At 47.3% G+C, this 72,089-nt stretch overlaps 6 non-coding genes across 6 annotated transcripts; all 6 read right to left on the bottom strand.

The window, feature by feature from the left end:
- Positions 1–15,398: 15,398 nt before the first annotated feature.
- Trnak-cuu (transfer RNA lysine (anticodon CUU)) lies at positions 15,399–15,471 on the bottom strand. The gene has a single exon. It is a non-coding gene; the product is annotated as a tRNA-Lys (tRNA).
- A 12,553-nt stretch (positions 15,472–28,024) lies between these two features.
- Trnak-cuu (transfer RNA lysine (anticodon CUU)) lies at positions 28,025–28,097 on the bottom strand. The gene has a single exon. It is a non-coding gene; the product is annotated as a tRNA-Lys (tRNA).
- A 6,335-nt stretch (positions 28,098–34,432) lies between these two features.
- Positions 34,433–34,504, bottom strand: Trnat-agu (transfer RNA threonine (anticodon AGU)). Its single transcript has one exon. It is a non-coding gene; the product is annotated as a tRNA-Thr (tRNA).
- Positions 34,505–39,353: 4,849 nt separating this feature from the next.
- Positions 39,354–39,426, bottom strand: Trnak-cuu (transfer RNA lysine (anticodon CUU)). The gene has a single exon. It is a non-coding gene; the product is annotated as a tRNA-Lys (tRNA).
- A 28,804-nt stretch (positions 39,427–68,230) lies between these two features.
- Trnat-ggu (transfer RNA threonine (anticodon GGU)) lies at positions 68,231–68,302 on the bottom strand. Its single transcript has one exon. It is a non-coding gene; the product is annotated as a tRNA-Thr (tRNA).
- Positions 68,303–69,747: 1,445 nt separating this feature from the next.
- On the bottom strand, positions 69,748–69,819 carry Trnat-ggu (transfer RNA threonine (anticodon GGU)). Its single transcript has one exon. It is a non-coding gene; the product is annotated as a tRNA-Thr (tRNA).
- Positions 69,820–72,089: the final 2,270 nt, after the last annotated feature.

Genomic DNA, 72,089 nt, shown 5'->3' with positions numbered 1-72,089 from the left:
CCCGACCATATGTATATGAACATATCCCCAAACGAACATTTACTTTATACATATATCGAGCGGCCAGGCTGATTGCTTTAAGAAGTTCAGGGGTAGATTGTACTAGGCCTGGTCCTAGTGCCGCCGTCATAACCGTCAGCACTCACATTGATATAAAGAGACATTAAATTCTCTTTATTGATTTCCCAGACCATGTGTATATGGCATATCACCAAACCAACATTGTCTTTATACATATATCAAGCGGCCAGGCAGATGGCCTCAAGGAGTTCAGGAGCAGATAGTGCTAGGCCTTGTTCCAGTGCCGCCGTCATACCCGTCAGCACTCTCATTGATTGTAAAGGAACATTGAATATTCTTTATTGATTTCCAAGACCATGTGTATATGAACATATCAAAAAACAACACTGTCTTTATACATATATCGAACGGCCTGTCAGATGGCGTCAAGGAGTTCACTGGCAGATGGTGCTAGGCCATGTCCCAGTCCCGTCGTCATATCCGTCACCACTCACATTGATTGTAAAGGTACATTGAATTTTCTTTATTGATTTCCCAGACCATGTGTATATGAACATATCACCAAATCAACATTGGCTTTAAACATATAACGAGCTGCCAGACAGATGGCTTCAAGGAGTTCAGGGGGAGATAGTGCTAGGCCTGGTCCGAGTGTTGCCCTCATTACCATCACCACCCACATTGATTGTAAAGGAAAATTGAATTTTCTTTATTGATTTCTTAGACCATGTGTATATGAACATATCAACAAAACAACATTCTCTTTATACATATATCGAGCGGCCAGGCAAATGGCTTCAAGGAGTTCAGGGGCAGATAGTGCTAGGCCTTGTCCTAGTGCCACCGTCATACCCGTCAGCACTCACATTGATATAAAGAAACATTGAATTTTCTTTATTGATTTCCCAGACCATATGTATATGAACATATCACCCAACAAATTTTTTTTTTATAGATGTATCAGAGATGGAAGTCAGATAGCAGCAAAGCGTTTAGGGGTAGGTTGTTCTGAGTCTGGTCTTAGTGTCGCTCTCATTACCGTCACCACTCACATTGATTGTAAAGGAGCATTGAATTTTCTTGATGATTTCCCAGACCATATGTATATGAACATATCACCAAACCAACATTCCAGTTATACATATGTCGAGTGGACCAGGCAGATGGGAGCAAGGAGTTCAGGGGCAGATAGTGCCTAGCCAGGTCCGAGTGTCACCCTGATTACCGTCTACACTCACATTGACTGTAAATGAACACTGAATTTTTTTTATTGATTTTCCTGGGCATGTGTATACGTATATATCACCAAACCAACATTCTCTTCTTACATATATCGTGCGGGCCAGGGTGATGGCGGCAAGGAGTTCAGCTGCAGATAATTCTAGGCCTCGTCCGAGTCACGCCCTCATACCTGTCACCACTCATATTGATTGTAAAGAAACATTGAATTTTCGTTATTGATCTCATAGACCATATGTATATGAACATATCCCCAAACCAAAATATTTCTTATAAATATATCGAGCGTGCCAGGCAGATGGCAACACGGAGTTCACGGGCAGATAGTCCTGTTCCTAGTCCCAGTACCGGCCTCATACCTGTCACCACTCACATTAATTGTAAAGGAACATTGAATTGTCTTTATTGATTTCCGAGAACATATGTATATGAACAAGTCACCAAACCAAGATATTCTTTATACGTATATCTAGCATGGCAGGCAGATGACAAAAATGAGTTCAGGGGCAAATAGTTCTAGGCTTGGTCCGAGATCCTCCCTCATACCCCTCAAAACATACATCGACTGTAAAGGAACATTGAAATTTTTTATTGATTTCCCAGACCATATATCTATGAACATATCTCCAAACCAACATTTTCTTTATACATATATCGAGCGGGCCGGGCAGATGACGGCAAGGGGTTTAGGGGCAGATAGTTCTAGGCCTGGTCCCAGAGTTGCCCTCATACCAGTCACCACTCATTAATTGTGATTTAAAATTGAATTTTCTGTATTGATCTCCCAGACCATATGTATATGAACATATTACCAACCCAACATATTCTTTAAATTTATATCGAGCGGGCCAGCAAGATGGCAACAAGGAGTTCAGGGGCAGATAATTCTAGGCCTGGTCCGAGTGCCACCCTCATACCCGTCACCACTCACATTGATTGTAAAGGGACATTGAATTTTTGTTATTGATTTACCAGACCATAAGTAAATGGACATATCACCAAACCAACACATTCTTCATACATATAACGAACAGGCCAGGCAGATGGCGCCAAGGCGTTCAGGGGCAGACAGTTCTAGGCCTGGTCCGAGTGCCGCCCTCATACCCATCACCACTCACAATGATTGTAAAGGAACATTGAATTTTCTTTATTGATTTCCCAGACAATATGTATATGAACATATCACCAAACCAACATATTCTTTATACATATATCGAGTGGGCCAGGCATGTGGCAACAAGGAGTTCAGGGGCAGACAGCTCTATACCTTTTCCCAGCGCCGCCCTCATACCCGTCACCACTCACATTGATTGTAAACGAACATGGGATTTTTTTTATTGATTTCCCAGGCCATATGTATATGAACATATCACCAAACCAACATTCTCTTTATACATATGTCGAGTGGGCCAGGCAGATGGCGGCAAGGAGTTCAGGGGCAGATAGTTCTGGGCATGGTCCGAGTGTTGCCCACATTCCATCACCACTCACAATGATTGTAAAGGAACATTGAATTTTATTTATTGATTTCCCAGACCATATGTATATGAACATATCATCAAACCAACATATTCTTTAAACATATATCGAGCAGTATAGGCAGATAGCTGCAAGGAGTTAAGGGGCAGTTGGTTCTAGGCCTGGTCACAGGGCAAACCTCATACCCGTGTCCAATCACATTGATTGTAAAGGAATAATGAATTTTCCGTATTGATTTCCCAGACCATATGTATATGAACATATCACTAAATCAACATTTTCTTACTACATACATCGAGCGGGCCAGGCAAATGGCGGGAAGGTGTTCAAGGGCAAATAGTTCTGGGAATGGTCCGAATGTCGCCCTCATTACTGTCACCACTCACATGGATTGTAAAGGAACATTGAATTTTCTTTATTGATTTCCCAGACTATATGTATATTAACATATCACCAAACCAACATTTTCTTTATACTTATATCGGGTGGGCAAGGCTGATGGCGGCGAGGAGTTCAGGGGCAGATAGTGCTAGACCTGTTCGCTGTGCCACCATCATACATGACACCACGCACATTAATTGTAGAGGAACTTCGAATTTTCTTTATTGATCTCCCAGACCATATGTATATGAACATACCACCAAACCAACATATTCTTTAAACATATATCGAGCGGGCCAGATAGATGGCAGCAAGGAGTTCAGGATCAGATAGTTCTGGGCATGGGCCTTGTGCTGCCCTCATACCTGTCAACACCCACATTGATTGTAAAAGAACATTCAGTTCTCTTTATTGATTTCCCAGGCCATATGTACATGAACATATTACTAAACCAACATTTTCTTTATACATATATCGAGCAGGCCAGGCAGATGGCGGCAAGGGGCTCAGTGGAAGATAGAGCTTTGCCTGGTCCCAGTGCTGCCCTCATACCCATCACCACACACATTCATTCTAAAGGAACATTGAATTTTCTTTATTTACACACCTGGAAATTGAAATAAGAACACCGTGAATTCATTGTCCCAGGAAGGGGAAACTTTACTGACACATTCCTGGGGTCAGATACTACACATGATCACTCTGACAGAACCACAGGCACATAGACACAGGCAACAGAGCATGCACAATGTCGGCACTAGTACAGTGTATATCCATCTTTCGCAGCAATGCATGCTGATATTCTCCCATGGAGACGATTGTAGAGATGCTGGATGTAGTCCTTTGGAACGGCTTGCCATGCCATTTCCACCTGGCGCCTCAGTTGGATCAGCGTTCGTGCTGGACGTGCATTCCACGTGAGACGACGCTTCATCCAGTCCCAAACATGCTCAATGGGGGACAGATCCGGAGATCTTGCTGGCCAGGGTAGTTGACTTACACCTTCTAGAGCACCTTGGGTGGCACGGGATACATGCGGACGTGCATTGTCCTGTTGGAGCAGCAAGTTCTCTTGCCGGTCTAGGAATGGTAGAACAATGGGTTCGATGACGGTTTGGATGTACCATGCAGTATTCAGCGTCCCCTTGATGATCACCAGAGGTGTACGGCCAGTGTAGGAGATTGCTCCCCACACCATGATGCCGGGTGTTGGCACTGTGTGCCTCGGTCATATGCAGTCCTGATTGTGGCGCTCACCTGCATGGCGCCAAACACGCATACGACCATCATTGGCACCAAGGCAGAAGCGACTCTCATCACTGAAGACGACACGACTCCATTCGTCCCTCCATTCACACCTGTCACGACACCACTGGAGGCGGGCTGCACGACGTTGGGGCGTGAGCGGAAGATGGCCTAACGGTGTGCGGGACCGTAGCCCAGCTTCATGGAGACGGTTGCGAATGGTCCTCGCCGATACCCCGGAGCAACAATGTCCCTAATTTGCTGGGAAGTGGCGGTGCGGTCCCCTACGGCACTGCGTAGGATCCTACGGTCTTGGCGTGCATCTGTGCTTCGCTGTGGTCCGGTCCCAAGTCGACGGGCACGTGCACCTTCCACCGACCACTGGCGACAACATCGATGTACTGTGGAGACCTCACGCCCCACGTGTTGAGCAATTCGGTGGTACGTCCACCCAGCCTCCCGCATGCAAACTATATGCCCTCGCTCAAGGTCCGTCAACTGCACATACGGTTCACGTCCATGCTGTCACGGCATGCTACAAGTGTTAAAGACTGCGATGGATCTCCGTATGCCACTGCAAACTGGCTGACACAAACGGCAGCGGTGCACAATTGCTGCGCAGCTAGCGCCATTTGACGGCAAACACCGTGGTTCCTGGTGTGTCCGCTGTCCCGTGCGTGTGATCATTGCTTGTACAGCACTCTCGCAGTGTCCGGAGCAAGTATGGTGGGTCTGACACACCGGTGTCAATGTGTTCTTTTTTCTAATTCCGGGAGTGTATTTCCCACAACAGATGTATGTAAACATATCACCAAACCAACATTCTCTTTATACAAAGGTCGAGCGGGCCAAGCAGATTGTGGCAAGGAGTATAGTGGCAGATAGTTATGACCTGGTCCGAGTGCCCCCTCATACCCGTCACCACTCACATTGATTGTAAAGGAACATTGCATTTTCTTATTGATTTCCCACACCATATGTATATGAACATATCACCAAACCAACATTTTTTTTATACATATATTGAGCTGGCCAGGCAGATGGCGGCAAGGAAATCAGGTGCAGATAGTGCTAGACCCGGTCCCAGTGCCAATATCATACACGTCACCACTCACATTGAATGTAAACGAACATAGAATTTTCTATATTGATTTCCCAAACCCTATGTATATGAACATATCACCAAACGAACATTTTCTTTATACATATACCGGGCATGCCAGGCAGATGGTGGCAATGAGTTCAGGGGCAGATAGTGCTAGACCTAGTCCCAATGCCACCATCGTACACGTCACCACTCACATTGATTGTAAAGGAACATTGAATTTTCTTTATTGATTTCCCATAACATATGTATATGAACATATCACCAAACCAACATTTCTTTTATACATATATCAAGCGGGCCACGCTGATGGCGGCAAGGAGGTCAGGGGCAGATAGTTCTAGGCCTGGTCCCAGTGCCGCCCTCATACCCGTCACCACTCACATTGATAGTAAGTGAACATTGAATTTTCTTTATTGATTTCCCAGACCATACGCATATGAACATATAACCAAACCAACATTCTCTTTTTACATATATCGAGCGGCCCAGGCAGATGGCGTCAAATATTTCAGGGGCAGATAGTTCTAAACCTGGTTCCAGAGCTGCCCTCATACTGGTCACCACTCACATTAACTGTAAAGGAACATTTAATTTTCCTTATTGATTTCCCAGACCATATGTATATGAACATATCACCAAACCAACATTCTCGTTTTACATATATCGAGTGGGCCAGGCAGATGGCGGCAAGGATTTCAGGGGCAGATAGTTGTAGGCCTGGTTCCAGAGCTGCCCTAAAACCGGTCGTCACTCACATTGATTGTAAAGGAACTTTATACTTTCTTTATTGATTTCCCAGGTCATATGTATATGAACATATCACCAAACCAACATTCTCTTTCTACATATATCGAGCGGGCCAGGCAGATGGCGGCAAGGTGTTCAGGGGTAGATAGTTCTAGGCCTGGTTCGAGTGCCACCCTCATACCCATCACCACTCACATTGATTGTAAAGGAACGTTGAATTTTCTTTATTGATTTCCCAGACCATATGTATATGAACATATCACCAAACTAACACCTTCTTTCTACATATATTGAGCGGGCCAGGCAGGTGGCGGCAAGGATTTCTGGGGCAGATAGTTCTAGGCCTGGCTCCAGTGCTGCACTCATACCTGTCCACACTCATATTGATTGTAAGGAAACATTGAATTTTCTTTATTGATTTCACAGACCACATTTATATGAACATATCACCAACCGAACACTCTCTTTATACATATATCGAGCGAGCCATTCAGATGGCGGCAAGGATTTCAGGGGCAGATAGTTCTAGGCCTGATTCCAGTGCTGCCCTCATACGTGTCACCAATTACATTGATTGTAAAGGAACTTTGAATTTTCCTTATTGATATCCCAGACCATATGTATATGAACATATCACCAAACCAACATTCTCGTTTTACATATATCGAGCGGGCAAGGCAGATGGCGGCACGGAGTTAAGGGGCAGATAGTGCTAGGCCTGGATACAGTGCCGCCCTCATACCCATCACCACTCACAATGATTGAATTGGAACATTGAATTTTCTTTATTGATATCCCAGACCATATGTATATGAACATATCACCAAACCAACACTATCTTTTTACATATATCGAGCGGGACAGGCAGATGGCTTCACGGAGTTAAGGGGCAGATATTGCTAGGCCTATTTCCAGTGCCGACCTCATACCCATCACCACTCACAATGATTGAAATGGAACATTGAATTTTCTTTATTGATTTCTCAGACCATATGTATATGAACATATCACCAAACCAACACTCTCTTTTTACATATATCTAACGGTCCAGGCAGATGGCGGCAAGGATTTCAGGGGCAGGTATTTCTAGGTGTGGTTCCAGTGCTGCCCTCATACCCGTCACCACTCACATTGATTGTGAAGGAACACTTAAATTTTTTTATTGATTTCCTAGGCCATATGTATATGAATAAATCACCAAACCAATATTCTTTTCTTTTACATGTATCGAGCGGGCCAGGCAGACGGTGGCAAGGAGTTCAGGTGCAGATATTTCTTGTCCTAGACCAAGTGCCGCCCACATACCCATCACCACTCACACAGATTGTAAAGGATCATTGAATTTTCTTTATTGATTTCCCAGACCATATGTATATGAACATATCGACAAACCACCATTTTCTTTATACATATATAGAGCGGGGCAGGCAGATGGCGGCAAGGGGTTCAAGGACAGATAGTTCTAGGCCAGGTCTGAGTGCCGCCATCATGCATGTCACCACTCACATTGATTGTAAAGGAGCATTGAATTTTCTTTATTGATTTTCCAGGCCATATGTATATGAACATATCTCCAAACCAATATTCTCTTTTTACATATATCGAGCGGGCCAGGCAGATGGCCGCATGGAGTTCAGGGGCAGATAGTTCTAGGCCTGGTCCCAGTGCCGCCCTCATACCCGACACCACTGACATTGATTGTAAAGGATAATTGAATTTTCTTTATTCATTTCCCAGACCATATGTATATAAACAAATCACCATACCAACATTCTCTTTTTACATATATCGTGCGGGCCAGGCAGGTGGTGACAAGGAGTTCAGGGGCAGATAGTTCTAGGCCAGGACTGAATGGCGCCCTCATAACCGTCACCAGTCACATTGATTGTAACGGAACATTGAATTTTTTTATTGATTTCCCAGGCCATATGTATATGAATATATCACCAAACCCACATTCTTTCAGCCTCGGTGAGTACGTGCTGGGTATCACGTCACACAGTACTCGTTTGCATTGGGTGGTCCCATACAGAATCTCTCCATGCTGCCTAATGTTTTCCTAACGTCACACTCGTCACGTACTTCACTTTTATTTCATAATCATTTCTGAGAGGTAAAGGAATTGCATGAAAACCTGCAGAGCTGGTGGCGTCAAAATTAACACATATACTTGATGTGACTCCTAAGCTGAACGAGTTATTCTCCGACGTTGTCTTAGATGAGTAAGTGCCAGTCAAAACACGCGGCGACGGCACTCTGCCGACCATTTCGCTAGTTAACACCGGTCTTGTTGTGTGTGTTTCAATCTCAAGAGCATCTCCAAGCAGGAAATGGTCAACAGCAACATTCAGACGGTTTCGTACTACTCAATTGCTACACTAAAACGGTATGTTTCTTTTTCAGAACTGGAAAAACACGACCGTGACAGGATTCGAACCTTGAATCTTCGGATCAGAAGTCCGACGCCTTATCCATTTTATTTTTTTATTTATTTTTATTTTTATTTATATTTATTTATTTATTTATTTATTTTGATGGGGAAGGAATGGGCAGGCGGAGGCAAGGTGGGCAGGGGTCGCGACCCAAGGCCTGTCCACGATGTCTGCCCCGTCCCATCCTGGGGATGTGATGTGGTACAAAGGATACAGTTGGTGTATTATTGTGATTTTTTTTATTTATTCATTTATTAATTTTTAATTTTTTTTTTAACAGTGAGGAACAGAAAACTAGTAAGTGCACTCCTTGCGTCGAGTTGGGGACGCACGTAACTAAAACCATGCTAATAGTTGTAGAAAAAGGCATAAAGAAAGAGAGCAAAGTGCGGGGCTAAGGAAACCATTAACCAGTGCTACATCTTGTACCGAATGGGATAACTAAAACTGCGAAGACCTTTTCGCATCGGGGACAAAAAGAGGAAACGGGACAAATACTGCTACAGAGTGTGAGGGTTCACAACGAAACTCTCCATCTGCTGTATCATCCAGGTATGACTTCTCGTAATGATGAAAGTAGATCCCACGTTGTACCGTGTAGTGTTCTATTATCGTATTGTAATTTTAGCTTCTCTTACCCGTGACGTTCCAGCTACGTGGAGGGTCGTGGAACGCACTCCACAAAAAATTGGAAAAATATTGTAGCTACTTTGGGTTATGGAGGATCTTGCAATGTCGTTCCTGCAAATAGTTCCAAAAGTCTAAAGTGTCCTTAGTGCCGTCTTGAAACAAATAATGCACTGCATGTCCACGACGCCACGTCATTGCATTAGTTTTAGTACGTGGGTAATACGTTTCATCCGGGTATAAGATAGTGTTAGGGGCGATATGATTCGGCATTACCCGAAGGAAGTATGCTGACATTTGCCTCACTAAGTGCCACACTGCTGTAAACTCGCCACAGCTAAGACGATGTTCATCGTTGTCTTGAACGCCACAGCTCGTGCACGTGGGTGAGTCTACCATGTGGATCGCATGTAGCCTTGATCTGGTCACCTGCTTACCGTTGACAGTGATATACCACATCGCCATGACGTCAGTGTCTAGTGTTACGTGGTGAATTGTCCTCCACACTACTCTCCAGTTGACGTTCGGGTGCTTCCTCTCCACTACGTTGTCGGGTCGTCCACGTTGCAGGACCCTACAAACCGTCTTTGCCGACGCCAGTTGAGTCGCTCGTAAGGCAAGTCGAAGGTAACTGAGTTCGAGGTAAAAGACACCGATGTAGAAGAGCGAAGAGGGGACGTGGTGTATCGGCACAGGCGGCAACAGGGAGGGCGGTGCTAGTTCTTCTATTAACAAACTGGTCAGACTGTCCGGACGGCGGTGCCATAGTTTGACTAATGTGCTCACAAATAGGGCGACCGCTCTGTCATAAACGTGATAAAGGCCAAGCCCTCCCCGATCCGGGGGAAGGGTGAGAGCCTCACATTTGATCTTGAAAAGCATTCCAGAACTCACGAAGGACCCAAAAGCCGCAAGTATACGGCGAGCTAACATCATCGGTATAGGTAATATCTGGGCGTAGTGCGGAATGCGTGACGCTAAATGTGTGTTGACATACTGAGACCGATGGACGATATCCAGGGCTCGTAGGCGGTTGTTGGCAATTCCAGTCCGAACATTTCGTAAAAGCCGTCGAAAGTTGTGAGCAGCAGTCCATCGTATATCGTCTGTAAAATCAATGCCGAGATATTTCAAATTATCACTGAGCTGTAAGGTGGTGACACTGTTCTCAGACAATCCGACCCCGATGTTCATCGCCACCGATTTTGCGACGTTGATACGACTACCAGTGGCCATGCCATATTTCGCTATCCAAGTTAGTGCGCTAGCGGTGTCGTCACCGTTGCGGATGACAATCAGCAGGTCGTCAGCGTACGCTTTACATCGGAAAGCGTGGCCTCGTAACGTCATACCCGTTAGTCATTGGCGCAGGCCGCAGAGGAGAGGTTCCATGGCCACAGCGTAAAGTAAAGTGGACAGAGGGCAGCCTTGGCGTATCGATCGAGAAATTGTGAGGGGCTGCGAAGGTCGGCCGTTGACGATCACCTTGGACGTCGCGCCACAGAGTAGTCGCATGACGACAGTGACGAATGGCTGTGGGTACCGCATATGTTGGAGGACCGCTTCCAAATAGTTGTGGTCCACTCGGTCGAAAGCTTGACTAAAATCGATGGCCGCCAGTGCACCCTTCAGACGACATGCCCTCGCCAGTGAGATCAAGTCACGATATTCGCTGAGTGCCGTTTGAATATTATTGTCGCCTCCCAATGACGTCTGATCGGGTGAGATAACATTGCGTAGGGTCTGGCGTATCCGCGCCGCCAACAGTCGAGAAAAGATCTTAAAGTCGCAGTTCAATAGCGTCAACGGGCGGTAGTCCTGCAGTCGTGAGCCACCAGACGGTTTGTGAATAGGAATAATCATCCCTTCCACAAGGGCCGCAGGGAGCGGCACGTCCGGGGATAGTAGTTCGCGACAGATGTCCGTCCATCGGGAGGCTAATAAATATTGAAAAGTCCGGTAAAATTCCAAGGGGAGGCCATCAGGACCCGGAGACTTGTTGACAGCTCCTTTTCTAATGGCGTTGATCACTTCTTCTTCTGTAATTTCTTCCATCAAGGCCGCTTTTATTACCGGGGTGACAGTGCCGTAAATCGTCTGAGAGACGTCCTCCAGTGCTGTCGGATCACGGGTCTGAGCGGAATAGAGCTGGGCATAATGATTGTAGAACGCTGTGTTTATGTCTTGTTGCGTGGTGAGGCGATGACCGTCCTCCGTGTCGATGAAGCGTATCAGCGCTCGTTGGCGTCGTTTAAGTACACGAAGGACGTGGAACATTGACGGGCGTTCGCTAGGTATCCGATCCTGCGTCCTCGAGCGGATGACTACCTCCTCTAGGTGGCGTCGCATATGAGCGAGGATCTGAGCCTTGGCACGGTGGACCACCGTTTGTCGTTCCGGAGACGGCGCCATAGCATCGCAGGCGCGCAAGACCCGGAAGTAAAAGTCGAGTGTATGTCTTCGCCAAGTAGCATGGTCGCGACCGTAGGTTATCAACGTTCGCCTCAGTGCCGGTTTGGCGCAGTCCAACCACCAGCGGATCGTTGTGGGATACGCACGGAGGCGATTTTCACACGAATGCCACGTATCCTCAACGGCTTGGTGGCAATCCGGGTACGACAGGTGAGCGGTGTTTAATTTCCACGGGCTGCGGCTTCTCCACACTTCTTGCCGCCTCAGGGTGACGGCACAAATGTAAGCTGAGTGGTCCGAGAATGCTGCAGGCCACAGTTCCACATCCTGTGTTCCAGCGGCGAGAGAGCGTAAGACATAAATCCTGTCGATACGACTGGAAGAGTGACTCGTGAAAGTGCGTGAATCCCGGTCGGTGGCCGTGAAGATGTTCCCAAGTGTCCACCGTCTGCAGGTCTCGAATTAGCGTCTCGAGTTCCGGGCACGGATTATGACGTGGTAGTTGGTCTCTGGGCGCCAGTAAGCAATTGTAGTCACCTCCAAACAACAGACGGTCATGGGGGCCTTGGAAGAGCGGGGCGACGTCTTCCGCAAAGAATCGTGAACGTTCGCGACGTTTGTCCGTTCCGGAAGGTGCGTAGATATTCATAAGGCGGACACCCAGTACTGTAAGTGCCATTCCTCTTGCCCCAGGCAGAAACATCATATCGTCCGCCACTATCCCTTCCCGAAGAAGTACAGCGACACCGCTGCATGTTGGGGAAGCTGGAGAGACGCAAGCATCGTAACCGTACATGCCTGGGAAGTCGTTGACGTACACTTCCTGGAGGAGGGCTATGTCGATGGAAGCAGAGTTCAACATATCCTGAAGCAAGGATAACTTAGCGCGCGTCCGTATAGTGTTGATGTTTATAGTTGCAATGCGATAAGTTTGAGGTCTATCCACAGCATCCGTGTTGGCCATCAGTACCCCTGTAAGGCTGTCTCGTCACTCTAACTGATGGCGGGGAAGGGTCAGCACTGGTGGGATAAATTTCCCCCCGTGTCGTCCGACACGATGGGCAAGGAGTGTGCCTCACAGTCGTCTGCCCAGTCGCCATGAAATACCATCGGCTGTTGGTGGCTGTTAGTGGCTGCTGCGGCACTCGGCGCTGACTCCATCGGCTCTTCTGGCTGGGAATCGGCAGCGGCTGCCTGCTTGTGATCCTGCTGTTCTGTGGGGTCGGAGGGGCTGAAGCCGTCACCACGGCGATCTGTTGAGTTTGAAGTTACAGCGGCCTCTGTACCGCCGGTACCGTCGTCGGAATTTCCACAGTCCATGTCAGACGATCGCTGCAAACACTCGTCCGATGGAGCACGCCGCCGTCTCTTGTGTTTCCGCGGGGAACGCTGTTTACGGTCGTGTGCTTCAGTATCTGAATGTGGGTGGATTTCTTCAGCTGCTCCGGTGTCTGGATGAAAAGCCGCTGTCGGCACAACCCGTGGGTCAATGTCCATCCTGGCATCCACGCCTTCTTGCAAGGTCGGTCGGCGATTATCTTCAGGTGGGGGTGCCGTTGTAGAGGCCGGATCCTGTACTGTAGAAGCCATTATGTTCTCGCCGTCGGGGGCGGCTATCGGACTAATGTCGCCAGTATCGGTAAAGGTTGCTGCCCGTGTATCTTCGGCGTAATTGAGAGGAAGGGTCGTCACCGTAGAAGGAGTCATAGATTCACCTGTCGGGATTTGAGTAAGCCGTCGTCGGGGACAATCCGAACTGACGTGCCCTACTTGGCCACAACCAGTGCGTGGCTGACCGTCATACATAATGATCGCCCTACATCCGCCGATGACAGGATAGGACGGAACATGTTTGGTCAATTCAATTTTAATCTGTCGTACTCCGTTCTTAACGGGGTACGTTGTAAAGGTGGTCCATTTTTCTGCCATATGGCTGATGACTCCGCCGTAGGGCTGGAAAGCCGCGGTGACTACGTCCGGTGGTACTTCAAAAGGGAGTTCGAAGACGCGTATCGTACGTAGGCCAAGCCCCGCGTGATCGATAGAGACCGCCCCAATATGGCCATCAGAATGTTTGAATTTAAGACCGTTCGCATGTGCGCTCACGATTCAGTTGCACACCTCGTCATTTACTAGCTTGACGTAGACAAGACTGCTCGTGATAGAGAGATGGATACCAATTATGTCTCGCGGGTCAATGTTAACGTCGTCACGTAAGAAACGTTCCACTTGAAAAGCTCGGGGTCGTGCATGATCGGGTTGAAAACTGATCTTGATGGTGGTTTGTCTGTATGAATGTGCCATGGTGCGTCGGTAGTGATGGACTCCAAACTGGCGACAACGCAGTAGTAAACAACTACGAGCACTCGCGACCGCGCGGACGGGACGTAAACAAGACGTCCTCGCCGCTGCGCTGCGGAAAGCAGACCGACCATTGGGCCACACGGTCACTGACGACCAAGTATAACTTATATACGAGTCATCTCGAAACGGTCACACCCCAGAGGAATTGTGTTTTCATTCTACACAGACGCTGCCCCTTGCTGTTTCCCACCCTTTCGTCACATTCAACCTCTTACGAGACCGACCAAATATAGACTGGGAAACAAAACCTCACACTTTCTGCATTCGCAATCGAGGACAGGGCGTCTCTCGCCGCATTTGCTACGATGGCCATTTGCTACTTCTGCAGAAGCGGCGGCGACTCTGAGATATATGAAAAATACATCTACTGCCTCGTCCCACCTTATGCTGTACCGCTTTGACAAATGCTTTATCTGCGCCATTCGCCTTAGTCACATCTGAGAGTAATTCTTAATAAAAGGCCTGTTGCTAATTGTTCGTCATCCCAGATACTGTTTGCTATACGGCCACGACGCGCAACTGATTTCCAAAATTCGTCTGTCTCCTGTGAGAATCGAACTCATGACCCCCGGTTTACTAGACCAGTGCTCTGCAACTTTTTTTTTTTTGATGTGGTGAGAGTGATTTTGCCCCAGTGAGTAAAACGTGTACCTCTGGTGGGACTCGAACCCACAATCCCCAGTTTAGGAGACCGATGCCTTATCCATTTTCTTTAATGCGCATTTCCGGTACCGGGAATCGAACCCGGGCCTCCTTGGTGGGAGCCAGGTATCCTAGCCACTTTTTTTTCTTTTTATCTTTTTTTTTCCCCTCCTCTGAGGATTGAACTCACGACCCCTGGTTTACTACACCAGTGCTCTGCCACTTTTTTTTTTTAAATATACAATCATCTATATGAAGGAGATTATAACTGAAAATTATCGCGGCTCCATTGCCTTGTGGTAACAGAAAAACGACAAAGAAGTGAAAGGAAAAGGGAAAATCAATCCACTGAGCTAAAGATGTGCGGCCTAGCGGCACTTTTGCGTACTTCGTCCTTACGGTCGTCTGGATAATCAGTCTTCAGCTGACAACACTTCATATTACCGACTAATATTTGCAGCTATGGCTACCCATTACTGCTTGGCTACACATCTGACACGTAACCGCTGTGCTCTCCAACCAAATCCACTTGCATTTCAGAACATGTCTTTCAAACATGTCTACAAAATCACCTTCACCTTCAAATACAGTTTCCTTGCGACTGACGGGGACCTAGGCAAAGTTTAAAGATGCTATTTCCATTAAATCACGTTAATCAGAAAAACGGTAATTTACATCTGCAGCGGAACAAAATTCCGTTCCGTCCAGCGTGGGGCTCGAACCCACGACCCTGAGATTAAGAGTATCATGCTCTAGCGACTGAGCTAGCCAGGCTGCCTTTTTAAATTTTTTTTTAATTTTTTAATTTTTTTATTGTTTATTTTTTTTTTATGCATCTGAACGCTAGGCAGTCGGCGGCAAGGCGGGTAGGCGTCGCATCCTGAGGCCTGGCCACGATGTCACCGCCATACCCCGCACTCATTCGCATGGTTTTGTGATTTTATGTTATGGCTATTTGTGTATTATTCATTTTTGTATTAATTTTCGAAGTGGCATCATGTGCGCCAGTGTTTTTATACATCTAAACAGAATGTTAAAATAAATTTATGTATGGTCTTAGGATTACGCAGCACACTATGAAATCCAGCACAGCCGATACTCTAAGTTGGTCTTCGCGTACAAATAATTTTCCCAGTTTCCATGTCGTTTATTAGTATGGTGAATTCTGTTGCCAGATGGTTGATTGTGGATTCCTGCTTCTCAAAACCTTGAGCATGCTATGCGTTTGAAGATGCGCGCTGGTAACGTGGGGGCACCATAGAGCAGGGACATGCCAAACAACCATTTCCCGTATTATAAGTCCTCTTGATAGGAGTAATAGAAGCTGCAGAAAACTTCTGGTTCATACTAAATCTTTGTGCAGCTTTGATGAAAGATAATGCGAAATGAAAGTAAACAAATGAGGAGCCTCTTCTGGGTGTCGCACTGCGGAACCAAAAGTAAAGTGCTTTCATTGCAAAACGAAAAGGAACACCAAAATACAATTAAATGTTCGAGGCCGAGTGCACGATGCACTCTGTACCGTCTATTGACCCATGATGCAAATCACCCACATCTGACGGTGCGGAGCAGACCAATCCATGGAAACAATAACAATAATAACAAAGTAGTGAAAAAAAAGAAAAACTCCACCCAATGGATTTAGAAACTTAAATTCTTCCATCACTTAAAGCAATAGTGAGAAAATATTGGAACTGGTCTTTATACTGTCGCAATTTCTTAATCGCATAGTACTCTTCGATGAGGTACATCTGATAATCGTGTAGCGTTGCCGTTGTATGGACGAGCATGTAATAGACGAACTGGCCCATGAGCCAGACATAACTATTATTCTTAGATTGAGGATAAGGCTGCCAGTCCGGTCGGAGCGCGTCTTGAAGTTGAATGGAAGTATACGACGTCCTATTAATGACAGCGAGTTTCTTTCGTGTCCACTGCCATATCTGTGTTTGATCCCTGCAGTGGAAGAGATGCGGCAGGGTTTCCACTAGGTTACACTTGGCACAAAACGGGGTGGGCCGCAGTTTGATTTTGTGCAATTTCTCTCCAGTGGGAATCACCTCATTGACAGCGTCATACCAAACAGATCGAACTCTGGAACGAAGGAACGGATAACTAATGTTCTTCCATATATTTCTATAGTTTATGCCTAAATGTTTCTTCTCAATTGGGTTATCCAGCTGCCGTTTAGTAAGAGCACGATAGATCTCCGCCGTGTGGAACGGATGCGGGTTATCCTGAACATGGCTGAGCTCCACATAATATCGCCGGACATAGCTGAGCTCAGGATGAATGTGTCCCACATACGTTGGCGCAGACAACTCCTTTGGACGTAAGGTCTTGAAAAGCTGTTCCGTAAGGCTATTTTGGTTACTGTGTAGTATGCGGGAAGTACGAGTTAAAAAAGTAGCCACACATTGGGATTCTACGTCTTTGACGCCTAAGCCACCCCGGGAACGAAGTAACGAGGTAGCTTTAAAGGAAACTTTAAAGATGTTCCCTCTCCAGACATACCAGCAAGCAAGTGCTAAAAATTTTTCGCAATGGCTGTTGGGATTGGTAAAACATCGGCAGTATGATAGAGCTTACTGAAAACGTAACTATTAATAAACTGTGCCCTCTGCATCCGGTCTAAGGACCGCATGTTATGTTCTTTGAACACCGCACGTAAGATGGTAAGCTTGCGTTCCCAATTCGCGTTGAGCATTGCCTGGGGATTTGGTGATATAACCAGGCCTAAATGCCACAGATCTTCGGTTTTCTCCAACCAAGAAATATCGATGGAGTTTGGATTACGACCCAACAGCATGATTTTGGACTTTCGCTCATTAAGTCTGGCGCCACAAGCGACAGAGTACTGATGGACAATCCGACGAACTGACCCCAGCTCTTCGGTGGTAGTAATAATCACACTGATATCGGCGGCATAGGCGTGGCAGACCGTTTTGTTGTTTAACGTTTGCAACCCATGTAAAGTTATGTAAAACTTTTTAAGAAGTGGCTCTATAGCAATCGAGAATAAAGTCATGGAAAGGGGGCACCCTTGTCGTACTGCTTGTCGTATAGGCACAGGGGCGGTTAACTGGCCGTTAACCTTCACGCGTGAAGGTGTTCCGCAGATACATTTCTTAATAAGCTGTCGAAAACGCTGACTGAATCCCATTTTACTCATTGTGCGCAATAAAAATCCGTGATTAATTCTGTCAAACGCCTTATCGAAGTCGAGAAACAGTAACGCCAAACCAGTGTTGGTAATCCAAGTTAAATAAGCCAGGTCACGATATTCACACAGGGCATTTAACATAGATCGACCACTGACTGCACTCGTCTGATAAGGGCCAAGTACTTTGCCAAAAAGCACTTTAAGCCTGTTGCTTATAATCCTAGTCAAGGTCTTGAAATCGGAGTCAAGCAACGTAATCGGCCGACAATCATTTAACATAGTCGGATTTGATGTTTTAGGAACCAGGACAACCATTCCTTGCGTGAACTGCGGGGGGAAGGCAGCATGCGAGAGCAATTCATTGTACATTCGGGTCAATTCGTCGCCGATCACATCCCAATACCGTGAATAAAATTCGACCGGTAAGCCGTCTAAGCCGGCAGCTTTGTTCTTGGCAGCGCACGCAATAATGGACTTAACTTCAGAGTTGGTGACATTGGCCAAGAGATCAGCGTTATCATCCTGATCCACTGTGGAGGCGATGTCAGTTAAAAAATCATCCCCCGCCGATAGATCGGTATCTGACTCGGAATAATGTTGTCGAAAATAATTGAAGACATACGCCTTGATAGCACCCTGCTCATTGTACAGATGCCTCCCAGCATCCTTAAGATGTGCAATAAGTTTTTGTTTACCACGTTTCTTTTCCCGTATGATATGGAATAACGATGTGGACTCGTGGGAAACGTCATCAGAAGAGCGCGATCGTACCCGATTACCAACAAGTGCTTCACGAACTAAAGCTGTAAGTTTTGCTTTGATACGCTTGATTCGGATCAGGTTGTCGGACAATGCGGAGGGATCGCTGTACAGCTGGCGTAAACCGAGGAAATAAAATTCTAGAGACTGTTTCCTCCAATAAGCCCTGGTCCTGGCAAACTGGCAAAGACATTTCTGAATCCGCGGCTTAACAAAATCCGTCCACCAAAGAATGCGCTCCCTATACCGAGTTTGCCTCTGGAGGCAAACGTGGCAACGAGGCAACGCCTTAAGTCCGCTTCTTCTAGCAGCGAGACATTCAGCTGCCACGTGCCGCGTCCCAAAAATGTTTTCTGTCGCAAATGCCGTAACGTTATGTGGTATGTGGAGTGGTCACTAAAACTGAGCGGCCATAGTTCACAATCACGAATGGTATTTAAAAGATCTTGAGAAACATAAAACCTATCCAGACGGCTGGAAGAAGCAGCGCTCACATAGGTATATCCCATCGTGTGTGGTCGAAGGTGACACCAACTATCTTTTAAATGCAGTCCATCTGTTAACATTAGTAGCTCGGGACAAAAATTAAAATTCGGACGTTGATCTGCTTTGCGCAAAACGCAGTTAAAATCCCCACCCAGGATGATCTTCAGACGAACGTTTCTCAATAATGGCACAACTTCAGCCCTAAAAAAAATCACTTCTGTCCCGTCTGCCAGCGGACCCTGTCGGGGCGTACACGTTCGGGAGAAGCAAATCCTGTAATTGGGCGGCAATGCCGCGTCCCGTTTCTAAGATCGCTGTAGGTTGGTAAGCGATGCCAGCTTTGAATAAAATCGCAGTTCCCGTCTCAGTGCCTAGATTTAATATGGCATCATACCCAGGTATTTCTCCAACCTTGGGTGACACAACTTCTTGGAAGAAAACTATATCGATATCTGCTGCATGTAGATAGTCGGTCAAACATTTAAGTTTGACATCGGATGCGATCCGATTTAAATTAACTGTGGCAAGTGTGTAATCTTGCATGGTGGGGATAGGAAGGGTCCGTTTTATTCACTGTCGTCGGCCCAAGACTTTTCGGAAGGCGTATGCTGATGGCCAGTATCCATCAGCTCAGGACTCGGACGGTCGACATGCATGTCCATATCGGCCTCCCCCACGTGGCGCGCGACGGAACCCATTTCATCTGTGCTGCCGCGGTCACTGGCGTCTTTTCGGATCTGCTTTACGGTGCGCTGCAGTTTCTTTTCCAGAGTGCGTATCTCCTCCTCACTCTGCTTCCGTGCCGACCGCTTAGATTTCCCCGTTCTTTGGGGAGGTGCGTCGGCGTCAGGAACGGTTTTGGTATCCGTCAAGAGGCTGTGCGTAGAGCCTTCCTCAGATTGGTCACTGCCGGGTGGGAGGGGTGTGGGGGGCGCAACGTCAGGGGTGCCAGAAACGCGCGACCTGTCGCCACCATCCGACAACTGTTTCAGCTCAGCGAACATGGTTGGAGTAATGACGGGAGTCGGTCCTGCATGGTCGGCACGACGGCCGACAGTCGTGGAAACCTGCAGGTGTGCAGCGTGGCTGTCGGCATCGGTGACATCACTACGAACGGGACATTGGGGGGTTGTCGCAGAGTTGTTGACAATAACTGCGCCGGCGTCTGGGGTCACCGCAGCCGGTTGGTGGAGCGTCGGGTGTGTCACAGGCGACTCCATCAGAGTCTGGGCGTAAGACAACCGATTGTCATCTTGCCCATCGAGAGCCGTAAGACTATGTTGCATTCTTCGTCGACCCGCCCGGACACGGGGACAAGCAGATTTTAAATGGTCGGTAGAACCACAAATTACGCAAGTTCTCGGTTGTCCTTCGTACATCACCACCGCTCGAAAACCCTGCACCAAAATGTTGGACGGGATGTGCTTCGTCAAATCAATTTTCGCATTCCTAAAGCCATTATCTACATTGAAATGTCTGTTACCCCTCCACTGCTCGGCATGAATTTGCAGGACATTACTGTAGGGAGACAAAGCTTGCCGAATTCTATCGAAGCTAACTTCGAAAGGCAGATTAAATATCCGGACGGTTCGTAGCCCTAGGCTAGCATGACTAACAGACACTTTGCATATTTCGCCTTTAGAATTCACAAAATCCGCTGTGCCCTCCGTGAGGGTCATAATACGAACGCAAGGATCGTCACTAACAAATTTTACATACACAGCGTTCGCAAGAAAATCATATGAAAAGCCAAGAACTTTATCTCGCAGTCCTAAACGATCGTAAAACCAGTCAACGAGTTCGTGAACCTGAGGTCAAGCATATCCATACGGAAATCCAAATCGTAGGGTGTAACGTCTCAACTCATCTTCCATCACTTTCCTGAAGTACTACTTACAGTACCAACAGCTGCGGGCGACGCCAAGCTCAGGCGAAGCGACCACTACCGCACGTCTGCTCACGGCCGCGGCCGCGGCGGAACTATCTGCCTAGGTGAATATGTGCCGGGTAGCACGTCACACAGTACTCGTTTGGGTTGGGTGGTCCCATACAGAATCTCTCCATGCTGCCTAATGTTTTCCTAACGTCAAACTCGTCACGTACTTCACTTTTATTTCATAATCATTTCTGAGAGGTAAACGAATTGCATGAAAACCTGCAGAGCTGGTGCCGTCAAAATTAACACACATACTTGATGTGACTCATAAGCCGAACGAGTTACTTTCCGACGTTGTCTTAGATGTGCAAGTGCCAGTCAAAACTCGCGGCGACGGCACTCTGCTGACCATTTCGCTAGTTAACACCGGTCTTGTTGCGTGTGTTTCAAGCTGAAGAACATATCCAAGCAGGAAATGGTCAACAGCAACATTCAGACGGTTTCGTACTGCTCAATTGCTTCACTAAAACAGTATATTTCTTTTTCAGAACTGGAAAAAACGACCGTGACAGGATTCGAACCTCCAATCTTCGGATCCGAAGTCCGCCGCCTTATCCATTAGGCCACACGGTCACTGACGACCAAGTATAACTTATATACGACTCATCTCGAAACGCTCACACCCCTGAGGAATTGTGTTTTCGTTCTACAGAGCCGCTGCCCCTTGCTCTTTCCCACCCATTCGTTACATTCAACCTCTTACGAGACCGACCAAATATAGACTGGGAAACAAGACCACACACTTTGTGCATTCGGAATCGAAGGCGGGGCGTCCCTCGCCGCATTTGCTACGATGGCCATTTGCCACTTCTGCAGAAGCGGCGGCGGCGGCGACGACGACGACGACGACGACGACGACTGCGAGTGGCTCTGAGATATGTCAGAAATACATCTATAAAATGTAATTCAGACTGCCTCGTCCCACCTTATGCTGTACCGCTTTGGCAAATGCTCTATCTGCGCTATTCGCCTTAATCACATCTGAGAGTAATTCTTAATAAAACGCCTGTCGCTAATTGTTCGTCATCACAGATACTGTTTGCTATACGGCCACGACACACAACTGATTTCCAAAATTCGTCTGCCTCCTGTGAGGATCGAACTCACGACCCCTGGTTTACTAGACCAGCGCTCCGACACTTTTTTTTCTTTTTTTTTTTTTTTTTTTTGCAGTCGGTGTTTACTATGTCCCTCTTGTTGCAAGCACTAGACAATCAGAACAGCTACAGGGCGGAGTAATTCACATCCTCAGCGGTAATTGCATTGTCACAAAGGCAGAGCAATTCCATAGGTGTCAGCTTCATAAAGATCGCATGCCGAAACCCGGGTTCGAACTAGGGACCTTTAGATCTTCAGTCTAACGCTCTCCCAACTGAGCTTTTTTTTTTATCAACAACTAAAACACTCTTCTTTGCTTGTCTCTGTTTGCTTCTGGAGAAGTATAGAAAAAAAATAGCTCCGTTGCTAACACAAGAATTGTCCTCATTTTCCGGCGTACTGGAGTGGAGTCTGCGAGTGGCGAGGGTGGGAACCAGGACGCGTGACAGAAGCAGTGGGGCCTCTTCGCGGCACCACTGGTGTCCCGCGGCCCGGGCCCACCCACTTACACTCACATGTCTCACCCTATACCCATTCTATTAAATGTTATTTTAAGCATATTGACGAAAATTTTGCCATGATTAGGATATCCGCAGGTTTTTGCGAATTCGATGTCCATAAACACCTTGAATTCTAAGTGATCGTCACCACCAAGTTTATTAAAAACATAGCTGGAATAGGTGCCCAGCAACCACATAACTACATTATTTTTCGACGGCGGATAAAATCGCACGTCGGGTCGAGACAACATAGTTGAAGATATGTTGGTGGTTGTGGTCCTCGTAATAGTGGCTAGTTTTTCTCTCAGCCAACCCCAATTTCGTGCACGTTCTCCGCAGGTATAACGGTGCATAACGGTATCCACCAGTTGACGGCTATGGCACAGAGTTGTATCACTGAGTCCGATTTTATGTAGCCTCTCACTTGTACTAATCACTTCATTGATTGCTTTGTACCATGCAGTTCGAGCGGCTGAAGTAAGGACCCTGGAACTGACATTACGCCACTGCACTTCGTAACAACTGGATTTGGTCCTTCATGTTGTCGCCAGTATGCCAATATTGCTGTAGCTGCTAAATGTCGAGAATTTAAGCTCTTGACTGATGTAGCTGCATGCAAGGAAATAGTCGCGAATGTATTTGAGCTTGTAACTGATGGTCTGAAAGTTCAGCGGGGGGTCCAGACTTTGCGGCCTGACGGCATAGAATAATTGCGCCGTAATGCCCGAAGGGCAGTTGGTAAGGATAGAGACCGTCCTTGTGACATAGAGAGCCGCTGCCTTTTTCTTGATGTCGACTAAGCCCATCCCTCCGTTCAGGGGGTGGAGTGTAGCAGTTTTGGCAGATACACGAAAAATTTCCACGCGCTAAATAAAATTTGTTATCTTCGACATAATATTTCTAGCAATGACAGCAGGGAGCGGCAGAAGCTGCGCCATGTAGTACGCTTTTGATAAGATACAGGCGTTGATAAGTTGAATGCGATCAAATTGGTTGAGGCTGCGATGGTAATTATCAATTAGGGCTCCATTTATTTTACGTGCTACATCTCGCCAGTTAGCCGCTATCATCTGTAGAGAGGACGCCGTCAACATGATCCCCAGAGCCTTGTGTTCTCTGACTTGTTTAGCATAATCAACACGCAAATGCTGGAGGCCACAGAGGTTCAGAAATTTGCTTTTGTGTTCATTTAACTGCACCCCTGACACCAGACAGTATTTCCGAAGTTCAGCCTCTAATACGGTGACATCATCGACATCGCGAATCACCACACCACACCGTCGGCATAAGCTCCGATTACACTTCAAGGAAAAGTACAAAAAGCAACATAGACAGAGGGATCCCTTGTGGAACCCCTCGGTTGATTGGTATTAGTCGCGTCAGTTGTGAGTTGACAGAAAGTTTTGCAGTGATTCCCATGGCCGCGTTTTTAATCGTGTCAATCGTGTTCCGAGAGTAGCCCAATCTTTGCATAGTCTCGAGAAGGTAAGCATGATTTACGAGATCAAAAGCTTTAAAAAAATCAAGAAAGATCAGTCCACATTTCATGTTACTAGCGTTCGTTAACGCAATGACGTCGCGGTAAAAAGCAGCCGTTTGCAGAATTGTTCTCCTGAAGGCGCATGTCTGCTGTTGGCCAATGATTTTAGCAGTGAGTGGCGTGAGTCTCATGTTAATTGCGCGAGCCACGATCTTATAATCCGAGTTTAACTACGATATTGGCCGGAAATTGGTGATAGTTTTAGTACCTCTGTTTTTAGGGAGAAGCACAATTTTACATTCCTTAAAGAATGGTGAGACAGACGTTCCTTGCAAGACTTCGTTCACGACGTGAGTGATTTTGTCCCCGATGATGTGCCAATATTACTTGTAAAATTCAATTGGTAAGCCATCAGGGTCCGGCGATTTCCCAATCGGCGAACTGCAGACAACCCCCAAAACATCTTTATTACTGAAGGCCAACGAGATAGAGTCATTTTCTTCCCTAGTTACGGTAGATGAAATGGCACTAAACAGTCCATCATAGCAGTCATCGTGTAGAGTCACTGACGCGTAGGTGTTGACAAAATAGTTGTGCAGTGCTGTGACAATCTCTCGTTGTGTGTCAACCGTTGTTCCATCCTCGAGTTTCAGGGCGTCAATAAAAGTCCGCCTCCTGTTCCTTGTATGTTTGACGAGGTGGTACAGATCCGCTGCTTCATCATCTCTGACCGACGTCACTTTAGATTTTATCTTAAGGCCGTCCAGTTGCATCCTCTTCAGATTGATTAATTTTGCCTTTATTTTCCGAATGTCGTCAATTCTGGTGGCCGTCGCGTCTGCACGATCGTACAGGTCCCGTAAGATTATGTAATAAAATTCCATCGTCTTTTTGATTTCCGCCGCCCTTTCAATTCCGAATGACATGATAACTTTTCGCAGTTTCGGCTTTGCCTGCAGAGTCCACCACTCTATAGTGCTGCGAAACTTGTGAGTACCGCGCAAGCACTGCTCCCAAGCACGACGCACCCCCTCCTCCAGCTCAACATCCGATAACAAAGACACATTCAGGTTCCATTGATTTTTATACCATCGCGTGGGTTGGGGAAGTAATTTCAAGCACTCGATGACACCACTGTGATAGGAGAAACTGGAGAGGATTGTCTCTACTTTTAATAAATCATTCTCGATAACATCGGAAACATAAATCCGGTCGATTCTGCTACAGGAATTTGCGACGATGTGAGTGAAGCGTACCAATGTCGGGTACCTAATTTCCCACGCATCTTTAAGTTTGAGGTCGGTCACGAGGCGCTTTAATTCAGACGAATAATTAAAATTTGGGGACTGATCTTTCCTGGATAAGACACAATTAAAATCACCACCAATGATAATGTGTCGGGGATTTTTCCGAAAGAAATAGAGTATACGTTCCTGAAAAAAAGTAGCTCGTTCCGCTCTATAGGTATTACCAGAAGGTGCGTACAAGTTGATGATGGTGACGCCGAAAACGGTTATCCCGATCCTTCTACCCGATTCCAATTTGTCGATCTCAGTAACTGGAATCCCTTCTCTAATTAAGACTGCGGTGCCCACGGTCGTTTCCAGGGGAAAATTTGCAATGCCGACAAACCCAGGAAAAGTAAATTGTGGCATCGACACCTCCTGCAAAAGTGGTATATCAGAACCGGGCTCATATAGATATTGTTTTAATGCATGCAGTTTCACTTCTGATCTGATTTTATTAATATAGAGGGTCTTGATCGTATAGGCCTGTGACATAATAACAGGACGTCTGAGAGAAGGAGGGATCAACTGCCGTTAATTGCCTACATCTCCATGCCATTCCATGTGAGTAGCGGCCGCCAAATTCCTGTCTGGAACGTCACTGAGTTGATCTCTTGCATCTTTGTTTTTACTCTTTTTCCGGACAGCATTAACATTGGGTGGTACTCGGATCCTGTGACGGACACTCTGCAGCACCGCTGCAGTCGGAGGTGTGGGAGGGTCTTGGGTGATGTCAATCGTCTCTCCCGACACATCTTGCGCCGGGAGCGCATGCGCCGAAACCGCTGGCGAGCGATCAGCTGAGCCACCACTTTCACTATCAGCTTGTTTGGCAACACTCGCTGCCCGAAGCTGTTTGTTGTCACTGACAGTCCCAGGCTCCTGTCTGTATACCGTCGCGGAGTTGCTGACATTCATGTTGTTCTGAGCCTAGGGTCGGAGCAGTTGCCACGTGTTGTGTACCGTCCGCTTTCGGAGACATTGTTTGTATACCATCACGGCGACAGCGATGTGAGTACTTCCAGTAGATACGTGAGCCACATCTACTTGTTGACTTTCCTGAGTGTGCTGTTGCGGAAGTTCTGAGACATGAGCCTGTGGTAACTGAACGGCGTCGACGGAAGGATCGACGCTTGAAATTGCGGTAGAAGAATCGTCCACAATCGCTGCACCGGTTATAACTTTAGCATCCGAAGCGATCCCCCGTACGACCGATTCCGCGGTCTCGTGCGCACTGAAGGTTTTATCATCAGAGTCACGGCTGTCACGAGTTCAACGCCTCTTATTAGTCGTGGCATCGACCTTCGCGGGTGGCTTAGCACCATTGTCTCTCCTAACCAGAGCTGGAAACTCTTCAGGGCGAAATTCTTTTAGCTCTTCCGAAGGTACGGCAGAACTAGGGACCTCACCCTCTATGATAGGGTTATCCGAAACTACATCAGCCAACGTAAGACTTTTACGCTTCTGTAGCGAATTTTTTAGCACAAACATTCGCCTGGGACAGTCATGACGCAGGTGACCACTCTCATTACACATATGGCATGTGGGAGTTTGGCCACTGTAAGTAACATGAGCCCTATAGTCACAAACGGTAACATGCGAGGGTATATTCTGCTTTATATGCATTTCTACTGATCGGACGCCACTGTAACATTGTAACCTGTGCTGGTTTGACCACCGTTCGTTACGAATCTGCTTGATATCCCCGAATTTGGACAGAAATTCCTTCAGATAACAATTTTCTACTTCAGGGGGTAGGTTAAAGATAAGCACATTGGTATACTCCACATCGGCATTGGAAATAAGCACAGTACTTACAGACTCGTCCCGGTGTCGAAAAACAGCTCTCCCTCCGTGTTTCGTCAGAATCTTTTCCAGTAATACAGGATTCAGCAATTTTACAAAGAAGCAATATTGCTCGGTATCATAATACGCCGTGTGCACTTGATCAGAGGTAATTCCAATGACATCCACAACCCAATCTGGTATTTCCAAGGAACTAGGCTGCACAGAACGGGTAGATTTGTCAAATTCAAATCGGAGTGTACACTTTCTCGGAAATAACCTGGACATTGCAAAACGATAACTAGCGAAGGAACCGCTAGAAGAACACAAGAATGAAAATCAAACTCAAGAACAATATACACTAAATAAAAACACTTCACGATAAAGAGAAAACTTAAGCTGTTATCACGACTTGTAAACACGTGGCGGAGTGGAGTACTTTACACGTCCGATCAGCACGCTGTCACAGGCGCGACTTCCACTGAGCTAAAGAGGCGCGGCCTAGCGGTTCTTTTGTGTACTTCGTCCTTACGGTCGTGTCGATCATCAGTCTTCAGCTGACAACACTTCATATCACCGACTAATATTTGCAGCTTTGGCGAACCATTACTGCTTGGCTACACATCTGACACGTAACCGATGTACTCTCTAACCAACACCACTTGCATTTCAGAAAATGTCTTTCTCACATGTCTACAAAATCACCTTCACCTTCAAATACAGTTTCCTTGCGACTGACGGAGACCTAGGCAAAGTTTAAAGTTGCTATTTCCATTACATCACGTTCATCAGAAAAACGGTTATTTACATCTGCAGCGGAACAAAATTCCGTTTCGCCCAGCGTGGGGCTCGAACCCACGACACTGAGATTAAGAGTCTCATGCTCTACCGCCTGAGCTAGCCGGGCTGCCTCGGTGAATACTTGCCGGGTAGCACGTCACACAGTACTCGTTTGGGTTGGGTGGTCCCATACAGAATCTCTCCATGCTGCCTAATGTTTTCCTAACGTCACACTCGTCACGTACTTCACTTTTATTTCATAATCATTTCTGAGAGGTAAAGGAATTGAATGAAAACCTGCAGAGCTAGTGGCGTCAAAATTAACACACATACTTGATGTGGCTCATAAGCCGAACGAGTTACTTTCCGACGTTGTCTTAGATGTACAAGTGCCAGTCAAAACTCGCGGCGACGGAACTCTGCCGACCATTTCATTAGTTAACACCGGTCTTGTTGTGTGTGTTTCAACCTCAAGAGCATCTCCAAGCAGGAAATGGTCAACAGCAACATTCAGACGGTTTTTGTACAGCACAATTGCTACTCTAAAACGGTATGTTTCTTTTTCAGAACTGGAAAAACACAAGCGTGACAGCATTCGAACCTGTAATCTTTGGATCCGAAGACCTCCACCTTATCCATTTTTATTATTATTATTATTTTTTTTCTGCTTACGAGATGAAGCTTGAAAATCTTGCCAATCGAGTCCTTCAGTATGGTTGTAACTTGGGAGTCGGTCAACATGATATATTATTCGCCTTATAGATGGTCCGCCTTTCTGCAGTGAATATCTGCTGAACGTTCTGTAACATGGAATTCAATCAGTTATCCTGTTAGTCTCTTTATTTTACGTCACAGTTTTGAGCAGGTAGTTGGCGAAGTGATCCTTGTAGTTTTGTGTTTTCATTAGCAGATGGTGCTGAGTTGTTAGATAGACCCAGACGTCTTCTTTACTCTTTTCTTCTTTTGTAAATAAGTAGTGTACTGTAGCGGCTTTTAACCAGTTTAGTGCGTTCCTTCTCGTCCGTGGGTACGGAGTATCATCCGGCGTTAGAAAGGCAGCAGGCGTTATATATCTGGGAGATGTTCTGCTGATGGGCGCCAACTTGTTCGTGATATATGCCCATATATCTTTTACTTTCTCGCACACAAATCTGTGTTCATCAGTATCTATTAAATTACACGTGATGCATAAAGGTGATTCTGCGAGGTGTATGTTATGTAGTTTGGAGTTAGTGGCCAATTTTCTGTTAACTGCGAAATACCAAGTGGCTTGCATTGCTGACAGCTAGTGTGGACAATGGATGTTCTCCCAGATTACCTTCCAGTCTTAAAAATTGTATTTGTCTTCGACGTTATTTGGCTTCTTATCTTTCATGAGTTCCTGGTACACGCGTTTCACTGCCGTCATTGCTTGTACGGGGATCCTTGTCTGTGCATAACTGTACTCCAATAAAAACCGTTTTAAATGATAAAGTCCGTTTGGAATATGTTGCACCGTGATGGGTGGACTGAGGTTTGCCGGAGCTATCTCAGTAAGCAGGTGAGCAGCGAGACTATCAGCTGAGTGTTTCCATTGGTGGAAAGTTTTTGATATGTATAAAGCTTTGCGCCTTCTTTCCAACATCGACAAGCTTTAAGCCACCATTTTTTGTGGCCAGCGTTAAGGTGTCAAACTGAACTTTAAAAATGTGACGATGGCTGACAAACTGTCCTAATGCTGACATAATTCGTTTTGCAGTGAGTCCAGACATTGGCAAAATTTGAGCGATATAATTGAGTTTTGAGGTGAGATATACATTTGCGACCGTGACTTTCTGAATTTCATTTAGTTTTCGTACACTGTGTTCCCGTATGCCGGCACGAATAGTCTGTAGAAGCTTTCTATAGTTGGTTGCAATTGTGTGCCGGATATTACGCTGAAAATCAATTCCAAGACACTTGAAGATCTTCAGCTGACGTAGTTGCCTGTGAGGGCGCCATCCTAGGCCGCTGCCAATATTGAATATTCCAGACTTTGTCCAGTTTAGTTGTGCACCGGACGCTTGCTCATATTGCCTGACTGTCTGTAGTGCGGTTTCCACTTCAGTTCTATTTATGATAAGGAAACCGACATCGTCTGCATACGCCTTGCACACAACTCGGGATCCATGTATGACGATGCCCTGTAAACTTTTCGTCAGGGTAGCTAACAAAGGCTCAATGGCAATCGCAAAAAGCGCCATGGACATTGGGCAGCCCTGCCTGACGGAACTGACTATCTCTATTGCTCGGGTAGGCTGGCCATTGATGATGATTCTGGATGAATTAGGCGCTACTATCTGTTGTATAATGGCAACGAACCCAGGTGGAAAACCCATCGCAGACATGGTACGAAAGAGATATTGGTGGTTTACCCTGTCAAAGGCTTTGTCGAAATCTAAGGACATGATGGCACATTTCAGTTTACAGACATCCGCAATAAAGATTAAATCACGGTAGTCGCATCAAGTCTGTTGAATTTTCCGATCCTTGCCCACGCTGGTCTGGTAAGGGCCAATGATGCTGGTCATCGTGGATTTAAGCCTTTGGGCCAATAGTCCCGCAAAGATTTTGTAGTCGCTGTTGATCAGCGTTATCGGTCTTAGATTTTTTACGTTGGCACCGCCTGAGTTTTTTTTTAATTAGAACGATTGCGCCTTCACAGAAGCTGGTGGGGATCACGTCGTTGTGGTCTAGAAGTTCGTTACACGTGCAAGTGATCTTCGCCTTTATGGTGTTCCAGAATTTTTGATAGAATTCGGCGGGAATTCCGTCAGGTCCGGGGGATTTATTCTTAGCACTTTCCCAGATGACATATTCCACGTCTTCTTCGGTTGCCACGGCTAATAGCTGTTCCGCGTTCGCGAGACTGACTCTGTTGTGCAAATTATTCAAAAGATCGTCCCGCACTTGCACGTTAACTTCTATTTTTGACATCAAGGTGGTGAAGTAGTTTAGCACCGCCGCCTTAATCTCTTTGTGCGTAGTCAGCGTTGCGCCATTCTCAGCAGTTAACTCCGTCAGAATTTTACGGGATCCTTTCCTACTTTCTTGGATCATATGGTAGACTGAGGTGAGTTCTTGGTGTGCAGTAGTCTGGACCCGCGACCTGACTTTGTAGCCTTCTAGCTGCGTCCTCCTTAGGGTTAGGATTTTGGCCTGGATTTTCTTAATTCGTTTACATTGCTCGACGGCCGAAGTGCCGAGCGCATACAGTTCCCGCAGACAATGAAAATAGAAATGGATCGTCCTGTGAAGCCAAAAGCTCTTTTCCCGTGCGTAGTTCATGAAACACCACCTAATTTTAGGTTTGGCGCACCTGAGCCACCAATCAATGGCTGTATTGTAAGAGGCAAATCTTTGTTCACATTCTCGCCAGGTTTGGAGCAAGGCTTCTTGACACGCCGAGTCTTGAAGATGTGAAATATTTAATTTCCACAGGCCCCTGTATCGATACGTTCGTTGTCGGTCTAGAGTGATAGTACAGATGTACAGATGTATGATCTGAGAACGCCACTGGCCATACTTCTGACCGCAGAATGTTATTCCTCAAATTAGGTGTGACATAAATTCGATCGAGACAGCTTGCCGAATGGGTCGTAATATGGGTAAACCCAGGTGCAGCCCCATTCTTGAGCTCCCAAGAGTCAATTAAGCGTAAGTCTCGTACAATTCGTTCCAGTTCAAGTGATCTGTTAAGATTGGGAGTCTGGTCCTTTGCACTGATGACACAGTTAAAGTCACCTCCGAAGATAACATTGTTGTGGCGAACACCAAAGAGAGGAACTATTTCTCCTTTAAAAAAATCTGCTCTTTGACGTCTATTACTGGAACCGGATGGGGCATATACATTAATTAGTCTGTTGTTATAAAAAGTGCCCGCAATGCCCCTACTGTTCGGCAATTCTGTGACGTCAATGATAATAATACCTTCCTTGGCAATAAAAGCTGTACCTAGTTCACAACCGGCTCCAGGATTAGTAAGCACATTATAACCTGGTATGCAATCAAGTCCGACCTCTGTTACTTCTGGGACAAATAAAATGTCTACATCAGCTGCATATAAAAAGTCCTTTAAGTGTTGTAATTTACAAGCGCTACGTATCTTATTAATATTTAGAGTAACAAGTCGATAGGCCTGTGGCGGAATTGTCGGTGACTAAACAGAAGCAATGTCTAAAATCCGTCCAATATCAATCATAAATAGCGCTGGAAAAGCAAACCACGTCGAAAATGCATTGTGGAAGCAATTTAAAAACATCTATGGACAGTCACTGTAAAGGCAGAGTTAAAAATATTCTCCGTTTGAAAATGGATCAGTCGCGAGTTCTTTTTGCACAGTAGTTTCTGTCGAGGCGTTACCTTTCTCATTAACATCGTCGTCCTTGGGGACCGAAGTTATGGCTGTCACCGTTTCTGAAGTATCCATACTGTCTACTTCGACATTGGATTCTGTATCGTCTGCCCAACTAGTTGGCTGTGGGCGTGTCGAGGTGGTTATTGACGCTTCAACAGGATAGAGGTCGATCATGTTGCCGGTGGAGACGCAGCCGTTTGCAACGCTGATGCCCGTTCTTCTGTGACTACGATAGACGTCGATATTTCTACTGGTTTAGGTTGACTCTGATCAGGCGTTTCAGCAGTCTCTATTCGTCTCACAGTCGCAGGCAGTTCAGTGGTTTCACTAACTTCTGGGACCGTGGGTGTAGCCGAAAGCCCACGCGCCACGGCCACATACGTTACAGGCAGTGTTGTCATTGAGGGGGGCGTTGCAGCCCCGCCGATAGGCAGCTGCGCCACTCGCCTCTGCATGAATTCGGCTCGCACGTGACCTGTCGAGTTGCATGCTGCACATGTTCGAGGCTGGTCATCGTACATTACTATCGCACGATACCCGCAAACGTGAACATAAGACGGGATGTGCTTCTGCAGCTCGATTCTTAATTGCCGCACCCCGTTAAGAACTGGGAATTTATGTGCACTAGACCAGCGTTCCCCAATATTGCTTATGATTTTACCGTAAGGACAAAGCACTGCGTTCATCTGTTCACTGGTTATTTCAAATGGAAGTTCAAAAATTCGAACAGTCCGTATTCCTAGGCCGGCATGCGAAACAACAACTTCTCCCACATTTCCATCGCTATGTTTAAACGTTAGGATACCACCACAAGATGCAACAATTTTCTCGCACATGTCGGATCTCGCTAATTTAACGAAAACGGTGCTACTGACAATCGAAAGATGTCCTGGCGACTGACAGAGACGTAGGCAAAGTTTAAAGTTGCTATTTCCATTACATCACGTTAATCAGAAAAACGGTAATTTACATCTGCAGCGGAACAAAATTCCGCTCCGCCCAGCGTGGGGCTCGACCCAACGACCCTGGTATTAAGAGTCTCATGCTGTACCGACTGAGCTAGCCGGCTGCCTCGGTGTATACCTGCTGGGTAGCACGTCACATAGTACTCGTTTGGGTGGTCCCATACAGAATCTCTCCATCCTGCCTAATGTTTTCCTAACGTCACACTCGTCAAGTACTTCACTTTTACTTCATAATCATTTCTGAGAGGTAAAGGAATTGCATGACAGCCTGCAGAGCTAGTGGCGTCAAAATTAACACACATACTTGATGTGACTCAAAAGCCGAACGACTTACTTTCCGACGTTGTTTTAGATGTGCAAGTGCCAGTGAAAACTCGCGGTGACGGCACTCTGCCGACCATTTCACTAGTTAACACCGGTCTTGTTGTGTGTGTTTCAAGCTCAAGAGCATCTCCAAGCAGAAAATGGTCAAAGCAACATTCAGACGGTTACGTACTGCTCAGTTGCTACACTAAAACGGTATGTTTCTTTTTCAGAACTGGAAAAACACGAGCGTGACAGCATTCGAACCTGTAATCTTCAGATCCGAAGTCCGACGCCGTATCCATTAGGCCACACGGTCACTGACGACCAAGTATAACTTGTATACGACTCATCTCGAAACGCTCACACCCCTGATGATTTGTGTTTTCGTTCTACACAGCCGCTGCCCCTTGCTCTTTCCCACCCATTCGTTACATTCAACCTCTTACGAGACCGACCAAATATAGACTGGGAAACAAGACCACACACTTTGTGCATTCGGAATCGAAGGCAGGGCGTCCCTAGCCGCATTTGCTACGATGGCCATTTGCCACTTCTGCAGAAGCGGCGGCGGCGACGACGACGACGACGACGACCGCGAGAGGCTCTGACATATGTGAGAAATACATCTATAAAATGTAATTCAGACTCCCTCGTCTTACCTTATGCTGCACCGCTTTCGCAAATGCTTTATCTGCGCCTTTCGCCTTAATCACATGTGAGAGTAATTCTTAATAAAACGCCTGTCGCTAATTGTTCGTCATCACAGATACTGTTTGCTATACGGCTACGACGCGCAACTGATTTCCAAAATTCGTCTTCCTCCTGTGAGGATGGAACCCACGACCCCTGGTTTACTAGACCAGTGCTCTACCACTGAGCTAAAGAGGCGCGGCCTAGCGATACCCTTGCTTACTTCGTCCTTATGGTCGTCTGCATCATCAGACTTCAGCTGACAACACTTCATATTACCGGCTAATATTTGCAGCTATGGCGACCCATTACTGCTTGGCTACACATCTGACACGTAACCGATGTGCTCTCCAAACAACAACACTTGTTTTTCTTGTTCGCCCTAAAGGTCAACGTAAACTTCAGTCCAGGTGTAGAGGAGAATTTTACATAAAGGCGGCAAAACCAGCTACAGTATAAAAGAAATCGGCTCACACAGGCGACCTTAGCCAACACCCTCCCTTTCAAATGTCAGGCTAAGCATATCTGCAAAATCATTACGGAGTCCTGGCAAGCGCAATCGGTTCCAGTAAGCAGTAAGGATGTACTGCCGAAATGTTAGGTGTTCATCCTCTTCATGACAACTATTGACAAAATGTACGAAGTGTCCAAGCAACCACATAACGGTATTGAGCTTCGTTCGCGGATAAAAGGAAGAATCGGGCCGTACGATGATGTCAATGGTATAAGCGGTTTCAGCAGTCCTAGTGACAAAAGCCAGTTGTTTCCTGAGCCAAAGCCAATTAGCAAGGTGCCCACTGCAGGTGAATCGATGCTCAAGTGTGTCCAGGAGACCACACCGAGTGCAGTTGTCCGTGTCGGAAAGACCAATACGGTGCAGTCGTACGTTGGTGGGGACCAAACCATTAACTACCCTATACTACGTGGACGCCACAGCCATAGAGTGGATCGGCAGACTAACATTGTTCCAGAAGTTCCTCCAGGACACTGATGGAGACGCCAGTTCGATTGGATTGGGACCAGCCAGCCCCTCCCAACGGGCAATCAAGCTCTTGGTCATTGGCACCGGTCGTCGCAAGAAGACGTCACCGAGGTAACTAACCGCAATATAAAATTCCCGGACGTGTTTCAACTTAAAATTGAGGCGACCGACGTCGACAGGTGGAGCAAGGCTCTTCGGAAGCAGAACAGTAAAAAGTCTGGATGTAATTGCAGTCACTTCTTGCGTAACAATTAGAGACGTACGGCGGACGTACAAGGCAGATGCCTTGCGAGTAATGTCAGTGAGGCCCAAGCCTCCGGAGATACGCGGTTTCGTCATAACCTCGTAACGCAACTTCAATAGATGACCCTTCCATATAAACCTGCTAGATAATTGGCGCAACCTTTACGCCACCATAATGGGAAGTGGGAACAGCTGAGCAACATAATAGGCTTTACATAACACGTACGTGTCTAAAATTCTGACTTTTTGCAAAATGGTAGCAGAGCGCTGCTCATGGACCATCAGAGCCCCCTGTATCTTCTCAGTGACAGATTTCAAATTAAGAGCCGCCATTTTTATAGGACACCGATCAATGGTAATCCCCAATGACGTATGGCGATCGACAAAAGTGGCCCAAGGGACACCAGCATCGCGAAAACCTCGAATATCAAGGAACTTACATTTACCCTGATTGAGACGCGCTCCAGAGACACAACAGTATGCATCAACTGCCCCTTTCAACAATGTGATATCATCACGTTGACGGAGGAGAACAACGACATCGTCCGCATACGCCTTAACAGTGAGCTTCCCACCAGAGAGGGTCATACCCTGAAGCTTGAAAGCAAGAGTCGGAAGAATAGAGACATAGAGAGCGGACTACCCTGAGGTACCCCTCACGGATAGCAATGGGCGGCGTCAGCTGCCCATTGACTGACACCCGAGCAGTTATTCCCTTCTACAAATTGCCAAGAACACCACATGATGAAGCGTTAAAACCTATTGTATCTAAAACACGATCTAAAAACACATGACTGACGTGATCAAAAGCCTTATAAAAATCGAGGAAAGCAAAGGCACAATGAACATTTGTAACCGCCGCAACCGAGACAACATCCCGATATTCGGCTACTGGGGTCAGAATAGATCTACCAGGGAATCAACATTGATGTGCACCAATCACACCCCGAAGCAGAGAAGACAATCGACTATTGAACGCTCTAGCAGCTGTCTTGTAATCAAAGTTCAGCAATGTGAGCGGACGAAGATTGGCAGCAGATAAACGACCAGTGGACTTCGGAATTAAAACAATTTTCCCTACTTTAAAATCGGCTGGCACATCCATCCCCCTGACAATCTCATTTAAAATCTGCGTGAGAGTGCCACCCAAAAGAGGCCAAAAACGGAGATAAAATTCTTTAGGCAGGCCGTCTGGACCCGGCGATTTACCGGACGGAGAGCGAGCAATAAAATCAAAAACATCATCTACCTGGAACTCCCGGAGAAAGTCGCCGTTCGCGTCAGGCGTGATCGTCGCAGGAAGATCCTCAAGGACATCATCAGAAAGTGACGCACCAGAATCATCGGCAGAATAGAGACTAGCGTAATACTGATGAAGAGCACGAGTCATTTCCTCCTGTGCAATAAGCTGTTGTCCATCATCCACCATAAGAGAAGAGATGAAGGAGCGACGACGTCGAGACTGATGCCGCAGCAGGTGGTACAAGGAAGTCAGTTCACCTTCAACAAGAGAGTGAGGTTTCGACTTTACTCGCAGACCATCCAACTGTCGTCGTTTGAGGGTCAAGAGCTTTGCTTTAATACGACGAACATCATGGATCCGCAGAGGAGAAGGACCCGCCGCGTCATACAGTTCACGCAGGACAGAGTAGTAAAATTCATACGTGTTCTTAAAAGCACGCGCCCTTGCGGCACAGTAAAAAATCAAAGACTGACGAATCTTGGGCTTGGCAAACGCAGTCCACCAAACGAGCAAGGAGGGGTAACGCGGGACAGAGCGAAGACATCGCTCCGACACGGCACTTACAACTTCATCAATGGCACTGTCGGCAAGGTGGGAAACATTTAACATCCACTGGGAACGATAAAGTTTTGCAGGTTGGTGACTAAGATTTACAGTTGCAGTAAAAGCACAATGGTCAGAAAAACTAGTAGGAATAACATCGACAGAAAGAATGTTATCACATAAAAAATCAGAGAAGTAGAATCTGTCGAGTCTACTGCATGAGGACGCGGTAAAATACGTAAATTTCACCAGGGTTGGATATTTGTGTTCCCAAACATCACGCAGGTGCATCGTACGAACCAAGTCATGTAAATCTCGGCAATAATTAAAATTGGGGGACTGGTCTTCAGGGCGTAAAACACACTTAAAATCGCCTCCAAGCAGGAGACTCCGAGGACTCTTGCGCAAAGATAAATAAGCTCTTCCTTATAAAAGCGCTATCGAGCCACAGTGCGACCCGAACCAGAGGGGGCATACAAAACAACTAGGCAGATATCAAAAAGACGACAACCAATCCCACGGCCAGAGTCAAAGAATTCAATGTCAGTAACAGGAATACCTTCTCGAAAGAAAAGAGCAGTTCCTGTTGAATTTTCCGGTGCGACATTAAAAACAGTTTGAAATCCAGGTAGAGAGAGATCAGAAAACAATACTTCCTGCAAAAATACTAAGTCCGCACAGGAGTCGTAAAGAAACTGCCGCAAAGAGGCAATGCGAACGTCGGACTCAATACGGTTAACATTTTAGGTAAGAAAGGTATATGCTTGAACCATGGAGAGAAAAGCGAGAGAAGAAACCACCTACACCGACGCATCAACATCGCAGTCCATAGCAGGGGAGACGGAGGCATCCGAGGGAGGGGGACTGCTACCCCCTTCCGCGGATCCCTTACGTTTCGGTCTTTTACGAACAGCATTGACGTTCGGCTGAACGCGCAACTTGCGTCGGCTGACGGGCAAGGAAGCGGCAGCCGCCGGTGACATAGGAGGGTCAAGTTCTGTATCCGGAGCAGGAAGCTCCGAAGCTGCTAAGTTGTAAGGAAGCGGAGCAGCTCCGCTGGCAGAGGTGTGGGGCAGCGAAGGAGGAAGTTGTTGCGACTCAACTTGTTGTGACAACGAAGTCGGTTCGGAAGGCGGCGCCAACAGGCCCGACCGACGAGCCGACTCGAGAGAAGCCGCGTCGGAAGCCGGAGGGGCGTCAGCAGCCGCTACCGGAACAGCTACTTCAGGGGAACAGGGAGCATCTACACTACCAAATTTGGAAATAATTTTATCAACCTGAAGGGGGTCCATAAATTTAACAAAGAAAACATAGAGTTCTGTACCAAAATAAGCAGTGTGCACCTGATCAGAATGAATGCCAAAGGTATCTACTAACCAATCATGAATCTCAATGGAACTAGGTTGCATATGGCGGGTGGCCTCGTCAAAAGCAAAACTAACTGTAGCCTGACGAGGAATAACCTGAGACGACATTTTCAAAAACTACGCGGTCTAAACCGCTACACACAAAAACACTGAAATACACACAGAAAGTAACACAAGGAACGAAAAAACGACGGAGAAAAACTCACAAAAGGTACAAAACTACGCGTAAACAAACGATATCCCACTATACGTAACGCTACGGCGGAGCGGAAGACTAGGCACGTCCAAACTGCACGGCGTCTGAAGCGGAACTGTCACTGAGCTAAAGAGGAGCGGCCTAGCGGTACTCTTGCGTACTTCGTCCTTACGGTCGTCTGGATCATCAGACTTCAGCTGACAACACTTCATATTACCGACTAATATTTGCAGCTATGGCGACCCATTACTGCTGGGCTACAAATCTGACACGTAACCGATGTGCTCTCATAACAACAACACTTGCATTTCAGAAAATGTCTTTCACACATGTCTACAAAATCATCTTCACCTTCAAATACAGTTTCCTGGCGACTGACAGAGACGTAGGCTAAGTTTAAAGTTGCTATTTCCATTACATCACGTTAATCAGAAAAACGGTAATTTACATCTGCAGCGGAACAAAATTCCGTTTGTCCCAGCGTGGGGCTCGAACCCACGACCCTGAGAATAAGAGTCTCATGCTCTACCGACTGAGCTAGCCGGCTGCCTCGGTGAATACTTGCCGATTAGCACGTCACACAGTACTCGTTTGGGTTAGGTGGTCCCATACAGAATCTCTCCGTGCAGCCTAATGTTTTCCTAACGTCACACTCGTCACGTACTTCACTTTTATTTCATAATCATTTCTGAGAGGTAAAGGAATTGCATGACAACATGCAGAGCTAGTGGCGTCAAAATTAACACACATACTTGTTGTGTCTCAAAAGCCGAACGAGTTACTTTCCGACGTTGTTTTAGATGTGCAAGTGCCAGTCAAAACTCGCGGTGACGGCACTCTGCCGACCATTTCGCTAGTTAACACCGATCTTGTTGTGTGTGTTTCAAGCTCAAGAGCCTCTCCAAGCAGAAAATGGTCAACAGCAACATTCAGACGGTTTCGTACTGCTCAATTGCTACATTAAAACGGTATGTTTCTTTTTCAGAACTGGAAAAACACGAGCCACACGGTCACTGACGACCAAGTGCAACTTGTATACGACTCATCTCGAAACGCTCACACCCCTGATGATTTGTGTTTTCTTTCTACACAGCCGCTGTTCCTTGCTCTTTCCCACCCATTCGTTACATTCAACCTCTTACGTGACCGACCAAATATAAACTGGGAAACAAGACCACACACTTTGTGCATTCGGAATCGAAGGCAGGGCGTCCCTCACCGCATTTGCTACGATGGCCATTTGCTACTTCTGCAGAAGCGGCGGCGGCGACGACGACGACGACGACCGCGACAGGCTCTGACATATGTGAGAAATACATCTATAAAAATCTAATTCAGACAGCCTCGTCCCACCTTATGCTGTACCGCTTTGGCAAAGGCTTTATCTGCGCCATTCGCCTTAATCACATCTGAGAATAATTCTTAATAGAAGGCCTGTCGCTAATTGTTCGTCATCATGGAACAAAGTTTTTACTTAGAACGTAGTGGTTTTTCCCTTATTTTATTTTATGTTTTTTTAGTTTTTTTTTTATTATTTGCCCTGTTTGGTTCTTGAATGTTGTAATTTGTTTGTACCTTTTTCTGTTGTGTGTTTTTTTTTCGTACATAATACCGTGTAGAAGCCGTAGTCATTTCTCAGAGATTAATAAAATAGTTCACTCAGTCCACTGTTTGCATGTTACTTCCTTATAGTTTCTATCGTGTTGTTCGTTTTTATCCTATTCCTGTCCTCTCGAAGAATATATTCAACATGTTGCCGTAGTGTTTTTTATGGTCACTGTATTTTTTTGATTCCCAATAAGCGGATTCCATATAGACGATGAAATCAAGTGAATTGTCAGATCCATTCCTTCCAATTACATAATGTGTGTAGTGACCATGAGCCACATGACAGCGTTATTTTTGCTTTCTGGAAAAAATGTCACTTCAGGCTGTAATAGCATTTGTGGTGTATAATGGCGGCCATCACTTCTGGTGAGGAGTGCAATCTTCTGTCTTATCCATGTCCAATTGTGAAATTGTCCTCCGCACGTGAATCTGTGGTGAAGTGTGTACACGAATCCACACTTAGTGCAGTGATTTGTAGCACACAGTCCTATCTGATGAAGTTTTGCATTGGTTGGTACAGTGTCGCTGACTACCTTGTACCAAGTGGAAGCCACGTTTGTTGAATGGATTTTGAGGCTAAGGTTTTTCCATACAGTACGCCATATGACGTTCGGATATTTGATTTCTATGGTATTTTGTGTATCCGATTTGTGCCATGTATTTAGAATCTCCTTTGTAGTTATACTTGACTTGTACATTATGCGTGCCTCTAAGTAGCCGACCTCAATATAAAATTTCTTGATATGCGTTAGTGTGTTGTTTAGTTTGCCCACATTGACCGGGGGTTGCAGGGAACCTGGCTGGACAATTGTGGATAGTCGGGAGGTGATGTTATTTCTGTCCTTATTAAGCTTAAACAGGGTTCTTTTGATGTACAGTGCAGTTGCCTTTGTAACCAAATTAGTTAGCCCTAACCCGCCCATCAGTCTTGCTTTGGTCACACTGTCCAGTCGAACTTTAAATATGTTGCCTTTCCACAAGTAGCTATTTGCAAGACGCATTACCTTTTTCACCTGTAACGTCGGTGCTGGGAATATTTGTGCTACAAAACAGGCTTTAGAAAACACGTAGGTGTTAATTATTTGAACATTTTGCAATAAATTCGCGGATCTCCAACGAAGTTCTCTTAACGCACCCTGTATTTTGTTCGCCGTGTCCCGCCAATTTACTGCAGCCATCTTCATTGGACAATTGGTCATAGTAATGCCTAGTGTTTTGTGGGAATCAACTAGTGACGCCCATTGGCTGCGTACCCTGTCAAACCCTCTTAGGTTTAAGATTGTACTCTTATGGGTGTTCACTTTTGCACCAGAGGCGCGACTATATTGACGTATCGTCTCTTCCAGAATTGTAATTTCTCCTCCGTTTCGAAGGACGACGCCCACGTCATCGGCATATGCTTTTGCTGTAAACGTGACTCCGGAGATTGTGACACCACTTAATTTGTCGCTGAGTTGCCGTAGCAAAGGTTCAAGTGCAAGAACATACAAAAGCATTGGTAACGGGCTCCCTTGTGGAACTCCCCTCTCTATATGAATAGTTTTCGTCGGCTGTCCGTTGACGTAAGCCTTGGCAGTTATTCCGGTCATCATCTGATGGATTACTCTAACTGCTCGATCGTCAAAAGCCAGATGTTTTAATATGAGGTCCACGTATCGGTGGCTGACATGGTCAAATGCCTTGCAGAAATCGACGAAGTATATTGCACACCTGATGTCAGTGACTGCCACGATAGAAATGATGTCTCTGTATTCGGAGATGACCGACATGATCGTCCGGCCCGGGAAGCAGGCTTGATGGCCTTTTATTACTGTTCTGAGAAGTGGTGTGAGTTTCTCCTTAAGTGCTCGTGCAATGGTCTCGTAATCATAGTTCATCAACATTAAGGGGCGAAACTTATCAATGTTCTTTTGTCCTTTACTTTTCGGAATCAAGACTAGTTTACCTTCCTTAAGTTCAGTTGGTAATTCTCCTCCTTGTAAGGTTTCGTTTATTATATCCGTGAATGTTGACCCAATAATATGCCAAAACTTGTGATAAAATTCTTTTGGTAATCCATCTGGACCCGCCGATTTGTTGGAAGGTGACGTCTTTACCAGATGTAATATTTCGTCCTCAGCAAAGGCAGCAAGCAGACAGTTATTTTCATCAGTAGTGATCCGTTCCGTTAATAAGTGTAAAGTTTCAGGACGTGCAGTCTCGGCAGTCTGGTCTTTAGAGTAGAGGTGAGCGAAATGCTGATGTATGGCGCGCACCATGTCATGTTGGTCGGTAATTACAGTCCCGTCGTCGAGTTTGAGGTGTTCAATAAAACTGCGTCGCCTATGAAGTTGGTGTTTGATCAGGTGAAACATTGAAGTAGTTTCTTCTTGTAGTAGAGACTTCGTCTTTGATTTAAGTTTTAATCCCTCCAACTGCCGGCGTGTGATGCTTAGAAGCTTCGCTTTCATTTTTCGAATTTGCTCTAGGTGAGTAGCAGCTACATTATGTTTGTCATGTAGTTCTCGCAATACCGTATAATAAAATTCGATTGTCTTTTTGGTATCTCTAGTTTTTTGAAAACTGTATGATTTTAAGGATTGCCGAAGTTTAGGTTTGGCAAACTTGACCCACCATTCGATTTTAGATCCGTATTTATGCACTGATTTCAAACATGCCGTCCATGTGGCTTTGATACAGTCTTCCAGTTCGTCATCTTTGAGATGGGCAATGTTGAGCATCCACTGACTGCGGTAAAATTTAGTAGGTTGTCTTGCTAAATTGATAGTCATAGAAAACCCACAGTGATCCGAGCAGTACGTCGGGATTACTTCCACATCCAACACGTTATGAATTAGATTCTCCGACACATACTGCCTATCGGTCCGACTGCATGATGTCGAAGTGAAATGCGTGAACTTGACTAGCGTAGGGAATTTGATTTCCCAAGCATCTTTGTACTTCATGTTTTTAATTAAGTCATGCAGCTCCTTGCTGTAATTAAAGTGCGGCACCTGATCTTCCCTGTTAACTACACAATTGAAGTCGCCACCAATTATTACAGACGCAGGATTTTTCCTCAGCAAGTAGATAATGTCATCCTTGAAAATATTAGCTCTCGCCGCTTTGTTGGTGTTACCGGACGGTGCATAAACATTTACAACGGTGACATAAAATATTTTACAACTAAGGCCTCTTCCTGTAACCAGTTTGTCCAACAACATTACCGGAAACCTTCACGAGTTAAAATTGCGGTTCCTGTGTTTGCGTCCGGTAGGACATTATAAAATATTTGAAAACCGGGTACGGTGAAATCAGTGAATAACACTTCTTGCAACAACACAACATCGGCCTCTCATTCATAGATAAATTGTTTTAACACAACTTTTTTCAAATCTGACGTTATCCTGTTAACGTTAATAGTTAATATTTTATAAGCTTGAATCATCCGAGAAGGTTAATTGTCATGTAGGGGTGGCAAAGTGGAGGGGGTACACAAAATTCGAGATGTACACTTCACCCAATGTGCACAATGTATTTGAGGGGAAGAAAAGTCAGCCTGAAGTCCGCCGCTTTTTCACTAAATGGCTGCACCTGTGCCCGTGTCTTTCGTTACATTTGCTATCTCATGAAAAGCAGGAACGGTGAGACCTAATATAGACACTTCCTGTAGAAGTACAACATCGGCTGCAGACCCGTTGATAAACTGTCGCTACAAACCTGTCTTCAAACTGTCGTGAACTTGTTAATATTAAGAGAAAGAAATTTATATGCCTGGGTCGTGCCCATCGGAGGAGGGAGAAAGCTGCATTGCATTAGTGGCCCAGTCCATCGCACTGTCAGACTGCGAAGTGACAGTGCCAGGTTCGCGTCCTGATTCCGCGGCACCTCTAATCGGAGTCTTCCTTCGGGCCGCGGAGACATTTGGTTTGGGTCTAGTTTTCCGTCGTCCACTAGCCGGGAGTTCCATGGCAGAAGGCGGGGTGGGCGGATCATGACTGAAATCGGTAGCCGGAGTGCCGGCTTCCTCCACTGGAGCTAACTCGTGCGAAGACGCGGCGGCGGAAGGCAATGTGTGTTTGTTTGTATCCACACTGTCTGTTGGTAAACAGCCGTCCGGCGTCAAGGTTGGTTGAGTTCATGAAGGGGCAGGTTGGTGTTGACAACGGGCTCCAGACCAACTTCTTCGTCGTGTGTCTGTAGAGCCGACATCGGACGGTCGTCCTCTTGTTGTGCGTCCAAGTCGTGTTGTGGCGGGCCGGCCGGCGGCGTCACAACAGTCAGCTGTAAACACTGGCCGGCACTGTTGTTTACCGACGCCGCAGTGGAAGCAGCGGCGTCGGAGCCCTCATCTATGCTGTCCACGGCAACGTTTTCCTGGGAGGGAGGGTTTGCGTCCGTGACCGAGATCGGGTCGTTGACCGACAACTCTTCATCAGTTCCACTATCGTCACAGGTACGGCGTCGTTTGTTACCGACTGATAACGTTGTGCCGACAGCAAGTGGAAGCTTCTCGCTCTTCTGCGCTAATGGCGGGAAGGACTCGTTGCTAAGATCAGGTTCAACGGCCTCTGACGTACCGGGTGGCAAAGGTGCCTCCTCCAAATTCTGACGTTGGGTCATAATATCAGCTATTGTCAACCTCTGGCGTTTTTGTAAGGTGTTTTTAACGACGAAAATACGCCGAGGACAATCACTGCGTAGAAGCCCGCTCTCGTTACAAATATAACAAGTTTCTACTTGCCCACTATAAACGACATGTGCTTTATAGCCACAGACCACGATATTCGAGGGAATATTAACTTTAATGCTCATATCAACAGAACGAACCCCACTGTAGCATTGCAATTTGTGTTGGCTAGACCATTTTCCCATTCTGATTTGCCGAATATCACCGTATTTAGCAAGAACATCTTTCAATAGGTAATGTTCAACTTCTGGTGGCAAATTGAATACTCGAACCTGTTTATATTCTACATCGGCATTGGTGATTAACACGGTACTCACCGATTGGTCGCGATGATGGAATTCCGCCTTTCCTCCAGTTTTCTGCAATATCTTCTCCAGTTGTAATGGAGTGAGAAACTTGACAAAGAAACAGTAATCCGCTATATCATAGTACGCTGTGTGAACCTGGTCAGAAGTTATCCCAATTACATCGACAATCCAATCATGAATGTCCAGAGAGCTTGGTTGCACACGACGTGATGCCTTGTCAAACTCAAAACATAATGTATTCTTACGGGGAACCGATTTAGCCATAACTGTAACCATAAGCGGCCGAAACCACTAGTAAGAGAAAAAAAAAGAATAAGAGTACACAAAAACGCAAAATGACACGAGAAAAAAAAACACAATCACAGTCACAAGAAACGATGTAAATACGGCTTGCGGCGCTACGACGGCACGGAAGTGAAGGCACGTCCGAACGCTGTCGCGTCTCAAGCGGAACTGTGATCCATTAGGACACACGGTCACTGAAGACCAAGTGCAACTTGTATACGATTCATCTCGAAACGCTCACACCCCTGATGATTTGTGTTTTCGTTCTACACAGCCGCTGCCCCTTGCTCTTTCCCACCCATTCGTTACATTCAACCTCTTACGTGACCGACCAAATATAGACTGGGAAACAAGACCACACACTTTGTGCATTCGGAATCGAAGGCAGGGCGTCCCTCGCCGCATTTGCTACGATGGCCATTTGCTACTTCTGCAGAAGAGGCGACGACGACGACGACGACCGCGAGATGCTCTGAGATATGTGAGAAATACATCTATAAAATGTAATTCAGACTGCCTCGTCCCACCTTATTCTGTACCGCTTTGGCAAATGCTTTATCTGCGCCATTCGCCTTAATCACATCTGAGAGTAATTCTTAATAAAACGCCTGTCGCTAATTGTTCGTCATCACAGATACTGTTTGCAATACGGCCACGACGCGCAACTGATTTCCAAAATTCGTCTTCCTCCTGTGGGGATGGAACCTACGACACCTGGTTTACTAGACCAGTGCTCTACCACTGAGCTAAAGAGGCGCGGCCTAGCGATACCCTTGCTTACTTCGTCCTTATGGTCGTCTGCATCATCAGACTTCAGCTGACAACACTTCATATTACCGGCTAATATTTGCAGCTATGGCGACCCATTACTGCTTGGCTACACATCTGACACGTAACCGATGTGCTCTCCAAACAACAACACTTGCATTTCAGAACATGTCTTTCACTCATGTCTACAAAATCACCTTCACCTTCAAATACAGTTTCCTTGCGACTGACAGACGTAGGCAAAGTTTAAAGTTGCTATTTCCATTACATCACGTTAATCAGAAAAACGGTAATTTACATCTGCAGCGGAACAAAATTCCGTTTCGCCCAGCGTGGCGCTCGAACCCACGATCCTGGGATTAAGAGTCTCATGCTCTACCGACTGAGCTAGACGGCTGCCTTGGTAAATACATGCCGGGTAGCACGTCACACAGTACTCGTTTGGGTTTCGTGGTCCCATACAGAATCTCTCCATGCTGCCTAATGTTTTCCTAACGTCACACTCGTCACGTACTTCACTTTTATTTCATAATCATTTCTGAGAGGTAAAGGAATTGCATGACAACATGCAGAGCTAGTGGCGTCAAAATTAACACACATACTTGATGTGACTCAAAAGCCGAACGAGTTACTTTCCGACGTTGTTTTAGATGTGCAAGTGCCAGTCAAAACTCGCGGTGACGCCACTCTGCCGACCATTTCGCTAGTTAACACCGGTCTTGTTGTGTGTGTTTCAAGCTCAAGAGCATCTCCAAGCAAAAAATGGTCGACAGCAACATTCAGGCGGTTTCGTACTGCTCAATTGCTACATTAAAACGGTAAGTTTCTTTTTCAGAACTGGAAAAACACGAGCGTGACAGCATTCGAACCTGTAATTTTCAGATCCGAAGTCCGGTGCCTGATCCATTTTTTTTTTTTTTTATAATTTTGCCTTTCGCGGGCAAGCGCTCTACCACCTTTTTTTTGTTTTTTTTCTATAAAGTAATTTCCCTTAAAAAGCCCCTTAGGAAAATGGAACTAAGAAAACCCCTAAGTGCCACCGCCACTTTTCATCCTATAACAAAAAATCTGATCCACTTCAGGCGTTGGCTCCTGAGTAAACCCACCCCAGAGAGCTGCCTATATATCAGGGGAAATATGGGAAATCAAGGTTAGGGCTATCCTTTGCCACTTTTTTTTTTTGTTACATGTGAATTCTAGTAACCAAGTGTTACAAGTAAGTGTTACAACAACAAAGGTGGCATAAAAGAGTAATCCAGAAATAAAAACATAAATCACTGATGTAATTCCAACTAAAATGTAACTGGTTCCACCTGGAGCCTCGTCATCGTTATCTGATATCTCCAATTGCGGCTTTGAAGGGCATCTGCAACGGAGGCATTCAGCTTCGCTAGTGCCTCAAGGAAAACAGCATCCTTGCAGCAGCTTGTCTCTTCCTTCGCTCATGGCTGACAAGGCAGAACGTTCAGCCGTTTGTGTGATGCGGCACAGAACATTAACCGCGGCTCGGCACTCCCCAGCTGAGTGGGGGGTTAACGAAAACGCTGCGTAAATAATTTGCGAAGAGCGTACGGTATTTCGGTGTGCGTTCGAGGGCATTGTGAGCATTTTGCAGGAACCACCAGTAATCAAGCTGCTCTTTCTCTCCGTCGCGAAAGATGTAGGCGACTGTAAGTCCTTTGAACCATGTAAGCGCATGATATTTTGCAGCCGGAAAGTAAGTTCCATCGGGACAGAGTTGGGTCTGAGGGTCAATCATATCAGGTGTGACCCGGAGGTAACAAGCCAATATCTTCTGTGTTAGTCGCCAAACTCCGGACGATGATGCGCAAGTAAAACGATGTTCATCAGTATCCAAAAGGTGACAATCCGGGCAATAAGGGGAGTCTGCCAATCCAATAGTGTGAAGTCGCTGTAGTGTGGCATATTTTTTGTTGGCGATCTGATACCACTTCGAACGCACCGTGGAGGACAGAAAGTTGTGGTGTATCGTTTTCCACACTCTTGGCCAGTGAACCGTAGGGTACTTGTTTTCCACCACGTTATGGGGAACAGCACGCAGAAGGTTGGTGTAAAAATCTTTCGCCTTTGGTGGACGCGTGGCGGAGAAGTTCGAGCTGACATAGCTGTAATCAAGAATGAAGGTCGACACATGGGAGAGCTGTGGTGCAACGTGCGCAACCGACACCGGCGGGACGTTAGAGACTGGCATCAGAACCTGTAGTAAACGACCCGTGAGAGAGGTATATTGACTTTTCCATCGTTTCCTCATGTTGCTCATGTAAAGGCTAGCTGCTCTCGCCCTGACGTTGACCATCCCAGCCCTCCTTTGTGCACTGGGAGGGTAAGAGTGTCGTATCGTACTTTAAAGATATGACCTGCGGAAACGTAGTAACTGAAGGCCTATCTGCAGCGGTAGTGGGAGGACTTGTGCCACGTGATTGAGTTTTGATGCCACGTAGAGGTTCAGGTATTCAACACGTTGTAGCTGATTCAAGTCCGGAGCAGGTTCTGTCGCACCATTGCGCGTATGATCTGTAATAACCGTCGGTAGTTTGCTGCAGCTGTTTTACGTACATCTTTCTTGAACGTGATTCCCAAATATCGCAGATCAGAAACTGGTGGGAGGGGAGCGACGGCTTCCGGTCCGAGACCTCGCCCAATATCCAACGCCGCCGACTTGTTGATGTTCAGAAGACTGCCGGCGGCCTGTCCGTATCGCTCAATCCAGGTTAGTACGCTTTGAACTTCGTCATTGGAACGAACCAGCAGTAGCAGGTCGTCAGCGTATGTCCTATAGCGAAAGGTGACGTCCCGCAGCGTGATGCCAGATAGGCGGTGGTTAAGGCCCCCTAGGAGTGGCTCGAGTGCGATGGCATAAAGGTAGGTAGAAAGGGGTCAACCCTGTCGTAGAGACCTCTTAATGGGTACTGGTCCTACCGTCCTTCCATTGACCTGGACGTGTGAGCTGGATGCGGTCCAAAGACGCCGTAGGGTGTCAATGAGGCCCGGGGGGAATCCCATACAGTCCATCATTCGTAGGAGGAAGTTGTGGTGCACTCTATCAAAGGCGCGGTTGAAATCTACGGAGACGATCGCCGCTCTCAGACGGCACGCAGAAGCGATTGCTATTAAATCCCTGCAGTCACCGGTGGCCATGTGTATGTTGGCTTCTCCCCCCTGCGACGTCTGTTCAGGAGCGAGGATCATCGGCAAAGTCGTCTTAATACGGCTCGCCATAATCCTGGTTAAAATCTTGTAATCGGCGTTCAGCATTGTAAGCGGCCGATAGTCGTTAATCGATAGCCCTCTACCTGGCTTGTGGACCGGTATGAGAAGTCCTTCTACAAACGCTGGCGGCACAACACAGTCTGGAGACGTAAGTTCGCGGAACATTATAACCCAGCGAGGCATCATGATGTCACGGAAAGTCCGGTAGAATTCGATGGGCAATCCATCAGGTCCAGGAGACTTATTGGCCGCACCTTTGTCCACGGCGTCTTCGACTTCTTCGAGTGAGATTTCCTCTGTTAGTGCATTCACGGTAGCCTCGTCGATAGTACGTGTTACCTGCTGTAACACTTCAGTAGTGGCCTCGTCATCGACGATTCTTTCCTTGTAAAGATGACGAAAATGATCCTCCACCGCCTTTACTATGGTTGCTTGGGTCGTACATAAGCGACCGTCGTGTGTCCTGAGTTGTGTGATTAAGTGTTGGCGTTGTCGGCGCTTATCCGCCACAACGTGGTGCATAGTGGGTTCCTCCGCAAACGTTCGGTCGTGCCGTCGCGAGCGGACGACTGCACCTTCTAGTCGGCGCTTCGTCAATGATAGTATGTGAGCCTTGATTCTGCTTTGATCATGTTGTCTCTCCGGGGAAGGGGGTAAGGCGTCGAGGTCCCTGAGAGTCGCGTAGTAAAAATCGAGGGTCTGTCGATGCCACGCAGTCACGTCCTTGCCATATTGCATAAGTGTCCTACGTATTGCTGGTTTGGCACAGAGGAGCCACCACTCCAGGGTCGAGGCGTATCGAGGGTGGCGGCGTTCACAGTCAGTCCACGTTGCTGCAACTTGCCGACGGCAATCCAGGTCCTGGAGATGAGTTATGTTGAGCTTCCAAAAGCCATTGCTGCGCCAGACTTGTTGGGGGCGTATGTGTATAGTGCAGATATAGGCACTGTGATCAGAATAGGCTTGAGGCCATAGTTCGGCGTCCACCACACCTTGTGTGAGATCTTGTGACACATATATGCGGTCGAGTCGGCTGGCCGAATGACTGGTAAGATGAGTGTGGTCAGAGTGGTTACCGTGGACTTTTTCCCACGTGTCGCACAAGTTAAGTTCTTGGATCATCGCACCCAGTTCCGGACAAGGCGTGTAATGTGGGATTTGGTCCTTGGGGTGAAGTACGCAATTAAAATCGCCGGCGAAGACGCTGTGGTCGTATCGTCCTAGGAAAAGGGGAGCGACATCTGTGGAGTAGAATCTGGCGCGGTCGTGACGTCTTGTGGTACCCGACGGCGCGTAAACATTAATGAATCGGGTGTTGAGTGCCGTAAATGCTATTCCTCGAGCGGAGGGAAGAAACGTGACGTCGGTAACTTCAATACCTTCACGCACTAATATTGCCACTCCGGTATCTGCAGGGCTACCGGGCGTCACATGTGTGGTGTACCCGTAGAAGTGCGGGAGTGCCGTCGTTTTCGCTTCTTGTAGGAAAGCAAAGTCAACCCCCAAGGCTCGTATGGTTTCTTTCAAAAGTTGGATCTTGACAGGAGAACTGATCATGTTGATATTCATTGTCGCCAGGCGGTAAGCCTGGCAACGAGTTGTTTGGGCTAGGTTATCCATGGTGAAGGTGGAGAGAAGCGAACATCGGAAGTGATGTCACCCCCCGCCGAACGCGGTCCTCCTTGTGCTGCTTATGCTGCATGATCCGGCGGCGCCTCAGCTGGCCGCGGGTCGTGATCTTGTGTCTCAACGTCCTCGGCCCATGAAGCGGACGCGGATGTCTGTTCATGGTCCATAGCCTCAGAATGTTTGATAGTAAGGGACCGGGCGACTTCGCTACCTGCACTGGTACCTTCCCGCTGCTCACTGTTTCTGTCAATGGGCCGATGGTCGAAAGCTGCACGTTTTTCTGTCTGTTCTGCAAGGTTGGAGTCAGTGGAAAGAGCTTCAGCTTCGCGGCTGGCTTCTTGAGTGGTCAGTCGTTCTTCCCCGGCCGAATGCGAACCGCTGTGTTCCGACACGGTCCGACGACGCCGCTTTCGGCGTTTCGGTGATCGCTGTTTCCGTACGTGGCCTTCATTGTCAGAAAACGGCACTGACTCATGCTCCGCCGGAACAAACGCTTCGGTCGGTACAATAAGGGAATCAATTGCCATCTTACTGGCGTCAATGTCTGTCGCGTTCGGTAGCTCCAGAGTCGTAGTGCTATTTTCCACCACTGGCCAGGTCGGCGGATCATCCAGGTCTTTGTCCGTGGAAAGTGATTCTTGTACCGCTGAAGCGGTCGGCCGTGTCTGTTGTGTGGAGAACGTCGTGAGCGCCGCCGCGTAAGTAACGGGTAGAATAGTCTTCGCCGCTGGTGGTGCAACGTCCTTCGGTGGGAGTTGTGTGATCCGACGCTGGAGGCACTCGGAACGAAGGTGACCTTCCTTACCGCATCCGGAGCACGTCTTCGGTTGGCCGTCATAAATAACTATGGCCCGGCATCCACCTATCTGTAGATAGGATGGCACGTGTCGTTGGAGATCTATGCGCACTTGGCGTACTCCATTGAGTACTGGATACGTCTTAAACTGGGTCCATTTTTCAGCCATGTGTTCGTGTACCGTGCCGTAGGGGCGGAGCGCCGCTACAACTTCTGCCGCCGGGAGTTCAAATGGAAGTTCGAAGATGCGTATAGTCCGCAGTCCCATTGCGGCATGTCCGACCTCGACGTTGCCAACATTTCCATCTGCGTGGCAGAAGCGGAGTTCTTGTTTCATCTCTCGAAGCACCTTGTCGCAAGTAGTTTCGTTGATGAGCTTTACATAGACCGTGCTACTGACGATCGAAAAGTGAATGCCGACAATGTCGGCAGCCGGGATCTTGGCTTCCTCTTTTAAAAAACGTTCGACTTCGAGCGCCTTTGGTCGGGTAAAGTCGTTCCGAAATGTGAATTTCAAGGTTGATCTTCTGTACTGGTTTGCCATGGTCTTGGAGCGCTACGGCGTCACGTTAGTGTCGGCCGAAGAAAGTAAACAAGGCGCGCGGGCCCTCTCTGCCAGCGGAGAGCACACACCGCACGTCCGCTTCGCTCGGCTGCGAGAGCCGCACTGATCCATTAGGCCACACGGACACTGACGACCAACTATAACTTGTATACGACTCATCTCGAAACGCTCACACCCCTGAGGAATTGTGTTTTCGTTCTACACAGCCGCTGTTCCTTGCTCTTTCCCACCCATTCGTTACATTCAACCTTTTACGAGACCGACAAAATATAGACTGGGAAACAAGACCACACACTCTGTGCATTCGGAATCGAAGGCAGGGCGTCCCTCGCCGCATTTGCTACGATGGTCATTTGCTACTTCTGCAGAAGACGCGGCGGGGACGTCGACGACGACAGCGAGAGGTTCTGAGATATGTCAGAAATACATCTATAAAATGTAATTCAGACTGCCTCGTCCGACCTTATGCTGTACCGCTTTGGCAAATGGTTTATCTGCGCCATTCGCCTTAATAACATCTGAGAGTAATTCTTAATAAAACGCCTGTCACTAATTGTTCGTCATCACAGATACTGTTTGCTATACGGCCACGACGCGAAACTGATTTCCAAAATTCATCTTCCTCCTCTGAGGATGGAACTTACGACCCCTGGTTTACTACACCAGTGCTCTGCCACTGAGCTAAAGAGGCGCGTCCTAGCGGTACTTTTGCGTACTTCGGCCTTACGGTCACCTGCATCATCAGACTTCAGCTGACAACACTTCATATTACCGGCTAATATTTGCAGCTATGGCGACCCATTACTGCTTGGCTACACATCTGACACGTAACCGATGTGCTCTCCAAACAACAACACTTGCATTTCAGAACATGTCTTTCACTCATGTCTACAAAATCACCTTCACCTTCAAATACAGTTTCCTTGCGACTGACAGACGTAGGCAAAGTTTAAAGTTGCTATTTCCATTACATCACGTTATTCAGAAAAACGGTAATTTACATCTGCAGCGGAACAAAATTCCGTTCCGCCCAGCGTGGAGCTCGAACCCACGATCCTGGAATTCTTTTTTTTGCGTTTTTTTCTTTTACCTTTCGCGCTCTACCATTTTTTTAAAATAAGAAAATTTATAAAAAAAACCTCTTGAACATGAAAATAAGAGACGACGTTTTCCATAAAATAACACAATACCCTCTGAAAATGGAAAACATAAGAGGTAGCTATGTTTCCACAAAGGCCTTCTATTTTTATTCTCTTTTTTTTATATAAACATAAAGGAGTATACAGTCTCACCATCAGCAGCAAACTCTTTTTTTATTATTTTTTTTATTTTTTAGTCTTTTTTTGTTTTTGTTTTGGGGGAGCACAGGAGAAAGAAAAACAAATAGGCTGCAGATAGAGAGCTATGTGTGAATGTGATAAACATGTGTAAGGAGAAAAAACTTAGAAGAGGAGGAGAAAAGAGAAGTGAAATAAAATAGGAATACTTTCCGCGCCATGCTCCACTTTGGCGCGAAATCAGAACAAAATGCATTCTATCATTGACCATTGAGGGGGAACGTGGGATCGTCCAGTCTTGGTTGGCAATGTTCGTTGAGATTCCAGCTTTGAGGCGGGTTGGTGAAAATACTCTGTAAATAGTTTGCGAAAGTGGCCCGATAGTGTCGATGTCGGCGAAGGGTGTGGTGACGTACTTGGAGGCGTGTCCAGAAGTCCACCGGATCGACGATGTCGTCCCGGAAGAGGTAGTTGACAGCCATGCCACTGATCCATGTGACGGCGTGCCACTTAGCCGGTGGAAAGTAGGTCGTGTCAGGATATATCATTATAGTAGGAGAAACATGATGTGGTGGTACTCGGAGGTAGAAAGCCACAATCTTCTGTACGAGGGTCCAGACAGCTGCTGCTGGCCCACACTCAAAACGATGTAAATCTGTATCTTCGACATTGCATTTGAGGCACAGGGGTGAGTCCACCAGTGCAATACGATGCAGTTTCTGTCTTGTAGTATACTTGCCGTTGACGAGAAGGTACCACATAGAGGTGGTGTCAGTGGTGTGATATGGTTGGTGGATCGTTTTCCAAACTGTAGGCCATGAAACCTGAGGTTGACGTGTTTCGGCGGGGCTGCGTGGTGGAGACTTTCGGAGAAGGCGGTAGATGTCGCGGGTGGTCGTCTTCCTGGTCCTGGGGAGCTCGGTGCATATGTAGCTGTACTCCAAACAGAAACGGCCGATATGTGACATCGGAGGTGGGATGTGCGCCAAAGACGTCGGTGGGCGTCTCGAAACAGGTGCGAGCTCGGTGGTCAACATTCCAGTAAAACTAGCATTTTGGCTTTTCCATAACCGGAGCATAGCATTGGTGTAAAGTGCCGTAGTCCTGGCTCTCACATTAACCAGGTCGAGGCCACCATCCCGCTTCGGTAAGGTGAGAGCTTCATACTGGACTTTGAATATGTGTCCAGAACAAATGAAATAGCCGAAAGCCGCCTGTAATCTGGCCGCCATTGTCGCAGTGATGGGCAGAATCTGCGCTATATGGGGTATCCGGGTTGCCAGATGGTTATTGACGAAGGCGACTCTCTGGCACATATTCAGCGGGCGTAGAATGTGATTTTGTATGTTGGCCCGGATGCGTTGCAGCAGCGCCCGATAATTGATCGCCGAGGTGCGGCGAATGTCTCGCGTGTACACCAACCCGAGACAGCGAAGAGTGTCCACCAGTTGAAATGGGACGACGCTGTCTGCGGGAAGGCCGCGGCCGATCTTCATGGCGCATGATTTTGCCACGTTCATAGCGCTCCCTGCCCCTTCACTGTAACGGGTAATCCACTGCATCGCAGCTTGTACGTCGGCCGCTGAACGTACGACGAGGGCCAAGTCGTCCGCGTAAGCTCGGCAGCGGAACATATGATCCCGGAGTTGAATACCTGTCAAAGGTCGCCGTAATCCGCAAATGAGTGGTTCCATCGCAATGGCATAAAGCACCGTCGACAAGGGGCAACCCTGCCGTACTGAGCGTTCAATCCGTATAGGTTCTGTAAGTCTGCCGTTGACGAGAAGTCTGGACGTTGCTCCACGAAGGAGCCGCATAACCACTTGCGTGAACGTCGGGGGAATTGCCATTCGGTTCATCACTGCGTTCAGGAATGCATGATTGACGCGGTCAAACGCTTGTTTGAAGTCGATGGAGATTAAAGCGCCTGGCAGCCTCGAGTGTGTTGCCACAGCGATCACATCTCGATATTCACTGAGGGCTGTCTGTATATTACGATCGCCGCCTAAAGATGTTTGTTCGTGGGAAACAATGTCTCGTAAGACATGTTTGAGTCGCACTGCTAGAAGGCGTGTGAAAATCTTGAAGTCGGAATTGAGTAACGTGATCGGCCGATAACTGTCGAGTCGTGTTCCTCCTGCGGGTTTCGGGACTGGTACAAGTAAGCCTTCCATAACATTGGTGGCGGGTTCGCCGCGCCGGACAAAAGTTCCCAGTACATGTCCGTCCATCGTGACATCATCAAATCTTGGAAGGTTCTGTAAAATTCGAGAGGTAAACCATCCGGGCCGGGAGATCGATTCAGAGACCCTCTAGCCACAGCGCCTTGGACGTCGTCGTTGGTCACTTCAGAAGTCAGGAGGGTAGCCGCTGCTGCGTTTAGAGTACCAAGTGTCTCCTGGGTAACCTCAGCAATGGCTTCTGCACCGGCAGGTACCTCTTGATATAAAAGTCTATAGTGCGTTGTGAATGCATCCGCAATGGTAGCTTGCGAAGTCAGCCGGCGTCCATCAGGTAAGTCTAAAGTTGTCATTAAAGCCTGTCGGCGTCGACGAACATTTTGAATAATATGATGCGTAGAAGGTTCTTCACCGTTAATCATATCTTGGCTGCGTGCTCGTACAATAGCTCCCTCAAGACGACATCTGGTCAAGGTTAAAATCTTCGCCTTAATGCGTTGAGCTTCTTTTAGACGATCCGGGGATGGAGGTTGATCCATGAGTTCACGTAGAGCGCTATAGTAGAAATCAGTTGTATGGTGATTCCACCTGGCTTTGGCTCTGCCATAGTGTGTCAATGTGCGTCGGATGGCCGGTTTGGCGCACAGCAACCACCACTGCAGTGTGGTCTCGTAACGCGTAATTCGTTGAACACAGGTGTGCCACGTGCCGGTGACCTGTTGTCGACATTCAGGGTCCCGCAGTAGTGCTACTTTGAGTTTCCAAGGTCCTGCACTGCGCCATATAGATTGTCGACGTAGGTTCATGGTACAGATGTAGATGTCATGATCCAAGAAGGCAGACGGCCAACGTACCGCGTCGAGGAGAACTGATTTTAGAGCGTTAGAGATGTATATTCTGTCAAGTCGGCTGGCGGAGTGGCTCGTAATGTGTGTATACCCCGGGCGGTCGCCGTGTACCACTCGCCAAGTGTCGAGGAGACGAAGGCGGCGGACGAGGAAGCGAAGTTCCGGACATGTGGTGAAATGGGGGTATTGGTCTGTGCGCTCGAGAACGCAGTTGAAATCTCCACCTACGATGAGATGATCGTATCGGCAGAGGAATAAAGGTGTGATATCTTCTGCGTAGAACTGGGAGCGATCCCCCCGTTTATCAGTGCCCGATGGGGCGTGCAGATTAATGATTTTGAGTCCGTCAACTGTGATGGCCACCCCTCGCGCTGTTGGGAGGTATGCGACATCGGAAACTGCAATCCCTTCTCGGAGGAGGATGGCTGCGCCTGTGTGTTCCATAGCTGCAGGGGCGGCGTACGTCTCATATCCATAACACCCAGCCCAAGTTGCTGTCCTCAGTTCTTGTAACAGGGCGATGTCGATGTCCGCTGCTCTTAGCGTGTCACGGAGCAGTTGAAGTTTAGCATGGGAGCCGATATTATTAGTATTGATAGTAGCTATTCGGTACGCCTGATGGGAGATTCGTGCTGCCGATAGGGTCGTAGCTGGTGAAGATTGTTGTGGTGGATGCTGGAAGTCCATAGAAGTCGCAGTAGTCGCCGTAGAAACTTCCCCCATTTTAGTGTTGGTCTAACGGAGGAACAGATCTCATTTCCGCATCAGATGGAGGTGGGAAATCCGTGTCATCCGCCCATGAAAAATGTCCGACAGGTTTGACATCGGCGAGAGGTGGCAGCGCCGGCCGAGTCGGCACAGTTGCGTCGGTGACAACAGGCGTGCTGTATTCCATGGCTTCAGGGCGCGGGGCTTGCGCACGCTCTCTGTTGGACGGTTCACCGTCTTTTGGATGACGCGTCTCCGTGGCAGAGGAGAAAGTGTTATCGTGTTCTCCGTCAGAGTGATGTGCCATCTCTTCGTCCTGCGGAGGGGGCTCAATGGTTGATTCTGATGTCTTGCGGCGCTTTTTTCGTCGTTTGGGCGACTTCTGCTTTCGGCAATGAGTTTCGGTGTCTGAGGAAGAAAGAGATTCACGTCGTTCGGGTACAAAAGCCGCGGGTGCTATGATGCGGTCGTCATTCCCCAGAACACTCTCACTGGCATCTTTGTGATCTTCTAGCGTGGGTGTGTCCGGCTGCTGGACATGTTCACGGGCGGCATCGTCGGTGTCAAGGTGCTGGGACGCCTCCGAGTGTATCGGACCAGAGAGATGCTCATGAACGGCGTCATGTGTGGGCTGGACGTGCAGTGTCGCCGCATAGGTGACTGGAAGGGTGGTCGTGGTTCTGTCGGTGTTCGTATCGTCGGGCCTTAGTTGTGTGATGCGGCGTTGCAGGCATTCATTACGGACGTGGCCTTCTTTGCCACAACCGGAACATGTTCGAGGTTGTCCGTCGTAAATGACCACCACGCGGCAGCCACCGATAGAAATGTACGATAGAACGTGCCGTTTGAGATCGATTCGGACTTGTCTCACACCATTAAGCACCGGATACGTCGTAAACTGTGCCCATGTCTCGGCTAAGTGGCTCTGGACTTTTCCGAACGGGCTTAGCGCCGCGATGACTTCATCTTCTTTTACCTCGAAAGGCAGTTCGAATACACGGATCGTCCGAAGGCCATGTCCTGCATGGTCGACATCCACAGGCCCGACGTTTCCGTCGGAGTGCCGAAATTTTAGTCCATGTCGCGTCCTTTGAATAATCTCATTGCAGGCAGCGTCAGAAGTCATCTTAACATAAACGACGCTGCTAATGATCGATAGGTGTATGCCGATGAGTTCGTCACGGGGGATCTTCACGTCTTCGCGTAGGAAGCGTTCGACGGCCAGTGCTTTGGGTCGTGCGTATTCATTTGAGAAGGTGAACTTAAGAGTGTTCTTCCTGTAAGAGTTGGCCATTAGAGCGTGGTCGACGGAGAATCGCTGTGACGACGATGTAAACAAAACACTCCGGGGGCGCAGCGGCGTGGACGGCCGAGCGCGGTGCGCACTGCTGCCCTGCCGAACGCAGACTGGGGATTAAGAGTCTCACGCCCTACCGACTGAGATAGCCGGCTGCCTCGGTGAATACCTTCCGGGTAGCATGTCACACAGTACTCGTTTGGGTTGGGTGGTCCCATACAGAATCTCTCCATGCTGCCTAATGTTTTCCTAACGTCACACTCGTCACGTACTTCACTTTTATTTCATAATCATTTCTGAGAGGTAAAAGAATTGCATGACAACATGCAGAGCTAGTGGCGTCAAAATTAACACACATACTTGATGTGACTCAAAAGCCGAACGAGTTACTTTCCGACGTTGTTGAAGATGTGCAAGTGCCAGTCAAAACTCGCGGTGACGGCACTCTGCCGACCATTTCGCTAGTTGTTGTGTGTGTTTCAAGCTGAAGAGCATCTCCAAGCAAAAAAATGGTCGACAGCAACATTCAGACAGTTTCGTACTGCTCAATTGCTACATTAAAACGGTATGTTTCTTTTTCAGAACTGGAAAAACACGATCGTGACAGCATTCGAACCTGTAATGTTCAGATCCGAAGACCGATGCCTGATCCATTAGGCCACACGGTCACTGACGACCAACTATAACTTGTATACGACTCATCTCGAAACGCTCACACCCCTGAGGAATTGTATTTTCGTTCTACACAGCCGCTGTTCCTTGCTCTTTCCCACCCATTCGTTACATTCAACCTTTTACGAGACCGACCAAATATGGACTGGGAAACAAGACCACACACTTTGTGCATTCGGAATCGAAGGCAGGGTGTCCCTCGCCGCATTTGCTACGACGGCCATTTGCTACTTCTGCAGAAGAGGCGGCGGCGGCGGCGACGTCGACGACGACGACGACGACGACGACGACGATGACCGCGAGAGGCTCTGAGACATGTCAGAAATACATCTATAAAATTTACTTCAGACTGCCTCGTCCCACCTTATGCTGTACCGCTTTGGCAAATGCTTTATCTGTCTGGCGTGGGACCTGTCGTCACGCGGTGCGTTTTATGGCGTGGGCCAGTCCGCGCCAGCGCGCCGTAAGGCACAGAGGTTCGCAATGGGGCGTATCGCTTCCAGTCGGACGTGCCCACAGGGGAAGTGATGCGTCATATATAGCCTCTCCTTCTCAAGTGGCTCTTTCCGCCTTCAAGTGGTGCCGGACGTTAAGCTCGGCATTTCTCGGGCTTGCCCGGGCGTGCCTTGCGACAAAAGGAAGAGCTGCGACCCAACCCGATGCGAAAGCGAAGGGTGCGTGGCACAGGGGGAGCTGTGTCGAGGGAGGAACATCTGTCCCTTTCTGTTCGCAGGGCCCAGACCAGCAGGAGCTCTGCATGGCGGCGACTTCGTTCGTCGGCGTGGGATCGCGGCGCGAGTCGGCAAGGGCGACCCCCTGGGTAACCGGTGCGTGTTCTGCCAAACCCAGGAGGTGGTGACATCGCCTGGGCCAGGTTAACTGGGTCCAGACCGCCGAACGTCTGGGGGACCGGCCCGCCACCTGAGTAGGAGTGGGTCATTGGCCGAAAGGTGGAAACTCGGGCTAGTAGGCGGCGAAGGGCGAGAGGTGCACCCGCCTCTCCGGAGTGCGGGGTGCAGTTGCCGAGGAGCGTCGCGTGAAATCGTCGATGACGGAGCCTTCGATGGGGACCAGTGCGCTGGCAACGGCGCGCTGAACCCGGCAGTTCGAGAGGGCCCTTGACCTTGGGGCGAGGTCGGTGGGCGAGCTACAAGAAGTCCCCACCCATGCCAGAGGAGCCGGTCCGGGGCAAGAGACGGGCTCCCACCTTTTTAATATCACTCGTAAATCATGGCGACGACAGATACGAGTGATTCGAGTGCGCCTCAACGTGCGTCTACTGCGCCTGATCCCTCTCCTCAGGACGAGCTGGGACAGGTCAAGAATGAGACAGTAATGCAAAGGCTTGCCAGAATAACTACGCTCATGGAGCAGTCTGTAAAAAATGGCAAGATCAGCCAAGCCGGAATGTCAGCTATTAAAAATGAATTGGCAGCTTGGGCCGTCGTCCATGCAAAACTAGAAGGAAGGCTAGAAGAACTGGAAAAAGAAAACAACAGACTAAGAAAGCAGCCAGTGAAAACTTGGGCGGCAGTGGCAGCGTAAGCTCCCACCAAGCCCAACACCACTAGAGAGACAATAGACAAGGTAACTAAGAGTCCAGATACGGCAGTCTTTTTGAGAACACTTCCTGGACAAGACACTAGCATAAAGAAAATACAGGAGTTATTCACGAAAACCGTGGACCCTGTGAAGGAAAAAATAAAGATAAAGAGAATCAAACCGAGTAGGAATTCAGTCATCGTAGAAGTTGCCTCGGAAGAGGATAAAGAAAAGCTGTTGAAGAACCAAAAGCTGAACTCAGTGGTGAAATGTGAGCCACCAAGAAAAAGAAATCCTCTCGTCATACTTTATGACGTGCCATCTATTACGACGAACGAAGAGGTGTCAGAGACAATCAGGGCACAAAATTTTGAGCACTTAAGCGTTGATGAATTTAATAATTGTTTCAAACTTAGATTTAAAACGGGTCCACGAGGTCGTGATGTTGTACATCATGTCGCTAAAGTGACAGCACAGATGTGGAAGAATATCACAACAATGGGCAGGATCTATGTTGGCTTCCATGCCATCAACACCAGAGACTATGTCGTGGTACCTCGTTGCCACAACTGTGGTGACCTGGACCACATTCTCAGGCTGTGCACCAGGGAGCCGGCGTGCACCAAGTGCGGAGAAAGAGGCCATAATCGCAAGGACTGTGAAGGTACACTAATCTGCATACCATGCAAAAGTAGAGGAAAGAAGTCTTGTGGAGCCGTAGGTCGGAATTGCCCAACATACAGAATGTTAGAACAAAGATTAATCTCCAAAACTGATTATGGCTGAACTCGGCATACCGAACAGGATGCCGAAGCATAAGTCCCCGAGCAAGAGGAGGAGAGACGCTATGAGGGCAAGTAAATTCAAGCTATTTCTGAGGTCGCTTACGGGCGCCGGAAAAACGGAAACAACAGATATAGCCATTCAAACTGAGCCCCAAAGGGTGAACATAGCTATACAAACAGATCTCCCTATAGCAGCAGCTCCCTCCTCTGAAAGCCGGGGAGCAGAGCCGATAAAACATCAGAAACGGCAAGGGCATCCTGCGGCCGTAACAGTCTCTGGAGAGAATCAGAACAAGCATGAGAAACAGATTCAAGAAAATGAAGTAACTAGCTCCAGCATAAATTCTACCGAATAGAGTACTCCAGTGGTCAGATTGCCACCTGTGGATCCTGTGAGGGTCTACCCTAATTTAGAATATACTATGCAGCTAGCAAGACTTGAACAGCCGGCTACCCTGACCACAGCCCTGAGACATGTGGTTCGTGTAGGACATGAAGAAGGAAGAAGGGTAACCTTCTCGGAGATGGAGGCTGTTGACAGAATCCAACTAAAATCAGTGAATCTCCCCACCGACTTCGGAGCCCTGCGGGACCTGCTACGAAAAGTCTTCGAAAGGAGAGGTGAGAAATTCGACTTAGACGACATCTACGAGCAGGCAGTTCTAGCCAATGGAAGAATTGCATTTGACTGGACTAAAACCTGGCCAAATGACCGTATACATACATACTTCCCTTGATGACAAAGTTTACCATAGGACAATTAAATACACATAACAGCCGACTCGTAATGCAGGAACTTCGAAGGGAGGTGGAGGAGCGGAGATTGGATGTGCTCTGTCTACAGGAGCCGTACTCCCAAGCTGGAAAGGTCGCTTTTGCTGCCGCAACATGGCACATAATTAGTAAAGGAGAAGTCCCGAAAGCGGCGATAATAATAACAAATAAGCTCCTGAGAGTCACCACGCTCTCTCAATTCACAACTACCCACTGCAACGTCGTGAAGTTGCAATCCCCAACTGGAATCGTCTTCATAATAAACATGTACTTCCAGTACAGTGATAATATTGAAACACACTTAGATCACCTAACGAGAGTGACCACGGCGTTGCGGGGGAGAAAGTTGATAATTACAGCTGACATAAATGCCAAATCCCCCCTGTGGTACAGTGGCACACGAGATGCAAATGGTGAGAAGGTAGAAGAATATATTATGGCAACACAACTTGTGGTGGCTAATAGGCCGGGCAATCCTCCTACCTACACGGCGGGAGGAAGACAAGGGACAAATATTGACGTAACTCTAATAACACCAAATGTTACAAACATACTCCAAAATTGGAAGGTAATAGGGAATGCCACCACGAGCGACCATAATTTAATAACTTTCACCATAGGGGATAGAGAGTGCCGCTGGGCCATGGGGTGGGAATTGCAATATAACTTTAATAGAGCAGATTGGGAGCGGCTAGCGAGGGAGTGCGACATTCCTCCTTTACCGGAAGGGGACGCACAACAAGATATAGACGTAAACGACAGAACTGACGACATAGTGACCGCCATAACTAGAGCGGTGAGGGCTGCTGTACCAACCAGGAGGAGGGCCATGGCGGCCTCTCTGTCACCATGGACGCCTGAACTAGAGGAATTGCGTCAGTCTGTCAGAAGGCTAAGGAGGTACTACCAGCGCAGTGTCGTCTGGCAGGAGAAACAAAGATGGCAGTTGCGGTATAGGGAGGCCAAGCAACAGTTCCAAAAGGAACTACGCGAGGTCAGGATGCGGAGCTGGGAACGCTACGTGCTCAGTCAACTTGTGCTGGATCCATGGGGACTTCCCTACAAGTTAGTGAGGGAAAAGATCCGCTCTCCTATGGAGCTATCAACTGTCAGGCACGGGGGCGGGATGACGGAGTCCTGGCAGGAAACTGCTGGGGTCCTCCTCCAGTCCCTGTTGCCTGATGACTATGCGGACGGGGAAACTGAAGCACAGCGGCAACTGCGAGAGGAGGATCAAGTGCAATATAACAACGATGCAGCGGTCTACCCCTTCTCGGAAGAGGAGGTGGTGGCCCACATAAAATCTCTCAAAAGAGGGAAAGCTCCTGGGCCACACGGCATTGTGGCGGAGGTGGTGCAATTCCTGGCCCCCCAGCTGGTTGCGCCATTAACGCATTTATATAATGAATGCCTAAGGCAACAACAGTTCCCAAGGAGATGGAAAAAGGCAAATGTTGTCATTATAAAGAAAGGACAAGATAATGATCCAGCGGAAGTGAAGTCATACAGGCCAATCTGCCTGTTGGACTTGCTTGGTAAAATATTAGAGAAGTTGCTGGCTGACATACTGGCGGCACACAGAGTTTTGTGCGGGATGAGCAGCAGGCAATTCGGTTTCAGGCCTGGGCGATCGGCATCTGATGCAATCGCCCTAGCAGCCGAGGTCTGCGGCTCAACCCCGCATAAATACGTGGTGGGCATCATGGTGGACATCAGTGGCGCCTTTGACAACCTGTGGTGGCCTTCGCTCTTCTCCTGCTTGCGGGAGAAAGAGTGTACAGGGCCGCTATATGGTTGCCTGAGGAGCTATTGCGAGGAACGAGAGGTCTGGCTATCATCCTCTAGCGAGAGAGTTAGTAAAGTGATCACGAAAGGATGTATCCAGGGATCGGTCCTTGGACCGCTTTTTTGGGACATCCATGTGGAGCCTTTATTGTACAACCTACAACAATGCGAGGATGTGCTAGAGGTGATAGCCTACGCAGATGACTTCCTCCTGTTGGTCGGTGGCCGGAGCCGAGAAGACATTGAACCTAAGATAGAAAGGGCCATAGACAAACTTCAACAGTGGTGCCACACCACCAAAATGACAGTCTCACCAAGTAAGTCAACTTACTTACTGCTGAAAGGACAACTAACCAGGAACCCGACAGTTAGAATCGACGGTTCATCAGTATTACGAAGACGTGACACACGATACTTAGGAGTCATCATTGATGAGAAATGGAACTTCGGGAGGCACATTGAAACCGTAACCCAAAAAGCCCTACAAATTCTAAATAATCTCATTTCCATAGGACATAAAAGATTTCACCTCCCTCCACACCTCATTAAACTATATCATAATAGTATCTTAACCTCAGTGGTGGGTTACGGCTCGGGAGTCTGGGCGCACAGACTCACGAGGGTTGTGCCCGCCATGGCAGTGAGAAGGGTTCAAACAAGTATGATATTACGATCTGTGGGGGCTTATAGAACGTCTCCAGGGGGGCCCTGTTAGTCATAATGGGGCTCTGCCCACTAGATATAAAGATAAGGGAGCAAGCAGCCTGGTATTGGGCAAAAAAGGGGAATCAAGGCAAAATTGAAGACATTATGGTGGTGAGGGTGGCAAATAAGAGGGAAATTATGAGAAGGGGAGAAGAATTATGGCAGGGGACTTGGGAAACGGAGGAAACCGAACGTAGAACTTTTCAGTTCATTCCGGACGTGAGGGAACGCTTGCAAATGAAGTATTTTGAGCCAACAAGGGGATTGATCCACTTTCTCACTGGACATGGACCCTACCCGACATACCTATGTCGGTTTGGGAAGAAGGCAACGCCCGCGTGTGACTGTGGCGTTCCGGAAGGTACTCCTGAACATGTGATCTACGAGTGTCCTCTCTTCAATGATGTTGCAACCACACTCCGAGACAGACTACCAAACCAAGACACATACCAACTTCTAAGACGCGAAGATACCTTTCAACTGCTTAACACTCTGGCAAACGAGGTATCACGTAAGGTGTTGATGGAATATCTGAGGGACATGAATTAACATAAACTCAGAAATATACACCGATTAACATAAACTCAGAAATATACACCGATTTCGTCTGAATTAACATAAACTCAGAAATATACACCGATTAACATAAACTCAGAAATATACACCGATTTCGTCTGAATTAACATAAACTCAGAAATATACACCGATTAACATAAACTCAGAAATATACACCGATTTCGTCTGGATGCCTGTTCCCATACCGCCTGTGCGCGGACTGACCGACTTTCCACCATAGTTGGGATCCGCCGCGTGCAGGAATAGGGGGAGTAGGGGTCAACTCTACCAAAATGGAAAGCACCAGATTTGACTTAGGATAAGCTTAGTTTGTAGGAATTAGACTAGGATATTTACGTTTAGGAAACTGCAGCGAAATAACATCTTGGCCTGCCCAGTGTCAGGGGCATGCTCTTCGGGTTTAGCTCGAAGAGCAAGGCAGTTATCAGTAGGTTTATACTCTCTGCTGGCACATATGAGACGCTGCAGATGTTAGAACTTAGTGATAAGAAGTAGTATTTAATTGTAGGTATAGACAATAATATTAGTAGTGCCCATTGTTGTGAAACACCTGTAGCTCACTTACAATTTAGAATTAAGAGGTGCATATTTGTAATAATCATTGTATAATAATAAAGGCCCACTAATCAATTACGGGAGTGGGTTATTATGTATAATTATTATTGTTGTTGAAATAAAAATTTAAAAAAAAATGCTTTATCTGCGCCATTCACCTTAATCACATCTGAGAGTAATTCTTAATAAAACGCCTGTCGCTAATTGTTCGTCATCACAGATACTGTTTGCTATACGGCCACGACGCGCAACTGATTTCCAAAATTCGTCTTCCTCCTGTGAGGATGGAACTTACGACCCCTGGTTTACCAGTCCAGTGCTCTACCACTGAGCTAAAGAGGCGCGGCCTAGCGGTGCTCTTGCGTACTTCGTTCTTACAGTCGTCTACATCATCAGACTTCAGCTGACAACACTTCATATTACCGGCTAATATTTGCACCTATGGCGACCCATTACTGCTTGGCTACACATCTGACACGTAACCGATGTGCTCTCCAAACAACAACACTTGCATTTCAGAACATGTCTTTCACTCATGTCTACAAAATCACCTTCACCTTCAATTACAGTTTCCTTGCGACTGACAGATGTAGGCGAAGTTTAAAGTTGCTATTTCCATTACATAACGTTAATCAGAAAAACGGTAATTTACATCTGCAGCGGAACAAAATTCCGTTCCGCCCAGCGTGGGGCTCGAAACCACGATCCTGGGATTAAGAGTCTCACGCTGTACTGACTGAGCTATCCGGCTGCCTCAGTGAACACCTGCCGGGTAGCACGTCACACAGTACTCGTTTGGGTTGGGTGGTCCCATACAGAATCTCGCCACGCTGCCTAATGTTTTTCTAACGTCACACTCGTCACGTACTTCACTTTTATTTCATAATCATTTCTGAGAGGTAAAGGAATTGCATGACAACATGCAGAGCTAGTGGCGTCAAAATTAACACACATACTTGATGTGACTCAAAAGCCGAACGAGTTACTTTCCGACGTTGTTTTAGATGTGCAAGTGCCAGTCAAAACTCACGGTGACGCCACTCTGCCGACCATTTCGCTAGTTGTTGTGTGTGTTTCAAGCTCAAGGGCACCTCCAAGCAAAAAATGTTCGACAGCAACATTCAGACGGTTTCGTACTGCTCAATTGCTACATCAAAACGGTATGTTTCTTTTTCAGAACTGGAAAAACACGAGCGTGACAGCATTCGAACCTGTAATGTTCAGATCCGAAGTCCGATGCCTGATCCATTAGGCCACACGGTCACTGACGACCAACTATAAGTGGTATACGACTCGTCTCGAAACGCTCACACCCCTGAGGAATTGTGTTTTCGTTCTACACAGCCGCTGTTCCTTGCTCTTTCCCACCCATTCGTTACATTCAACCTTTTACGAGACCGACCAAATATAGACTGGGAAACAAGACCACACACTTTGTGCATTCGGAATCGAAGGCAGGGCGTCCCTCGCCGCATTTGCTACGATGGCCATTTGCTACTTCTGCAGAAGAGGCGGTGTCGACGACGACGACGACGACGACGACGACGACGACGACGACGACGACTGCGAGAGGCTCTGAGATATGTCAGAAATACATCTATAAAATGTAATTCAGACTACCTCGTCCCACCTTATGCTGTACCGCTTTGGCAAATGCTTTATCTTCGCCATTCGCCTTAATCACATCTGAGAGTAATTCTTAATAAAACGCCTGTCGCTAATTGTTCGTCATCACAAATACTGTTTGCTATACGGCCACGACGCGCAACTGATTTCCAACATTCGTCTTCCTCCTGTGAGGATGGAACTTACGACCCCTGGTTTACCAGACCAGTGCTCTACCACTGAGCTAAAGAGGCGCGGCCTACAGGTAATCTTACGTACTTCGTTCTTACAGTCGTCTACATCATGAGACTTCAGCTGACAACACTTCATATTACCTGCTAATATTTGCAGCTATGGCGACCCATTACTGCTTGGCTACACATCCGACACGTAACCGATGTGCTCTCCAAACAACAACACTTCCATTTCAGAACATGTCTTTCACTCATGTCTACAAAATCACCTTCACCTTCAAATACAGTTTCCTTGCGACTGACAGATGTAGGCAAAGTTTAAAGTTGCTATTTCCATTACATCACGTTAATCAGAAAAACGGTAATTTACATCTGCAGCGGAACAAAATTCCGTTCCGCCCAGCGTGGGGCTAGAACCCACGATCCTGGGATTAAGAGTCTCCCGCTCTACCGACTGAGCTATCCTGCTGCCTCAGTGAACACCTGCCGGGTAGCACGTCACACAGTAATCGTTTGGGTTGGGTGGTCCCATACAGAATCTCTCCATGCTGCCTAATGTTTTCCTAACGTCACACTCGTCACGTACTTCACTTTTATTTCATAATCATTTCTGAGAGGTAAAGGAATTGCATGACAACATGCAGAGCTAGTGGCGTCAAAATTAACACACATACTTGATGTGACTCAAAAGCAGAACGAGTTACTTTCCGACGTTGTTTTAGATGTGCAATTGCCAGTCAAAACTCGCGATTACGGCACTCTGCCGACCATTTTGCTAGTTAACACCGGTCTAGTTGTGTGTGTTTCAACCTCAAGTGCATCTCCAAGAAAAAAATGGTCGACAGCAACATTCAGACGGTTTCGTACTGCTCAATTGCTACATCAAAACGGTATGTTTCTTTTTCAGAACTGGAAAAACACGAGCGTGACAGCATTCGAACCTGTAATGTTCAGATCCGAAGTCCGATGCCTGATCCATTAGGCCACACGGTCACTGACGACCAACTATAAGTGGTATACGACTCGTCTCGAAACGCTCACACCCCTGAGGAATTGTGTTTTCGTTCTACACAGCCGCTGTTCCTTGCTCTTTCCCACCCATTCGTTACATTCAACCTTTTACGAGACCGACCAAATATAGACTGGGAAACAAGACCACACACTTTGTGCATTCGGAATCGAAGGCAGGGCGTCCCTCGCCGCATTTGCTACGATGGCCATTTGCTACTTCTGCAGAAGAGGCGGTGTCGACGACGACGACGACGACGACGACGACGACGACCGCGAGAGGCTCTGAGATATGTCAGAAATACATCTATAAAATGTAATTCAGACTACCTCGTCCCACCTTATGCTGTACCGCTTTGGCAAATGCTTTATCTTCGCCATTCGCCTTAATCACATCTGAGAGTAATTCTTAATAAAACGCCTGTCGCTAATTGTTCGTCATCACAAATACTGTTTGCTATACGGCCACGACGCGCAACTGATTTCCAACATTCGTCTTCCTCCTGTGAGGATGGAACTTACGACCCCTGGTTTACCAGACCAGTGCTCTACCACTGAGCTAAAGAGGCGCGGCCTACAGGTAATCTTACGTACTTCGTTCTTACAGTCGTCTACATCATGAGACTTCAGCTGACAACACTTCATATTACCTGCTAATATTTGCAGCTATGGCGACCCATTACTGCTTGGCTACACATCCGACACGTAACCGATGTGCTCTCCAAACAACAACACTTCCATTTCAGAACATGTCTTTCACTCATGTCTACAAAATCACCTTCACCTTCAAATACAGTTTCCTTGCGACTGACAGATGTAGGCAAAGTTTAAAGTTGCTATTTCCATTACATCACGTTAATCAGAAAAACGGTAATTTACATCTGCAGCGGAACAAAATTCCGTTCCGCCCAGCGTGGGGCTAGAACCCACGATCCTGGGATTAAGAGTCTCCCGCTCTACCGACTGAGCTATCCTGCTGTCTCAGTGAACACCTGCCGGGTAGCACGTCACACAGTAATCGTTTGGGTTGGGTGGTCCCATACAGAATCTCTCCATGCTGCCTAATGTTTTCCTAACGTCACACTCGTCACGTACTTCACATTTATTTCATAATCATTTCTGAGAGGTAAAGGAATTGCATGACAACATGCAGAGCTAGTGGCGTCAAAATTAACACACATACTTGATGTGACTCAAAAGCAGAACGAGTTACTTTCCGACGTTGTTTTAGATGTGCAATTGCCAGTCAAAACTCGCGATTACGGCACTCTGCCGACCATTTTGCTAGTTAACACCGGTCTAGTTGTGTGTGTTTCAACCTCAAGTGCATCTCCAAGAAAAAAATGGTCGACAGCAACATTCAGACGGTTTCGTACTGCTCAATTGCTACATCAAAACGGTATGTTTCTTTTTCAGAACTGGAAAAACACGAGCGTGACAGCATTCGAACCTGTAATCTTCAGATCCGAAGTCCGATGCCTGATCCATTAGGCCACACGGTCACTGACGACCAACTATAAGTTGTATACGACTCGTCTCGAAACGCTCACACCCCTGAGGAATTGTGTTTTCGTTCTACACAGCCGCTGTTCCTTGCTCTTTCCCACCCATTCGTTACATTCAACCTTTTACGAGACCGACCAAATATAGACTGGGAAACACGACCACACACTTTGTGCATTCGGAATCGAAGGCAGGGCGTCCCTCGCCGCATTTGCTACGATGGCCATTTGCTACTTCTGCAGAAGAGGCGGTGTCGACGACGACGACGACGACGACGACCGCGAGAGGCTCTGAGATATGTCAGAGATACATCTATAAAATGTAATTCAGACTAAATCGTCCCACCTTATGCTGTACCCCTTTGGCAAATGCTTTATCTTCGCCATTCGCCTTAATCACATCTGAGAGTAATTCTTAATAAAACGCCTGTCGTTAATTGTTCGTCATCACAAATACTGTTTGCTATACGGCCACGACGCGCAACTGATTTCCAACATTCGTCTTCCTCCTGAGAGGATGGAACTTACGACCCCTGGTTTACCAGTCCAGTGCTCTACCACTGAGCTAAAGAGGCGCGGCCTAGCGGTGCTCTTGCGTACTTCGTTCTTACAGTCGTCTACATCATGAGACTTCAGCTGACAACACTTCATATTACCTGCTAATATTTGCAGCTATGGCGACCCATTACTGCTTGGCTACACATCCGACACGTAACCGATGTGCTCTCCAAACAACAACACTTCCATTTCAGAACATGTCTTTCACTCATGTCTACAAAATCACCTTCACCTTCAAATACAGTTTCCTTGCGACTGACAGATGTAGGCAAAGTTTAAAGTTGCTATTTCCATTACATCACGTTAATCAGAAAAACGGTAATTTACATCTGCAGCGGAACAAAATTCCGTTCCGCCCAGCGTGGGGCTAGAACCCACGATCCTGGGATTAAGAGTCTCCCGCTCTACCGACTGAGCTATCCTGCTGCCTCAGTGAACACCTGCCGGGTAGCACGTCACACAGTAATCGTTTGGGTTGGGTGGTCCCATACAGAATCTCTCCATGCTGCCTAATGTTTTCCTAACGTCACACTCGTCACGTACTTCACTTTTATTTCATAATCATTTCTGAGAGGTAAAGGAATTGCATGACAACATGCAGAGCTAGTGGCGTCAAAATTAACACACATACTTGATGTGACTCAAAAGCAGAACGAGTTACTTTCCGACGTTGTTTTAGATGTGCAATTGCCAGTCAAAACTCGCGATTACGGCACTCTGCCGACCATTTTGCTAGTTAACACCGGTCTAGTTGTGTGTGTTTCAACCTCAAGTGCATC

This window comes from Schistocerca gregaria, chromosome 10, assembly GCF_023897955.1.
Source record: "Schistocerca gregaria isolate iqSchGreg1 chromosome 10, iqSchGreg1.2, whole genome shotgun sequence".
NCBI lineage: Eukaryota > Metazoa > Arthropoda > Insecta > Orthoptera > Acrididae > Schistocerca > Schistocerca gregaria.
The sequence above is the reverse complement of the archived record's forward strand: the minus strand, read 5'-3'. Positions and strand labels throughout refer to the sequence as shown.